Source organism: Musca autumnalis, unplaced genomic scaffold (genome assembly GCF_047663935.1).
Source record: "Musca autumnalis isolate F117 unplaced genomic scaffold, ASM4766393v1 scaffold_2, whole genome shotgun sequence".
NCBI classification, from domain to species: domain Eukaryota; kingdom Metazoa; phylum Arthropoda; class Insecta; order Diptera; family Muscidae; genus Musca; species Musca autumnalis.
Genome location: NW_027411755.1, coordinates 65329566 through 65400570, shown reverse-complemented (window position 1 = coordinate 65400570; position 71005 = coordinate 65329566). Strand labels below are relative to the sequence as shown.

General features: G+C 34.5%; 2 protein-coding genes and 1 long non-coding RNA gene across 4 annotated transcripts; 2 read left to right on the top strand and 1 right to left on the bottom strand.

Annotated features, from left to right (window-relative positions):
- The first annotated feature begins 17478 nt into the window (after nucleotides 1–17478).
- Nucleotides 17479–49562, top strand: LOC141394026 (lysosome-associated membrane glycoprotein 1-like). Its single transcript, XM_073967777.1, has 4 exons — nucleotides 17479–18065; nucleotides 44678–45037; nucleotides 45106–45327; nucleotides 48301–49562. Exons 1-4 carry the CDS (start codon nucleotides 18011–18013, stop codon nucleotides 48633–48635), a joined length of 972 nt encoding a protein of 323 aa, XP_073823878.1. The 5' UTR covers nucleotides 17479–18010; the 3' UTR covers nucleotides 48636–49562.
- Nucleotides 49563–67003: 17441 nt separating this feature from the next.
- LOC141394028 (uncharacterized) lies at nucleotides 67004–70692 on the bottom strand. 2 transcript variants are annotated; one of them, XR_012410241.1, is made up of 3 exons: nucleotides 70311–70668; nucleotides 70038–70242; nucleotides 67004–67135 (listed from the first exon to the last, which is right to left on the bottom strand). It is a non-coding gene; the product is annotated as an uncharacterized lncRNA (long non-coding RNA). The 2 variants fall into 2 exon arrangements; XR_012410240.1 differs by lacking the exon at nucleotides 67004–67135 and having other exon boundaries at nucleotides 67358–70242; nucleotides 70311–70692.
- LOC141394027 (uncharacterized) lies at nucleotides 67338–68098 on the top strand. Its single transcript, XM_073967778.1, has 2 exons — nucleotides 67338–67369; nucleotides 67602–68098. Exons 1-2 carry the CDS (start codon nucleotides 67342–67344, stop codon nucleotides 68096–68098), a joined length of 525 nt encoding a protein of 174 aa, XP_073823879.1. The 5' UTR covers nucleotides 67338–67341.
- Nucleotides 70693–71005: the final 313 nt, after the last annotated feature.

Below are 71005 nucleotides of genomic sequence, written 5' to 3'. Positions count from 1 at the left end.
AACAAACTTTTACAAAATGTTGTTCGATAACAAACTTGTTCAGTAAAAGAGAAATGAAAAGTAGTTGCAAGAACTTACAAATACTTTTTACTTGCGAAGTTATCGAACAGGCATATTTTTGCTGGTTTCTGATTGGCTGAAATATTGACGTTGGATTAACGATGTTGCCGGGATTAACACATCAGAGCTTTTTGCCGAGCTAAAGCTGAAAACACATCCAACGTTTGGGTAAAGTTTTGTGTCGTTTTGGCCGTTTTTACACTGTTGGGCATGATGCCGAAAAATTCGAATTCATTTGAAATATATGCCGGCAAACAGATCAACGCTGGAATTTGGTGTCGGCGTCGCTCTGTTGTTGTTTTATCGCAACGCCTAACACAAAACTTTACTCAAATGTTGGATATGTTTTCAGCTTAATAGTAAGGTTACACTAGAGTTCTTTGCCGGCTTAACCCACTTCATGAGGATTTATTTGACGTTTGCGCTATGGAAATGACATTTGAAACCCAAACCCACTGGGTTAATCCGGTTAAGTGTAACCGGGGTATAATAGCCTAGACGGACGGCACTCTTAATTTGCATTAACAGCCTTAATTCTAATTAATTTGAACATTATTCCCATTTTTAATGCATAAAATCAAACTGAATTTATATTGAATTTAGCAATTTCAGTATGGCAACGCTGTTGAAAATCAATTGTCAAATGTCCATGTTTATGAAAATTAAAAAGGAAAACAAATCAGCAATTTTCGAGTTTCTTTCAAACAAGTAGTGGTCTTTCGCGAATAGCATAGCAGTTAATCTTTTTTCGCGCCTTCTATCAAATCTGTTTTTAAAATTTTTATTTTCACAAACATTTCATTACACACCATACCAATTCTATCGAAAATAATGTGTTCTTAAAATGTTTCTTTACAGTTTTGCGACATTTTTTATAATACGAAAAAGACTAAAAAATATAGCGAATAAACTAAATTTAATTTTGTTTTATCGTGGTGAAGAAGTCAATGGTAGAAAGTATATACGTTTTTATATAACCGGATTTAATAAACCCACTGGGTTTCAAATGTCAATTCCTTTGCGTATAAGTCAAATAAATCCTGATTAAGAAGGTTGGATGTGTTTTCAGCTTAATAGTAAGGTTACACTAGAGTTTATTGCCGGGTTAACCCACTTCGATAGGATTTATTTGACGTTTGCGCTATGGAATTGACATTTGAAATCCAAACCCACTGAGTTAATCCGGCTAAGTGTAACCGGGGTATAACCCTGCAAAAGTCTATAATATAAACATGGTCTAAACCCTTATTTATGAGGATTTAATTGACGTTTGCGCTATGGGATTGACATTTTAAATCCCTTGGATTTTTGAAATTCGGTTATATGTAAACGTACTATAACTTCTTTTATGAGAATTCATTTGACGTATATTCAATGGGTGTATATGTCAAATAAATCCAGTAGATGTAGTTCGACGTATACGCTATGGAATTGGCTTTTGGAATTCAGCGGAGTTCGTAAATCTAGACGTACTAACACTCAAAAACTAATAGCTCATTTAGACTAGCCATAAATCCTCGACTGGATTTAATAAATCCAGTACAAATCTCATTGGATTTAGATATACATTTTGGAGGATTTAAATGGCAGTCAGCTGATTTTTGTTCATAGCACAATTACCAAGGTAGATGCATCAGCCCATCTGATCAAATTTGAAACGTCAAAAGAATTTTTTGTAAATTGAATTCGTCTCAAAAAACATACGTCAAATTACAAATTTATTGTTTAATACTGAAAATGTTAGCACATTATGCTACTAATGCTAACTAAGTACCGGTCCACACTAAAGCGATTTCAATGCAATAATTTCATGAAATGAGGCGTTCGTAGATCGAGTTACATACTAAAGTAATTTTTTGAAATTTCTGTAGTGGGAAACTCGATCTGAGAACGCTTATTTTATGAAATTATTTCATTGACATCGCTCTAGTGTGGACCGGGACTAAAGAGCAAATAAAGAATTATTTTATCGCAGTTTGCCCATCTAAAATAAATAAACCAATTATTTTATCGTTTAGACATCATAAATATTAGTCTTGGTTGATTAAAATCAACTTTGTACTTCAAAACAAATTTAATTGGTCCGCCTTGTTTACAAATTTTTAGATGCGATGCGTCTACCTTGCTTCTTGTGCCAGCTTGCAACTTTTTGTATTTTCTAGCAACATGTTGCAAAAAACAGAGTTGTATACGAGGATTTGTATAGGAGGATTTATTTTTATATGGGAAATCTGGTAGATTTTGGCTGGATTTAGCAAATAAAACCTGATAATGCGCTAAATCCGGCTAATGAAGTCATATCTAAATGGGCTATAACATCCAGTTTCTGTATATCGAAAGAAGATTGTGTGCTAATGAAACACGCCCAAACTTTAGTTTTCGAAATAATTTTACCTTTACTTTTGCTTCAAAACGAAAAACAAATTTGAAAAACTCACAAGAGTTTGGACGTATTTCTTTCGCACACATTCTTCTTTCGACATACAGAAACAGGCTGTTAAAGTTATGGGTACTTTACACGATATGTTTTTTGCATATGAGTTGTCACTTCTCCCATACAAAATGTATATGCAAAGTGACAACTCATACGTAAAAAACATATCGTGTAAAGTACCCATTAAAGTTATAATTAAAAGTTCTATTCTATGGAAGATACTTGCTCTGTTCCAGAACCTGCAAGTATCTACTACTTTTTAAATTCTAACATGTTTTTCGTTTTAAGAAAAAATTGTTGATTGTTGCATGTTCTGGAACAGAGAAATTATCTTCAATTTAGTCTAGTCTATTTCAAAAACATTAACCACAAAAGAATCTTTAGAATCTTTTTAACCGTGAGACTTAATGAGTTTAGCTGTGTTCCAGAACTAAAAAGTTTTTACAATTTTTACGACTTTTACACATTTTACTTGAAAAAGCGTTCCCGTACACAAAAAAATTGTAAAATGTTCACTTCTCTTTAAACAAAAATGGCGTTGAATGACGCTCTCTTTAAAAACTTTTTACACGAGAAATTTGGGCGAGTAAAAAAATAGTAACATGGTTGCCGGCGTCTGATTGGCTGATACGCCGACTTTGACATTTGTTCCAGTTTTTTTTGACGTATTTTCCATTTTTCCGTTCCCGAACTATTTCAGAAAACTTGTGTGTAAGAACAAATTTTTTGCAGTTCTCTCTTTTACGAGTTTTACCATTAAAAAGTACGGGAACGAAGCTTATATGTTACTAAAGCTGGGTACACATTTGGTCTGTTCCAGTACTGCAAGAATCTACTAATTTTTACTATTTTTTTCGATAACATAAAGGAAAAATTGTTATCGTAGTAAAAAGTAGTAACTTCTTGCAGGTTCTGGAACAGAGCAATTGTCTGTTTTGAATGTCGATATTTCGCAATTATCGATAACTGTCAAACCGTCCAGCAACCACAAAACATTTTGTGGTTGCATGATGAATGACAAAAATGAACGGCCACACTAGCAAGCAACAAAAAGCTGTCATTCAAAACTGACAACGTGTACCCAGCTTAAGGTGATCTCGAGGATGATGATAATATTTTTGAGTGTTCCTGTCATTGAATTATTAGCACCGTTTATTGGCCAATGAATGTCGAGTAGTTCTCCATTACCCTGCGTTTACATATGACAGGACAGTTGAGTACATGTATTGATTGCGGACAACTGCAAAAACAGTTGTAAAATTATGAATGAAAATCGTCGATATCTTTTAGTAAATCAGAGTTGTATTTCAAGCAAATTGTCTGGTGTAAACGCCTAGTTAGAGTTGGTGTATTTAGCCGCTTTGTCTACCAAGGTGTTTTCGAGGTTGATGGTAACATTTTATAATTATAGGAATTACCTCTTTGAGCTAGCTCCTCATATTCCTCAGTCCATTCTTCTCACAGTGTTCTTGCACTCACATTATTAGCATTGCCACAAAACATTTTGTGGTTTCCTGATGACTGACATAAATTAGCGGCCACACCGGCAAGCAACCGATAATTTGAGCAAAACTGACAGCCAAAACTGACCTGTGTACCCCACTTAAGGCGCTTTATCTACAACTTCTTTGGAATGAATTAGACAACCGGAAATAAAATTAATTTCAGTAAAAGTGACAAAATGATTTACCTTGTAAATAAAATCATCCGGAAGAAATTTGGTGTTTTTACTGTGATTGAGGCTCAGAGTATTTAATACCCCGGTTACACTTAACCGGATTAACCCAGCGGGTTTGGTTTTCAAATGTCAATTCCATAGCGCAAACATCAAATAAATCCTCATGAAGTGGGTTAACCCGGCAAAAAACTCTAATGAATCGTACTAAAACTGTTAAAATCGCTAATTTCATAATGTTGTTGTTTCCAGCATGGAGCGCAACCTGAAGAAATTCCAAAATTTCAGCTGCCTTAGACGATAGTTTCTTATTGAAGTAAAAAGTTTTCACTGTATTTGAATTCACATGATGGAATGCAGCTCCCGAGACGTCGTCACTGACTGAACCGTCCGTGAAAAAGACCCCAAAACTTTCATCTTTAAGCTTGTTGTTTTTTTTTTTAAGAAATTGGAAAATACGTTTTCGATTCTAAAATCTGGCTGAATCATGACTTTTCAACAAAAAATAGTTTTGACGACTACTGTGGTGCAAAGGATTACATGGCCGCTTGCACACATAAGGTTAGTCGTTTATCTCTTTTATGCTTTATTCTATATGCTTTCTATGAACTTTAAAACTAATCGAATATTTTGTTTTGTGAAAATGATGTATTACAAAAGTCGATAGAAACTTTAAAACTATAACACATAAAAAGCAGTGCTACTAAAGAAATCTAAAACAAATCCCACATTTAAATGTAAGCTACGTTTAGGCTTTAAGACAAGACTCACACACACACCCCCATGACATGACACCAGAAAACTTACAAAGATAATAACAAAATAAAAGCAAACTGGACCTGATTTATGTTGATTCTGGAATATTCTCCCCACGACAATTTTCAAAATTCATACCAAAATTCTTAAGGCATTTTTCTATAACCCCCTCTCCACACAAACATATACAAATTAACACAATGTTTGCTTATATACATACATATATCAAATAAGAGCTAATATATACATAAATAAATTTAGAAAAAGTATTAAAATTCTCCCTTTTCCCTTAAAATAAGGCAAAAAACCATTGTTCATATTATACATAAAAACAAAATTGCCCTTTTTGTCAGTGTGAAGCATAAATAATAAAAAAAAATTAAATAAGCTAGTTAAAAATTATATAAAAGAACAAAAAACTAAACATATTGTGTAAAACCCACTTTGCTAAACAAAATCCCCCTAAGGACAAACAAAAATTAAAAAAAAATCATTAAGCTTCTATGTACAACTATTTGGATTTTTAAAAGAAACATAATTTAAAATAGGTTTTATTTTGTGCAACTGAAAATTTCATAACTGTGTGACATTCCATGTGAGATCTTTTCTATTTTTGCTTTAAATATGAAGAATTCATAATGTCGAAACGCTCGAATTATCCCATTAGTCCCGGACTACACCAAAGCGATTTCAATGAAATAATTTCATGAACTTAGGCGTTTTTAGATCGAGTTCCATACTTAAGTAATTTTATGAAATTGCTGTAGTGGGGATCTCGATCTAAGACCGCATAATTTCATGAAATTATTTCATTAAAATCACTTTAGTGTGGACCGGCACTTACCAGTTGCATCTTTAGTTCAATTTTATTTAACAAAAATATTTTTACACATTTTTGTTTATTTTTAAAGTTCATTTTAAAACTTATATATAAAATATATTTTTCTTAAGAACAATAAAGCAAATGAAGCATTGCTTTAATTTAGATTTAATAAAAAACAACATAAAATTATAAAAAAAAATCATTCAGAATAAAACAAAATCAACCAACTACAAAATCATGGTATATATAAACAACAAACACTGCTTTTTGTAAAATGTAAGTTTAAATTTAAACAGAGGTAAATTATAAAATATTAAAAACGAACAGAAGGTACAGAGACATCAACAACCACATTTATTAAAATAAAATGATTCATAACATGAAAAATGAGGTAAATACAGACACACAAACATACAAAATCGTTTAAAATAAAAAAGTAAAACTAATAATAATGAAACAAACAAAAAAAAATGAAAAACAAAAAAAAAATAAATTTTACTGAATTCAATAAAAACAAATACAGAAAAAGTAATAATGTTGATATGGAATTAAGTAATTCCAAATAAAAACAAAAAACACAAACATTTATTTTGTGTTTTATTTAAAACGGCTCAATATGGTAGGTATACCCAGTAAAATCTTCTATGACAAATCATGAGTTGAATAATGGGTGCAAGTGATCTGCCATGTCATCTTTTTGTCATTTTCACTCATGAATTTTATATGAGCGTTACCCCCAATAGATGACGTTCCTTTTTGGTCCCTAAGCATATCATTTTAACCAATGCAATGACACGTCATTTTCACCAATGCTTTAACATGTCACGCCTAATGTAAATATGGACAAATTTATACTTTTGTTTAGGGACGAAAATAGGTATGGATGTACAACACGGCTTGCTTTAGGAATCTCTTAGAACAAAATGTTACGAACGGGAAGGAGAGACTTTTTCTGGAAAATACCATTTATGCTTTATTAATTTATTATACCCTACACCACTATGTGGGGAGGGTATTTTAAGTTGGTTTTGGCCAAAAAGTTTGTAACGCATCGAAATAATGGTCGTAGACCCATACTTATATATACCAAAATGAATGTCTCGACGAGCTGAGTCGTGTGTCCGTCTGTCCATCTAAACCATGTAATCACGCTACAGGTCGCAATTTTGATCGGATCGTCACGAAATTTTGGATGTTGATGGGGGTCCCGGATGGAAAGAAGCCTATTGATTTTCGTGGTGGTCGGATAATATTTAGGGGTCGGAATGGGCAAAAAACTTATGTGGATAAAAAGACAATGTTTTTTTCCAAAGCGAATATCTCAGCTTCTGTATGGGGTATACCAAAAGCAAATCCCGACAATGAAAGCAGAAAATATCACCTTTCTAATGATGTAAAGTAGGTTCTCGTAGGTGACCAAACACAATAGTCGCAAATAAAACCCAAATTTTCATTTTTGCGATTTTAATTATAATGACGAATATCACAGCTTTGTATGAAGAAAATCAAAGCCAGACTATGAAAGTAGAAGACTCCATCTTTACAATGTTGCAAACTAGGCCGCCGTAGGTGACCAAAAACGGACATATCGCAACAGTCGGTAATACATCCCATTTGTCAATTTTTTTGGAAATCACGCTACAGGTCGGAATTTTGATCAGATCGTCACGAAATTTTGAGGGTTAATGGGGGTCTCACAGAGGAAGAAGCCTATTGATTTTGGTGATGGTCGGATAATATTTAGGGGTCGTAATGGGCAAAAAATTATTTTTATAAAAAGACAAAGTTTTTCCAAAGCAAATATCTCACCTTATGTATATAAAAAGCAAAACCTGGCAAGGAAAAATATCAACTTTACAACGATGTGACGTAGGTTGTCGTAGGTGGTCAAACAATGAAGATATCGCAATAGTCGCTAATAGACCCCAACTTTTCATTTTTGCTATTTTTATAATAATGACGAATATCATACCTTTGGTTGGGGACCATCTAAAAGCAAAGCCTGACTAAGAAAGTAGAAAATCCCATGTTTAAAATTATGCAAAGTAGGTTGGCGTATTTTGTCTAATAATAGAGATATCGGAATAGTCGGTAATACATCCCTTTTTCCACTTTTTCTGCAATCACACTACAGGTTGGAATTTTGATCGGATCATCACGAAATTTTCTCACAGAGATAGAAGCATATTGATGTTGGTGATGTCGATAGTAGTCAAATATAAAATTAAATATTAATTATTTTGGTTCAGTTCGCCTTAAGTCATTTGGTATAAAAGCCAGATAGGCGAATAAAAAGATCGAATAAAAAGATTATGCAAAGATGTAGTGGTGCAGGGTAGTCCCAATTTACATTAGGCGAGTTTACTTGCGGCAATTGTCAGTTTGATGGAGAGAGAGGTGAGGCATATGGTAACCCTTTGCCTCTCAGCCCCCTCTCTCACCTACAAACTGACAATTGCCGCAAGTAAACTCGCCTAATGTAAATTGGGACGTATCACATAGTCGGCTTCGTGGCGACTGTAGCCGTTTCTCACTTGTTTTTAATTTATATTTTTTTTTCTTTCCAAAAGTCGTTTCTTCTTTATTTTCAGATTCTTGTTCCTTTTCGTTTCGTACTTTTTTCAAATTTTGAGAAGCTAGATTTGATTTCATTCTATGTCAGATATAGAACAGACAAGGGAACTTTTAAAATACCAAAGTGTGCAGTGCGATTCTATTTTTAGCTCGATAATTGGGACTTCCTTTTTATTGCAGACAAGGCATATTTATACAAGGTAGAAGTGACAATCAGCTGTATTTTTACTTTTCTTGTTAATTTGGTTTTCAAAATGTAATGGGTCTATTCAAGAAATTTGAAACTTCGAAATTTGCTACCATAAAATACTGCTTTTCATCCTAATGCTATGTTTACATTTACGAAATCCACTCGATTTCAACTGTCAATTTCATTGCTCAAACGTCAAATGAAATCGAATCGATTTCAGATGAGATTTCATTTGACGTATACGCAAAGGAATTGACAGTTGAAATCGAGTGGATTTCGTAAATGTAAACATAGTATAAGCGTGTAATAAAAATTACCTACGAGAGCTCTGAATGCTTTACATTTACATTTTGATTCAAATTTGTTCTATTTTAGAGGATTTTCAAAATGTATTTATGTTTTTCCTAAACAAATTTTTGGAACGACCCTATTATTCAATATTTTCTTTGACAATTAATTTTCAATAACAACAATGTTGCTTTTGTAAATTGTTAATTGTTGTAATTCATGCATATACACTCCGGTTCATCTGAATAGAACCAACCAATATTTGCTTACAAATACCGTTATATCTGACGATAGGAGAGAAATTGAAAATTATATTTTTGTGGAAATGTAGAGTTTATAGTAGCCGATATTTTCAATACCTAACATTATAAACAAATGCCGTGAGTGTTGATTGCCAACAAATATTGTGCAAAAAATGTGTATTAGGGTCTTGGAATTATATGAAAATCGATGATTAGAGCTCCAAAAAATATTCTTATGAAGAAATCGGTAAAAATCATTTTCAAAGTCAACATTTTATACGAAAATGTGTTCAATATTTTCAATACCACAATAAAATTACAAGGAAGTCACATTTGATGGGTTTATAAGTCCGAAACAGAGGAAATATGCTAAAGATAACTCAAATTTCTGCTATTCCAATCAAAAAACTTATATTTTATCCCAGGAAAGTGAATGCAAATCGATGGGTTCCACCCATTTTCGTAGGCTGTGGACATCTTCAGGTCTATGGAACCCTTGTTTTTCTTGAATTCCTTAAACATCAAAATAACCCAGCAAAATGTTCGATGCCAAAGATGACATTCAATCATGGGTGCAAGTGATCTAGCATGTCATCTTTTTAGCATCTTCATCGATGAATTTTATATGAGCGTGGACCCCAAAAGATGACGTTCTTTTCTGGATCCTAAGCATGTCATTTTAACCAATGCGTTGACATGTCATTTCCACCAATGCTTTGGCATGTCATTTCCACCAATGATTTGACATGTCATTTTCACCAATGCTTTGATACGTAATTTTCACCCATGCTTTGACATGTCATTTTAACCAATGCTTTGGCATGTCATTTTCACCAACCCCTTGGCATGAAATTTTCATGTATTGCTTGGAAAATGGAAATGCTGTATTGAAATATGGTTTTCATGAAAAACAAAACTCTTTATTAATTCAAATGAATTCATGAAATAACTACAATTAATTTATCAGTTTAGTTTCTCAAAAGTTTACATCCAAAATTGCAATGTAATCACCACCGCTGCAACGCAAATGATTACTTCCTCCGTTCTCCGCAACTGATATTCTTTCATCTTACAAAAGGTTTTTTCAATTATCACCAGTTCAGATTTCGACATGGACTCCAAATGCACTCCTTTAAGTATTTTTATTTCGTAAATTACTTTTATTTTATAATTTTGTTATTTTATAACAACATTTTGGTAATTTATACTCTTTTGTTTAGTGACGGAAATATGTAGGGATCTACAACCCGGCTTGCTTACTGTGATACCCAGCAAAATGTTCGATGCCAAAGATGACATTCAATCATGGGTGCAAGTGATCTAGCATGTCATCTTTTTAGCATCTTCATCGACGAATTTTATATGAGCGTGGACCCCAAAAGATGACGTTCTTTTCTGGATCCTAAGCATGTCATTTTAACCAATGCGTTGACATGTCATTTCCACCAATGCTTTGGCATGTCATTTCCACCAATGATTTGACATGTCATTTTCACCAATGCTTTGACACGTCATTTTCACCCATGCTTTGACATGTCATTTTAACCAATGCTTTGGCATGTCATTTTCACCAACCCCTTGGCATGAAATTTTCATGTCTTGTTTGGAAAATGGAAATGCTGTATTGAAATATGGTTTTCATGAAAAACAAAACTCTTTATTAATTCAAATGAATTCATGAAATAACTACAATTAATTTATCAGTTTAGTTTCTCAAAAGTTGACATCCAAAATTGCAATGTAATCACCACCGCTGCAACGCAAATGATTACTTCTTCCGTTCTCCGCAACTGATATTCTTTCATCTTACAAAAGGTTTTTTCAATTATCACCAGTTCAGATTTCGACATGGACTCCAAATACACTCCTTTAAGTATTTTTATTTCGTAAATTACTTTTATTTTATAATTTTGTTATTTTATAACAACATTTTGGTAATTTATACTCTTTTGTTTAGTGACGGAAATATGTAGGGATCTACAACCCGGCTTGCTTTAGGGATCTCTAAGAACAAAATGTAACGAACGGGGAGGAGGGACTTTTTATGGAAAATACCATTTATGCTTAATTAATTTATTTTTAATTGTTTCTTTCCAAAAGTAGTTTCTTCTTTATTTTCAGATTCTTGTTCCTTTTCGTTTCGGACTTTTTTTGTTCAAATTTCAAGAAGCGAGATTTGATTGATTTCATTCTATGTCAGATTTAGAACAGACAAGGGAACTTTTAAAATAGCAATGTGTGCACTCCGATTCTATTTTTAGCGCGATGGTTGGGACTTCATATAATACCAATTGTTTAGAAGTTTTAGTTGTTTGATATGCAGGAAATGTAAGACAACATCACGACGACAGTTCTAACAACTTTGGTCTGTTCCAGAAACTGCAAGAATCTACTTATTTTTACTACGATAACAATTTTTCCTTTATGTTATCGGAAAAAATAGTAAAAATTAGTAGATTTTTGCAGTACTGGAACATACCAAAATGAAAATAAACAGGTGTGTAAATAAAAACACAAACATCATCTCTATTGGATCGATGGAATGGGTACAAATGCTGATGAAAAGATCGGATCTTTCACGACTTCCTTTGCATTGGTTCAAATCCTAATGAAAAGATCGGATCTTCCACGACTTCCTTTGAACCAATGCAAAAGATGACATGAAATCACGTCATCGCAAAGAACCCCTTCCGTCAAATTTTGCTGGGAAGTAAACACAAAAGCAACAAGTGGGTTTGTTTATAATACCAATGTTGAGCATTTTATAAAAAACGCGAAAAATGAATGAAAGGCAAAGGTTTCTCCATATAATCGAGTTGTGGATATGATAAAAATGTTTGTTTCAATGAAAAGCTGACAAATTTCTTACATACAAATGTTCTAAAAACTTTTTTAAAAGCCATTGAATTCGATTGCTTTTAAAATTGTTTGGCATATCCCAGTCAGAATTTTTTGAAAATTTTAATCAAATTCGAGTCTTTTTTGATCCGACTGCACGATTATAAAGCTAGAATATGAGCTCATTTTCTGATCATAAATGACTCCTTTGTCGGTAGGAAAACATAACCTCAGGCGACTCGTCTAAGCAAATCACAAATGAGTCTTTCTCTGCATTATGCCAAGTTTACACTTGCGCTCCAAAATCCACTGGATTTCACGAAATCCTGAAATACACCCCGGTGTTTATACATACTTTTTTGTTGATTTCAAACATATCACAATGATCAAGGTAGATGCATATGCGCAGCTGATCGCACACATGGTTTAATAAGAAAGGTTAGCCAAAGCCTTATGTCAATTTAAATTTTTTTCATTCGAGTATGCCTAAAACTTCAAAACAATATAAACAAACTGTGTATGTGTGTGTGGTGTTTGAATAATATGCCAAACAATTTTAAAAACAATCGAATTCAATTATTTTTAAAATTGTTTTTAGACCATTTGTATGGAAGAAATTGCTGAGATTTGCATTGAAACAATCAGTTTATCATATTCACAACTCGACTATGTGGAGAAAACTTAACTCTTCATTCATTTTTCGCGTTTTTTATAAAATGCTCAAAAAATGCATTGTAAACAAACCCACCTGTTGCTTTTATTTTGAAGTTTTAGGAATTCAATAAAAACAAGGGTTCTATAGATTTTTTTCATTTAAATCTACCTCTTTACTTATACCATGATCGCACATGAATTTTCAAAACAAGTTTTTGTATATTGAATTAGTCATCAAAAATATATGACGATATAAAACTTTACAACTTTGTTTGGAAAACTATCGTAAAATTATCTATATATCGTATTTATTGTGTATAGTACTAACAAATGAAAAATAAAAAATGATTTTATCGTTGAGACACCACAATAATAAATTTTTAAAGATAAAAGTAGTTGTTGCAGTAGTTTTCCCGTTTAGTGGTAAAAATGCGTTCCCGTACTCCGAAATTTAGCAAGACTTGCACTTCTCTTTAAACAAAAAATAGCGCGAATAACACCCTCTTCTCCTGCTTTCTGCCATACAATTATGGCCTAGTAGAAACTTGCAACAAGCATGTTCATTGGCATCTAATATGATAGCTGATAGCAATTTCCGTAATTTTTCAGTTCCCGTATTTTTTTAAGAAATTTGTATTGGGAAGCAATTTTTGACAATTTGCTCTTTTTTCTAACATTGTCATTAAAAAAGTACGGGAACGCAATGAAAAATAGCATTGTAACAAAGCAATTTAATATTTTTTCACAATAGGCCTGTTCGATAACTTCGCAAGTAAAAAGTATTTGCAAGTACTTTCAACTGCTTCTCATTTCTCTTTTACTGAACAAGTTTGTTATCTAACAGCATTTTGTAAAAGTTTGTACAAATTTGTACAAACTTTTGGGTTATCGAACAGACCTATTGTTTACAAATTTTGATACTAATTTGTTTACAAATTTTGATACAATTGACCATCTACCTTGTTTATTGTGATACGTGAAAAGTGTTGCAACTTTTGGTACTTTTTTAAGCAAAAACAGGGTTGTATATCATGTGTACTGTGATTTCGATGTTGATTTCGCTGAAATCACGAAATGAGATGATTTCATTTTTGTATGCGAAATCATGATAAATTTTGCTTGATTCCGCGCGAAATAACGAAACGCCTTCGAAATCACGAAACGACGCCGAATGTAAACTAAGCATAAGCCAAAATTGTATGGCAGAAAACAGGAGAAGAAGGTGTTATCAAAAATTGTTATTATGATGTCTCAACGATAAAATCATTTCTTTTCATTTGTTAGTACTATACACAATTAATACGATATATAGATAATTTTTTGATAATTTTCCAAATAGAGTTGTAAAGTTCCATATTTTTATATTTTTGATGATTAATTCAATTTACAACAACTTGTGAAAATTCATGTTCGATCAGCTGTACATATGCATCTACCTTGATCATTGTGATATGTTTGAAATCAACAAAAACTAAGTGTAAACTGCTGGTTACACTTAGCTTTTCGAGGATATAAACTGTCAGCTGTCAATGTTTGTTTACGTATACATACAAAATAACTAATAGAGTCGTGTTTTACACTTTTACAATTTATCGTATGAGATATCGTCCACTCTTTGCTCATATTGGTATATTTTACACACAGGGATACATTTTTGTATCATGGTATCAAGCGTACATTTTGTTAAAAAAGTGTCTAATGTAAAAATAATAAATAATTTTATGATTTTCAAATAACTTTAGATTTATTAACTCCATAAAATCTCATGCAACCAATCGTAAACGTGTAAAACACGACTAACTCTGTTGCAAAAACAGTTGCAACTTTTGGTACTTTTTGAGTAGAGTTGGATTTTTTTGCACAAATACCGAATACAACACTGTATTTTTGGTGGATTTGTGCCGGATTTAAAATAAACCCAGTCATAAGAGGATTTAATTTTTCTATGGCAAATCTGGTCAGATTTGACCAGATTAAGCAATAAATCCTCATGAAGTGGGTTAACCCGGCAAAAAGCTGTAGTGTAACCGTGCTATAAACTTGACATTAAACGGTATTTGTACCTTATAGCCCTTTTCCACAGTACGTCGTTCGTTCTCTATTAGTTGTTCGACCCTCAAATACGAATAAATTACTTGATTCCCCATACAAAATTCTGAGCACGAACGACGATTTTTGTACGTTGTTCAAGTAGAAATACTCTCAGAACAACGATAAAATTGGTCTGTTCCTTTAGTCCCAATTTACATTGGGCGAGTTTACTTGCGGCAATTGTCATTTTGTATGAGAGAGAGGTGAGGCATATGGTAACCCTTTGCCTCTCAGCACCCTCTCTCACCAACAAACTGACAATTGCCGCAAGTAAACTCGCCTAATGTAAATTGGGACTTTCTTCTTAAAATGATAAAACTGGCAAAAGTAGTAAAAGTTGTAAACTTCTCCCATATGAATTGTATTGTGTCTCATGGTACAAATACACAGGTAGCCGCATCGGCAATTGTTGGTAACATAAGGTGTCAAAATTTGACGTCAATTCAATGGACTTGACACATTATGTTACCATCAGCGGGCCTGATAATGCTACCTGTATTATTGTACCATGTTGTGTCTGAAGTAAAGGAACGCTTTTCGATTAAAAAGTGGTAAAACTTGAAGATTCTTGAACGTAAAGGAACAGAGCTAATATGTCCCATCTCTAACAAATGAGAGCATTTATCGAAATAACCCTGCGTTTACAAATGACAGAACAGTTGAGTTCATGTATTGATTGTCAAAAACCCACAACTTGCCTGTGTGACGTAGGCGTCCAGATAACTGCAAAAACAGTCGTGAAATTATAAATGAAAATCATCGATTCCTTTTCGTTTTTCGTTCACATATTTTGTTTTTGTACATATTCTTTTGTTTTCAGCACATTTGAATTATCATCTAACTTCTTTTTCACAAAAATGTCAGAAATTTGTTAACACAACTGTCTGTGAAAAAATGATGGACAGCTGGGAGACAAGCGATAAATGTATGTATGTGTTAGTAAATCAGAGTTGTATTTGAAGACAAACTGTCTGGTGTAAACGCCTAGTAAATTAATTATGACAGGCAAAATAACAAATTTAAAAACGTAGGGCTTTTTTAGAAAAACTGCAAAACATTAATGAAATGTAAACGGTTCAACGATTAGTGTACATTTAAAGCATTTTTCTATTCTCTTTCATTGCAGTTACATTTTTGCCCATTGTTTCAAATTCGCGTACAAATCTAGAAATGAAAGTCAAATACCTGTCTAAAAGTCTGTATATACAAATATTGTTTTGACATGTCTCTCTCTCATTAATTTTGAAAATAGAAACATATAAAAATGTACAGAAAATACTTAACTTTTCAGATTTAATGGAAAATATGAATGAAAAGTGTTGGTCTGTTCTTGTACTGCAAGAATCTACTAATTTTTACTATTTCTTTCGATAACATAAAGGAAAAAACGTTATCGTAGTAAAAAGTAGTAGCTTCTTGCAGGTTCTGGAACAGTGCATGTGTAATTAAATGTAAAATATGTCCCAGACCACACTACAGTAATTTCACTGAAATTTTGACACGAAATTATGCGTCTCTAGATCGTTTTCCATAGCAGAGTAAGATCATAAAGATGCTGTAGTGGGGAATTCGAGCTAAGAACGCCTAATTTCATGAAATTTTTTAATGAAATTCATACCTGTCCATCAATTTTTCACAAATTTTTGAAATTTTTTGTAAAAATGTGTGAGATAATAATTGAAATGTGTTGAAAACAAAAGAACATGAACAAAAACAAAATATGTAAACGGAAAACAAAAGGAAATCGATGATTTTCATTTATAATTTTACAACTGTTTTTGCAGTTGTCGAGACGCCTACGTAACACAGGCAAGTTTTGGGTTTTTGACAATCAATACATGTACTTAACTGTCCTGTAAACTGTAAACGCAGGGTAAATGGCCGGCATTCGATCGGGGATTTAAGACTTTCTTCCATGGACAGGTGTAAATCTCGGGCACGGGAACAACATTTTCTACTATGGACAGGTGCAAATCTCGGGCACGAGAGCAAAATTTTCTATTAAATTGTATTTTTTTCAAGTTAGTGGTTTCATTGATAGAGTGGTTTCATTGATAATTTTAGGTATTTATTGATCGAGTTGCCCACTACAGCAACTTCATGACATCACTCTACTGTGGAAATCGACCTAGGAACCCTTGTTTTCATGAAATTGTTTCAATGAAACACTCTAGTGTGACCAAGGACTAAACAAGGGAATTTTCGGTACTTTAGAGGCCCATATCTCGGGAAGTATGGACTTCCCCCGAAAAGATTCATATCTTTGTAATCAGGACGAGAAGATCTATCCATGGTAAAAATATCAGATTTTTCTGACAGCTGTTCGTATAATTACTTTATGCCAAAATTTAATAGAGAATAACAAATAATTTTCTAATGAAAATTTTCACGGTCTGGCATAAGACGAAATTGCTCTAGTGCTGTATGCTACTTTAAGCTGGAAACAGATACAACGTTTGATTAAAGTTTTGTGTCGTTTTGGCCGTTTTTACACTGTTGGGCATGATGCCGAAAAATTCAAATTCATTTGAAATATATGCCGACAAACAGATAAACGCTGGACTTTGGTGTCGTTGTCGCCCTGTTGTTGTTGTTTTTTTCTCGACGCCCAACGCAAAACTTTATGGCCTGTTCCCGTACTTTATAAAGTGGTAAAAGTCGTAAAAGTTGTAAAAGTCGTAAACGATTTTCATATAAATTTTGTGTACGGGAACGCAAAATGTGTAAAAGTGGTAAAAATTGTAAAAACTTTTTAGTTCTGGAACAGAGCTTTAATCAAACGTTGTATCTGTTTCCAGCTTTATTTCCCAACTTTAAACTTTGTTCAGATATGGCAACACACGGTAAAACAGTATTGTATTCTATACCATATTCGCGCCATCTATTGTTAATTTGACAACATTAAGCGAGTTGTATTGGCAGTAAAACTATAATGGCAACCCTTGAATAAATTTTGTTTGTCATATCAATTTTTTGTGTAGAGACGACATTTTACAAATTAATTTTTATTGTTGATTGTTATTTAAACGAAATAGCTGCAACAAAAACAGTGCTCTAGTGCGTCGCGTCGTCGTTTATTTGTTTGTGCCCGATATAAAAAAAGAAATAAAATAATTGAAGTAGAAAATATATGAAAAACTTAGCACTCTACAAACAAGAGAGGAAAATATAATATAATATATTATAATTCGATTACAACGCAAAAACACGGGAAAATAAAAGAACGAACTTAAAGCCCTCTCGGTTGGCTGGTTGGCTGTTGTTGAATTGAAATTTTGCAGTTCGGATTTTAAGAACAAAGGAAAGGAGGAAGTTATTCTTGGATTTTATCAAATTGCAGTGCATAAGTGCATAGTAGCTACAAAAAACAGCTATAACAACAAAAATGTTTTATAAAACCACCATTTTGTTGCTGCTTTCATCGGCCTGCTTGCTAACAGGTAATTTTATAATACAATAATTTGTGTTTTTTATTTGTAGAATATGAAGGGATTTCAAGAGAAACAACCGTCGAATTCTGATTATTGCACTTGACGTTGTTTAGTTGTTCTTTGTTCATCAATTTACTGCTTTTTTAATTATCATTATCGTATTTTTCTTCGACGTCATTCTCGTCGTCTCTAACGTTGTTTTGCTTTTGTCATTTCTATTCGTTGATGAAATGCAAAAGGTGTGTATGAGGACGACACTAAAATTATGGACATGTATGTAACCTTAACGAAATTAGCAATGAATCAGCTGATCGCTTTTAATTCGTGCAGAAAAATGGGGGGAAATAACATTTTGGCGTAATTTTCATCAGCTTTGATTAAGGTGACGTTTAAGCTAATACCCTGGCTTTGTGTGCTTGCCTGTCATCTTCGGTGTATTTTTGTAGCCATGATGAAATTTGCTTAATGCAAAATTTAAAACGGGGAATAACACTTAGGATTTCTGAAGTCACCGACTTATCTCGAACAATTGTATCGGCATGCAATTGCTTATTGTTGGTGAATTTGTATGTTCAACAAATAGTTCAGTTAGTTAGTCTATTGTCGTGAATATTAATATGTAACTACCCAGCAAACCAATCGTACCGACATCGTAACGAAGTCTGTACAAAATTCGGACAATACGTCCGATATCTGATACGAAATCATAACGATATCTTAACGAAAGTTGTATGAAGTGGTTGACATAATTTCGGAACGAAATGTCGAAGCGACATCGGAACGATTTCGGTTCAAAAGTTTTGAAGGGTGTCCCTGAACAACGATTAGTCGAAGGTCACACTAGAATGGTTTCATTGAAACTTTTCGGTATTTATAGATCGAGTTCCCCACTACAGCAACTTTATGATATCACTCTACTGTGAAACTTGACCTAGGAACCCTTTTTTCATGAAATTGTTTCAATGAAACTCTCTAGTGTGACCTTCGACTTAGCATCCCCTCTTATGAAACACAATATTTCAATCTATTCGGGAATTAAATGATGTTCTTCCATTTTATCCTGTGTTCTTCTCAACATCTCACTAAACAAATTGATTCGAGTTGTTTTCCTTAATAGAACCTATCAGCGTCGGTTAAATAGTCCCCTCTAAATGATGATCAATTATGCTATGCAGATAGTCGCACCAAACATAACACCTCAATTCGTCTATTTGTTCTTCTGTATTAAACAAGTACAATGTGAAGAAAAGCTACCAAAAAAATGCAAAAACAATTATAAGCACACGATCTATTGAGAAGTGCAAACTACAAAACACGACAACAACAAAAACGAAATTTCCAGTTATTTATTTATATATAGTTTTGTTTGTTTTTGTCATAATAATTGTATATGTACTTGTTTTTTTTAGTGCTAAATTATTAGCTCTGTTCCTTTGCGTGCAAGAATCTTCAAGTTTTACAATTTTTTACTTGAAAAGCGTTCCTTTACTTCAGACACCATACAATTCATATGGAAGCAGATTACAACTTTTGCTACTTTTGCCGGTTTTACCACTTTCAAAAGTAAAGGAACAGACCAATTATTTGTTTGTTGTTAGCGAAAAGTGAATTTTTCAACGGGGTCAAAAAGTATAAATTATAAGAAAGATTGAAAAGTTTATTTTAGGTATCAGGACCATTTCGGATACATAATAATGTGTTTAAAGTCGTAGAATATATGATTGAGGAGGTGGACACTTTGTGCGTTGAAGTTTCCGTAGGAGTAGTACTTACATATAGAAATTTTCAGTCCACTAATGGAAACTTATTATACACTGGTCGAATTTTTTATCATAGGTAATGTTTGGAACCCCAATCACTACGATATACATAGATTTTTTCAGAAGGAATGTCATACTTCACGAGATGTTTGCCTTTTCGGAACTGTCTTATTTTAACAACATTACGTTTCTAGGAATTTTTATTTATTTATTATTATTTTTTTTTTATTTATTTCATTTCTTATACGCCGAGTCTTACGAGGGCTGTTCGGAAACTTCTTAGCCTATAAATGAAAGAGAATAGTTAGTTTTTCAAAAATATTTTTATTTTTCAATATAATCTCCTGAAACTTCAATACACTTAGTCCAACGCTTTTCTAGCAATTCTAGCAATTGTGTTGAAGTCCTCTATCTAACTCTGCTGATAGCAAATATCTCTGTTTTGAAGACGCAACGTTCCCAAGTACGTGTCACCAGAAAAGGCCAGGAACTACGGTTATGCACAACCAATTATGACTTGAGGTCTTTGCCCCCAACTTTTGCCAATAAAGTTCTTGCAAGAGTAGAGTGCAATAAGGCATTTCATTGTCTGTTCCTCGATTTTCCTTTTCCCAGGATTATACAGAGGTATTCAGTCAATAGAAGAATTACTAGCGGTATTCACTCATGGTGGTAAAGTGGCATTGTAGATCTTGTAATATAATAATAATAATTGTTCCACAAACATCCCATACGGGACAAGGGAGACCTCTCTCATATCAATGAGTGCACCCCGATTCATATTAGCTCAGTGACGTAGGACCTACAGTTTATCGCCGAGTCCGAACTGCGTGTCCTAAGACACCACTTGTAGAGAAGTTTTACATGGCTGAAATACTCAGGAAATGTCGCCAACATTACTGAGGGGTATTTTGCCAACGTTGAAAATTTTGATGTTTGACTGGCCGGGGAATCGAACCCACGACCTTCAGCGTGCAAGGCGGGTGTGCATACCATTGCGCCACGTTGGCACCCTTGATGATCTTGTAGATCTTGTACATATTGTTAATATTGTAGAAAGGAAGGGGCAAAGATAGGAAAGAGGTAGAAGGAATGTAGATATAACAGAGAGATTGCTACTTCTTCCCAAACACTCTGTTTTATCTACATTCCTTCTACCTCTTTCCTATCTTTCTCCCTTCCTTGAACTTCTATAGTATGTAATGGTCCGCCCCATAAACACTTAGGGGTCCTGCTGTAGGTTAACAGGGCTCCAGAGTCAATAAAGGAAAAATAAGTGAGATACCATCTCATGCGCACCAAGCAGCATGCGTTTGAATTTTGACTGGCAGACTAGGACACAGGCAGAGAAGATAAGATGCTCGATTTTTGCAGTCTACATCCTCACATAGCCTGCAATACTTAAGGTTGTTGCCGTCCCACTTGCTTGTCATAGATCTGATTCTGATACAGCGATGCTATTTTCGTAGTTAGATAAGGGACGCAGTTCTACGCCCTGAGACTATCGGCGAGCTTGACTGATACCTTACAAGCAGGTACGTCTTGCCAAATTCTTACGGGTTTCTCTGCGTGTGTGTTTAAGAAGAAGCAAAGCGGGCGAGTTAGGTCAATGTACTTGTGGAAGTGAAGACTCAGGGTGTAAAGGCACCCACACCTACATTCACCAGTCGAAGTGATCACTACCTGAATAACCTTTGTTTGGTTAACGGTTTTCTTCATTCAAGTCATTTTTAATATACTGTTTTAAATGGAGGCAATTCTGACATTAAGCCCTCGCATCCCATCAAGTTTGATACGAGAGTTACACGTGGTAAAATATTTCAACTCGAACCGCTAGGTGCCCTAAACGACAATTCACCAGGTCTTTCAGATATTTGCTTACTATCCTTACTATTCGTGACTAATTTGTTTACAAAGAGAAATACATACATTATTTGTTGTATTCCCCAAATAAATAATTGTGGATATAGGGGAGTGGCGATAAATATTATTTACAGGAAGTAAATAAAAACTTTCCATAACATCTTTCTGAATTTTTGCAAAGTTTTACTGATTTTGATATTGAAAAGCCTTTCGTGCCGAATGCAAATTTATAATATACAAAATATTGTAACTGTGATTATATATTCCACTACGAAGCGAACAAGTACTGTTGTCCCTGTATATTAGGCTTATCAGTCATCTTCAATGTGTACCATTTGCTTGTATGTGCATGTTTATTGTTCTGCTGCTGGATCACTTAATGTGGAAAAATCAGAAACAGAACAAAATAATTACTCATAAATACATAAAACTATGGAAAGTTTCTTGTGGAGCAAAAAACGACATTGCTCAGAAGTCGGAACACAGATTCGAGTTACATAAATAAATGCATGATAATGTTGGTTGGTATTTCGTGGTGGAACAATGAATTTGTTTACATTTATTTGTTTTTAGATTACTGGTCAATATACATCCAATAGAAAAACATGGTACTGACTAATTCAATTGCAATAGAAGCCGCTTGCATTCTTAGATTCATGGAAAACTCTCATAAATTTTCAAAACAAATTAGCAATGCTTGTGGCTTGACCACCATCCCTCATATTTGCTTGTTTTTGTTTTGTTTTCTTCGGTCCATTCAAACAATGACAAACACATTGTAGATTAATAACTATGCCGTCATAAACAATACCCACCAAATTAGGACCTTATCATTTTTAGAACTTGTTACAAAAAAGTAGGCGTTTTCAGATATTCTTCCTCATTATATTAAAATTTACAAGTTCAGGGTTTATTGTATTTATATTACTTATCTTTTTATTCTTGGTTTTAAATGTCAAACGAAAATGCTCATAACCGCTAGCTAACCTTTGTAAATAGCAAAGTTATGACATTGCCCTTTGTTTTACATACCAATACTACTCCCCTATAGTATGAATCATTTCTTAACTACCTGTAATTGTATTCTTGAGGTTTGAATGTTTTGCTGTCTGCCATAGTGTGGCTTATGAATATGCCGCCGTCATTGTGCGGTTTATGAATTTGCTTTTGTATTGTCGGCAGTCAAGTCATTTACATCTGTATTTTCAATTTACACTTCTATGTACGTAACAAAGTATTCATGTGGATGATATTTCATTCATGCCTGACTTGTTTTCATTGATAGAAGGAATAGGGAACATATGATTCTAATGTTTGGATTTAGTTTCTTTAACAAATAAAGCTAACTACAGTAGAACTTCGATAATTCGTAATTAAAGTCACCAGACATTTTATACGAATGCGAAGAAAATGGCTTCAAGGGAGTGACAGCTTATACGAATTATCGAGATGTTCGATTTATCGAGGTACGAATTATCGCGATTCTACTGTAGTTTGTCTAAATAAATTAATTGGGTTTCAATCACCTCATTCATAATTAATCGTAGGTTTTGGCGAAAACTATTTTTTTCACTTTGTAAAGTCTCACAACAACGTAGAAAATTGTTAAACCATCAATGTGTACCTTCGTCCTAAGTAGGGAAGAATGTCACTTTGTTAAGGCCAGTCAATTTTTTCTCAAGTAACTCGTGTAGAGGGTAGCAGTGACAATATGGATAAACCCATTTGGAAAAGAAATATTGTACGTTTCCCTGAAGATAATTAAAAATTTTAGAATCTCGTGTAGGTTCTCTCCTGGTGCGTTCCCTTCGATGATTCACAGCTACCGCACTTTTTACCATTGAACGATATGATAGGTAATTGCAGTCGTGGCACTGTTTTATAAGGAGGCGATACAGTCAATACATTGTCCCAATTTGAACTTCTATATCTGAAAAACGCTAAAACCTACAAAAATATCATATAGCTCAATCTTGTAGAGAATTTTCATAGCTACAACATTTTCATTTCGATAGGACTTGCGGTTTCCATGCAAAATCGTGTAAACCTAAAAAAAACTCTAAAAATGTTAACTTGAATCGCGATTTATTTAAAAGGCGCTCCGGCGATTTTTTTTTTTTATTTTTCTCAATTATGAACATTGTGGTTTCAGAATCCGCAAAAACTTCACAGGTGTAAGCACCTTCCATTTAAAGTTGCTTCAAGAGTACCGTGTATACATATACAATAAAGCCATGGGTCCTTTGACACTGACTTTAAGTCTTCTTATTTCTGATGGCTAGAATCTCTGCTAGAAAGTCGTTGCAGCCATCGTTAAGCTTATAGACGTGTTTGGTGAGTGGATTAGACGCCGGCTCCAGTGCCATCCTCCACCATGCATCCATCTGTAAATATTGCCGGATCGTCCAGAGGGTAGTTTTCCGAATGCATTCTCAGAACGAATGTATTGAAATATTTAAAACAGGTTAATCAGACCTGAAAGACGTGGAATATAGAATAGAATCTGTCGTGTTATTACAGTGTATTAGTTGTGACCTGAGTTTCAACTTTAGGCAAAGAAGTTTTTGCAGAAGTTGAAAGCGATAAGACCTTTCCTTGTCCGTTCCTCGATATTCCTCGTTGTGTGATCATCCAGGCTTGTACCGATATATTTAGCTTCAAGCAGAAGTTCTACTACAACTCTATCCTGGTTAATAGTACGAGTTTCGTCTTCTGCGGATTCAATCCAAGACCATTGCCAGCCTTGCTGACATAAAGCTGGTGATTGAATTGGTTGGATGGCATGATAACTATCAGAAGAAATTATTACCAAAATTAGATTCACACACACAAGGCGTTGGTTGATTAAATAAATAAATAAATAAAAAAAATTAATAAGTAAATAAATAAATAGATTTTTCATTTGGATCTGGCAACTCTGTCATGATGTGTCAGTAAAATATTTTTGCTCCCGGAAAATTATAAAATTAATAAATAAATTGTGCATAGCAGTTTAAATTAAATGTTGTAATATCGAATTGGATGTGTAAGCATCAAACGTTATTGAAGGAGTTCTTATTGGATTGCTATTTGTTTGTTTATTGCAAATAATAGCAAAAGTACACACATTTGCAGAAGGAAGAAGAAGAAACTAATGATTTGCCGCGTAATGCTGTTGATACAAGAGTCTTTTGTAAACTAATGTATGCTGTCCAAGTAATTATTTGAGTGGTTGTTTACTCTCTGCCTATACATTCACACACATTAAATTGGTTTGCACCAGGGATGGAAAATTTAAATTTTCAAAAAGTACTAAAATGGTACTTTTTCTTTAAAAAGGTACTTTTGTTATTTGAAAAAAAATAATTTTTTTATTCAATAAAAAATACAACAAAGTCTTATAACCATGAAATCTGAAGACTGTTTCAACAACGTATATATTTTATACCATACTGGAATGTTAAAAATAATTTAATTGTTCGTGAATTTCAGCCCAAAGAATCGTTCCTATAATCTTCATTTGTTCTAGAAACTTGTTTGTTGAAATCTAAAGTATATTTTTGTAGTTGACTCTATCCTTAATTTTTGGGCGGTTCCGTATATTTGGACCAGAGTCGGAGAAAAAAGTATAAAAATTGGATATTTTCAAAAGATTTTTGCTATTTTTACCATTAAGAACCGTTCATAGACATTTCAATACATTTCGGAAACTTGTTTATTGATGCCTTTGCTATACTATTGTGGTTGATTGTTTTCTTGAATTTTGAACGGTTTAGTATCTATGGAGCAGAAGCCGAGAAAAGAGGATAAAAATAGCAATTGTTTTGATATTTTGACCATTAAGATCCGTTTCTACAGAGTTCGTATATTCTAGAAAGATGTTTATTGAGATCTGATGTACATTTTTGTAAATGGTTGTTTGTTTCAAATTTGATAGGTTTGATAGCTGTATAACAAAACATGAGAAACATTTTTAAAAGAAATTTGACCATGGTGATTTTGACCTTGCATATGAAGTTTGATGGCTTATATGTGTTCACAATTTTTGTTCCTTAAGACAAGAGCTACAACTTTGCCTCTAAGATTAATTCAACGTTTTGGAAGATATAGTCCTGACAAAATGACCCTTTCTACATCAAATCCTCAAACCTTTGGATGCTTATCTATAATCGCGAAAGTTGATGAGATAGGGAAAAACGGCGAGACACGTGTCTTCTTATTTTTGGTGTTCTATCACCCTGTGGAGCCAGAATATGGTTAATAAAACATGACTCAAAAAATTACACACAGTGTTATTAAAGGTATTTAAATTCACGTTTTACTATAACATAGAGCTGACAAACTATCGATAGTGCCACTATCGTGTTGATCGCCTCCGTAAAGCTCTGTTTCTATTGAACTCTATATTAATCACTTTTTAAATAATTCGCGCGGGTAGTCAAAAATGTTTTGGTGGCCGATGAAAACTTTGTTTTACGTAATATGAAGGAACATACATCCACATATATAAATATTTTGCAATTTGCATGAATAAACTTTTTAATATTGGAAGCAAAGTGTGAATTTTACATTTTTATTTTACATAAAATTTTTCTAGAAATGGTACTGAATTGGCCGAGGGGGTACTTCGGTACTTTTTATGGTAAAATGGTACTGAAAAAAGTACTATTGTACTGAATTTTCCATCCCTGGTTTGCACGCAGAAGTGTATGCTAATTTGGTGTTGCTGATATTGGAGTTGGTGATATTGGTGTATCTTTGCGCATTGGTTTATGCGGTGGTTGTTGTTGTTGCTGGATTGAATCTTTCATTGCTGTGCTGTCGCTGTCTGCTAAAGAGTATCTTGTAGCTGGTGTTTTGTATTTGTTTACGTATTGCAATGCCAAACATGCCATCAACAACGAAAACATATGTCTGTCCTACGTGTAATAGCGCTGTTAAGGGTAATCAAAATAGCGTTGGGTGCTGTGTCTGTGGATTATATTCACATATCAAATGTGTTAACGTCACTGCAGAGCAGCACACCTTCCTTTATAAGAATAGGAATAATAAGATGTTCCTTTTCAAATGTCCAACGTGTGTTAAGAAGCGGGTTGGTGAAAAATCCAATAATACTGCTGTGGCCACTCATGATGTCAATGGCGATGTGAGTTGTGCGGGATCTTGTGATCAGGTCATTCAGTCGATGCAGAAAGAGTTTGACAGCTATAAAGCTTGTTTAGAGCAGCAATTTCAAAGCTTTATGACAAAGATTAAGGATGTGGTTAAAACGATGCGCGCGGATTTTGATGTGCGTATGGATCAGATGGAATCAGCTATCAAAGATTGTGGTGTAGCAGTTAGAAGGTGTGAAAGGGAAATTCAGGAAGTAGAAATTGAAAATGACATCCTTAGAAGACGCTTGAACAGGTCAAATATAATAATCAGTGGTCTGCCTCGTGGTATTAAGAATTTGAGAGACCCGATTGTCAGAATTGCTTCCCTATGTGGCATTGAGATGCATCCTAATGATGTGAACCACTGCTGTTACATCTCAGAAGGCAAGTCTGTGCTTGTGAAATTTAATTCCGTCCATGTCAGAGATTGCGTAATGGCTAATTACCAGAGGCGGCGTGAGCCATTGATGCTGGGTGACGTCACCGGAGTGGCAGTTAGGAGTCGCATTTTCCTGAATGACCATCATAACCGAGCGGCATCCAAGTTAATGTATGTATGTCGTAAACTATGGAGATGCCAAAAGATAAGGAAGTTCAAATTGATAAGTGCTGATTGCCCTAAAGTATTGATTATGCTGCCTGATGGTACAGAGAATGAGTGCGATATAAATATATGCAATGATATGCTTGAGACTGTGGTAAATACTAATCATGATTCGCAGGAGGCTAATGTTAATGCTGGCGTATAAATTAATTTTGAGCCACTTTGAGTAGTAATATACTTATATGTATTTATAATTTTTAAATCTGGTTTATATTCAATTAATGTGTTTTCAGCTAACTTAGGCGAAATTGTTAGTCATAATTCAAGAGGAGTTGATTGAGTAATATATTTGTTTATTATTTTTATATGTTTCCAGGGTATATTTTTTGCCAATTCTTATTGTTATCAATGAACTTAACTAATCTTGGTGATACTTTTAGTAATAATAGTTTTTTGTCGAATCAGCTATGTAATTTTAAAAATAACTTTAATGTAGGTCATATAAATGTTAGAAGTTTTAATTTAGGTAAAAATACCTTCAAAATCCACGAACTAAGAAATATTTTAGAGGGGAATAACCTTGATGTTTTTGGTGTGACTGAATCATGGCTTAAACCTGCAATTTCAAATGAAGCCATAGATATACCTAATTATGTTTGTTACAGGAGCGATCGTCCTGACAATAGAGGAGGAGGTGTTGCATTGTATATTTCGCAGGACATGAAGCATAAATTAGTGTGTAGAGGAAGGTCTTATGGTAGTGTTGAATATGTTTTTTGTGAAGTTATCGTGAACAACAATGTTTTCTTGGTTGGTGTTGTTTATTTGCCGCATGGTGACATTTTGGCCATGGAACGTGAAATTTCGGATTTAATTGTAAGGTACTCAAATGTTGTTATTATGGGAGACTTTAATAATAACATGTTTGACGTGCCCAAAAGCTTAATTGTTCGAGAAGTTTGTGGTAGATTGTGTTTGTCTGTTGTTCACAATGCAATGCCAACGCATGTTGATATTGCGCACTCCTCGACTTCATTGTTGGATTATTTTTTTGTGTCGTGTATGGATTTGTTAGCATGTTCAAATCAGTTTTTGTGTCCAGGCATTTCTGACCATTCATTTATATTCATGTCCCTTAATGTCCCTAGCCGTCGTATTCAGCTGTTTTATGAATATGCTGATTATAATTCAGTTGACCTTGTGGCTCTTGCTGAAGCTTTAACACTCTTTAATTTTGGTGATGTTTATGCTATAGCGGATGTTGATGCCCAGGTGAATGTACTGAATTGTGGTCTTCGACATTTGCATAGTGTTGTGCCAATTAAAAGAAAATATTGTAATTTTAACAGAGATGATTGGTTTAAATCTCCTGATATTTGTTATCATATCTCTCTAAGGGACATAGCGTACAGGGCATATCTTCGTGAGAGGAATGTTGAAAATTGGAAAATATTTTGCCGATGTCGGAACAGAGCGAAGAAAATTATTAGAAGATTAAAATTGATTGCCCACAAGGAAATGTTTGTTGGTAAAACAACCAAAGAAATGTGGTCAATATTAAATAGAAATGGTTTGTGTACACAGGATAACGAGGTTGAGAATATAAATGTTGAGGAATTGAATTTGGCTTTTGTTTCCAATCAATCTGTGACTGCATTTGATGTCTCGTGTGTTCCTGTTGGAGTTTGTGATGGTTTTTCTTTTCGTGCTATTGATTATGCTGAGCTTGTATGTGCTTTTGATAAAATAAAATCTAATGCAGTAGGTTACGATGGTTTTCGGCTTAAATTTCTCAAACTTGTATTTCCTCTTGTTGGTCAATTTTTGTTACATGTTGTCAATACAATGTTGACAGTGTCTGTTTTTCCTGAGGTCTGGAAAATAGCGAAGATAGTTCCGATACATAAAAGTGGTGATGCCAGTGAATATAGGCCTATCTCAATAATGCCAATACTTTCTAAGATGGTTGAACATGTAATGAAAGATCAAATGCTTGCCTATATTAATAGCATGTCGTTGCTTCATGAAAGTCAGTATGGTTTCAGAAGCAATCGTAGCACAACTTCCCTTCTTGTTGGGTTGACCGATAATATACGGATGACGGTCGGTGCTGGGGGATGTTGTGTTCTATTATCTCTCGACCTTGAGAAGGCGTTTGACCGAATTGATCATGCAAAGTTAATAAATAAATTACATCGTTTTTTCAAGTTTTCTACCTCAGCTTGTAAACTTGTTTTTTCTTATTTGTTCGGAAGGAAGCAGTATGTATGTTGTAAAAGTTGTGTTTCTGGTACTCTACCAGTGAGTAGTGGTGTGCCTCAGGGGTCTGTTCTAGGTCCCCTGTTGTTTGTGATGTATGTTAATGATTTGCTGAGTTGTGTTAGTAGTAGGAGTTGTATGTCGTTTGCGTTTGCTGATGATGTGCAGCTTTTGTTCAAGGGAGAGTATGTGTTTATGGATGTTTTGCAGTCGTCGATTGATTTTAATGTTAGTATTTTGGTTAATTGGTTGTCTCGCAATGGACTCTCAATTAATACACAAAAAACTAAAGTGATGTTCTTCGGGAACGTGCAGGATGATTCAATAAATGTTTCCATTTATAGTACGTCTATAAATGTTGTAAGCTCCATAAAGTGTCTTGGTTTGTTTCTTGATAGTGCTTTAGTGTTCGACGTGCATGTTAATTCTTTAGTGTCCAAGGTAAACTTCATTTTAAGGAAGTTATATTGTTTGGATTTAGTTCTGCCTAAGAACATAAGAATTCAATTGGCTCATGCACTCATAATGCCTCATTTTGTGTATTGTATTGAGGTTTTAGGGGGTAGTCGTGGTTTTGTCTTACGAAAGTTAAAACTTCTGTTCAATAAAGTTATGCGCTATGTTTATCATGTTAGATGTCGTGATCATATTTCTCTGTATGTTAAAGAGTTCCTTGGTTGCACATTTGATAATTTTGTGAGTATTAGATCAATGTTATTCTTCTATAAGGTACATAAAATGCAGACACCTTCTACTGTATTAGACCTTTTTACATTCTCCAGATCGGAGAGGAACAAACAAATACATGTGCCGTGTTTGACTCCATTCTTGGAGAAGTCTTTTCTTGTAAGAGTATCTCGTGTATTTAACACTTTGCCACCAGAGCTTAAGGTATTTAATTCCTCTTTAAATTGTTACAAACGAAAGTTATATGAGCATTTTAATAGCAGTGTAATATAAAATTCATGGTTTGTTATGTTAATTTGTTATCGAACTATAATTGCATAGCTGGTTTAGAACTTTTGCTTTAACATTGTATTCATTTGTTAGATTTATTGTTTTAAGAATCAGATCATTGTTAAATTTAAGTTTTTGAGAGTAGTAAATGTATAGTGGTTTTTGGAACCGATTATGGCCCTATGGGCTAGGTTTTTACATGAGCATAAATAAATAAATAAAAAAAATTAATAAGTAAATAAATAAATATGGACTGGAGTCGGATTTCCTTTGCAAAAGTTCAGCACTTTCGCACTTTAATTCAGTTTTTGTCCACTTGTCGGATCGTGTGCCACACCATTTCACATATAAGTCTTTGTCTCCATTTTCGGTCTTAGCTGCTATTTGGCATATATGCTTCCTAGTAGGCTAAAACGTTATCCACTATAAATTGTAGACATAGGTCCACGTATTGGTACAGCCTACATATAACGGTACTACTCGATTTCAGGTATTTTGAAGTTTTTATATAAATTTTCGGTATTAATTGTCTGTTATTTGGCATATAGGGTTTCTAGTAGGCCAAAATGTTATACACTAAAATTCTATACATAGGCACGCTTATACACCAAAAACTGGACCTAGGCCCATGTTTTGGTAATGCCCTCATATAACGATACCACCTGTAATTTGAGGTTTTAGGTTTAAAATTATTTCCATTAAAAATTGTGGCTTTGTTTTTTTAGCCCATATTTAATGGTAGTTTAATTTTTATACCAAAAACTTCATGGAGTTAAAAAAGATTCGACCTATCCCGAACGCCTTTTTATACCCTCCACCATAGGATGGGGGTATATTAAGTTTGTCACTACGTTTGTAACTACTCGAAATAATCATTGTAGACCCCACAAAGTATATATATTCTTGATCAGCGTGCAATTCTACATCGATATAGACATGTCCGTCCGTCTGTGGAAATCACTCTAGCGTCCGGACGGATTGACGTAGGTTGATGAAATTTTGGGAAAATATGTTATATTTACGTAGGACCTTTGGTATTGAAAGGGGGCAATGTAGGTCCACGCTTTCGTATAGCCCCCATAAAAATTGACGCGTCGTCGTTCTAAGGAATTTTTAAGAATTTTGGCCCATTTTACCACCGAATTGGTTGTAATTTGGTACTTTGTGTCTCCAGAGGCCGACAAATATTCCTACCAAAGTTGGGTTATATAGGTCCACGTTTTGGTATAGCCCCCATATAAGGCCCATATAAAGTACGCGTCATTTTAATATATTTTGAATGTATTAGACCCATTTGACCAAAGAATCGGTTGTAATTTGGTATTTTGTGTTTCCAGAGGCTAAGAAACATTTCTACCATAAAATGTTTATATAGGTCCACGTGTTGATATAGCCCCCATAATACAATATCTCCCGATTTTCGATATTTTGAACGTTTTAGCCTCATTATCACACCGATATGGCTGAAATTTGGTATTTAGTCTTCTTTAGGCGTATAAAACTTTCCCCCAGAAATTTTTAGGTATAGGTCCACGCCATCATATAGCCCCCATAGAACGGTACTTTCCGAATTTCGGTATTTTGAAGGTTGTGGCCACATTAATCCACCGAAATGGCTGAAATTTGTGGTGGAGGGTATAAAAAGTTCGGCCCGACCGAACTTAACGCTTTTCTTACTTGTTACTTTTTAGCTAGGATATGGCCCCCGACATGTCAAATATTTAGGTCCACTCTTATAAAAACTTATGGTACTAAAGTTTTTAGTAGTACATATTTGTGGTCTTTGCTACAATGCTATGATTCTATCCTCCACACTTCTCTCGATAATGCCCTGAATGTTGTATTTTTGCAATATTAGCAAAATTAGGTTTTTTTGTGTTGAATGTGTTGATTGGATCTGTAAGTGCAACAAACTGGCCCACTGTTGTTTATGATACCTCACAGACGCATACAAATTTACGTTGGAATCTTCCAAAATTTAATTTGTCTCTTATGAAAATGCTGTTAGTTTTTAGGATTTAGGATCTCTTCACCTTTGCAGTTATTGTTGTTACATAGTCATAGGTTGAAAAATATGGCATAAAAAATATTTACTGCTCCAGTTTATAATTTTCTTTTTTTACTTGTACACAGAATTTTAATTCAGACACCTTTCCTTATGAACGGAACCACAGAATTCAACAACCTATAATCAAATCGTCATACATACACCTACAAATTTCCCTCGCTAGTCTCGCAGCCACTTAGTTCGAATGCAATTATCTTAATTGAACCATAGCACACTTATTCTCTTCCATTTTCTTATCATTCCGTCATATAATATTTTTCCTTTATGTTAACTTGAATCGCGATTTATTTAAAAGGCGCTCCGGCGATTTTTTTTTTTTTATTTTTCTCAATTATGAACATTGTGGTTTCAGAATCCGCAAAAACTTCACAGGTGTAAGCACCTTCCATTTAAAGTTGCTTCAAGAGTACCGTGTATACATATACAATAAAGCCATGGGTCCTTTGACACTGACTTTAAGTCTTCTTATTTCTGATGGCTAGAATCTCTGCTAGAAAGTCGTTGCAGCCATCGTTAAGCTTATAGACGTGTTTGGTGAGTGGATTAGACGCCGGCTCCAGTGCCATCCTCCACCATGCATCCATCTGTAAATATTGCCGGATCGTCCAGAGGGTAGTTTTCCGAATGCATTCTCAGAACGAATGTATTGAAATATTTAAAACAGGTTAATCAGACCTGAAAGACGTGGAATATAGAATAGAATCTGTCGTGTTATTACAGTGTATTAGTTGTGACCTGAGTTTCAACTTTAGGCAAAGAAGTTTTTGCAGAAGTAGAAAGCGATAAGACCTTTCCTTGTCCGTTCCTCGATATTCCTCGTTGTGTGATCATCCAGGCTTGTACCGATATATTTAGCTTCAAGCAGAAGTTCTACTACAACTCTATCCTGGTTAATAGTACGAGTTTCGTCTTCTGCGGATTCAATCCAAGACCATTGCCAGCCTTGCTGACATAAAGCTGGTGATTGAATTGGTTGGATGGCATGATAACTATCAGAAGAAATTATTACCAAAATTAGATTCACACACACAAGGCGTTGGTTGATTAAATAAATAAATAAATAAAAAAAATTAATAAGTAAATAAATAAATATGGACTGGAGTCGGATTTCCTTTGCAAAAGTTCAGCACTTTCGCACTTTAATTCAGTTTTTGTCCACTTGTCGGATCGTGTGCCACACCATTTCACATATAAGTCTTTGTCTCCATTTTCGGTCTTAGCTGCTATTTGGCATATATGCTTCCTAGTAGGCTAAAACGTTATCCACTATAAATTGTAGACATAGGTCCACGTATTGGTACAGCCTACATATAACGGTACTACTCGATTTCAGGTATTTTGAAGTTTTTATATAAATTTTCGGTATTAATTGTCTGTTATTTGGCATATAGGGTTTCTAGTAGGCCAAAATGTTATACACTAAAATTCTATACATAGGCACGCTTATACACCAAAAACTGGACCTAGGCCCATGTTTTGGTAATGCCCTCATATAACGATACCACCTGTAATTTGAGGTTTTAGGTTTAAAATTATTTCCATTAAAAATTGTGGCTTTGTTTTTTTAGCCCATATTTAATGGTAGTTTAATTTTTATACCAAAAACTTCATGGAGTTAAAAAAGATTCGACCTATCCCGAACATAACGCCTTTTTATACCCTCCACCATAGGATGGGAGTATATTAAGTTTGTCACTACGTTTGTAACTACTCGAAATAATCATTGTAGACCCCACAAAGTATATATATTCTTGATCAGCGTGCAATTCTACATCGATATAGCCATGTCCGTCCGTCTGTGGAAATCACTCTAGCGTCCGGACGGATTGACGTAGGTTGATGAAATTTTGGGAAAATATGTTATATTTACGTAGGACCTTTGGTATTGAAAGGGGGCAATGTAGGTCCACGCTTTCGTATAGCCCCCATAAAAATTGACGCGTCGTCGTTCTAAGGAATTTTTAAGAATTTTGGCCCATTTTACCACCGAATTGGTTGTAATTTGGTACTTTGTGTCTCCAGAGGCCAACAAATATTCCTACCAAAGTTGGGTTATATAGGTCCACGTTTTGGTATAGCCCCCATATAAGGCCCATATAAAGTACGCGTCATTTTAATATATTTTGAATGTATTAGACCCATTTGACCAAAGAATCGGTTGTAATTTGGTATTTTGTGTTTCCAGAGGCTAAGAAACATTTCTACCATAAAATGTTTATATAGGTCCACGTGTTGATATAGCCCCCATAATACAATATCTCCCGATTTTCGATATTTTGAACGTTTTAGCCTCATTATCACACCGATATGGCTGAAATTTGGTATTTAGTCTTCTTTAGGCGTATAAAACTTTCCCCCAGAAATTTTTAGGTATAGGTCCACGCCATCATATAGCCCCCATAGAACGGTACTTTCCGAATTTCGGTATTTTGAAGGTTGTGGCCACATTAATCCACCGAAATGGCTGAAATTTGTGGTGGAGGGTATAAAAAGTTCGGCCCGACCGAACTTAACGCTTTTCTTACTTGTTACTTTTTAGCTAGGATATGGCCCCCGACATGTCAAATATTTAGGTCCACTCTTATAAAAACTTATGGTACTAAAGTTTTTAGTAGTACATATTTGTGGTCTTTGCTACAATGCTATGATTCTATCCTCCACACTTCTCTCGATAATGCCCTGAATGTTGTATTTTTGCAATATTAGCAAAATTAGGTTTTTTTGTGTTGAATGTGTTGATTGGATCTGTAAGTGCAACAAACTTGCCCACTGTTGTTTATGATACCTCACAGACGCATACAAATTTACGTTGGAATCTTCCAAAATTTAATTTGTCTCTTATGAAAATGCTGTTAGTTTTTAGGATTTAGGATCTCTTCACCTTTGCAGTTATTGTTGTTACATAGTCATAGGTTGAAAAATATGGCATAAAAAATATTTACTGCTCCAGTTTATAATTTTCTTTTTTTACTTGTACACAGAATTTTAATTCAGACACCTTTCCTTATGAACGGAACCACAGAATTCAACAAACTATAATCAAATCGTCATACATACACCTACAAATTTCCCTCGCTAGTCTCGCAGCCACTTAGTTCGAATGCAATTATCTTAATTGAACCATAGCACACTTATTCTCTTCCATTTTCTTATCATTCCGTCATATAATATTTTTCCTTTATTTATTTATCCCGATACAAGTGTTGACTTAAAAGCTATGTAAATGTGGATAAAGCGGACAAATACACAGGAATGTTTGTAGATATGAATGTTTATGTTTGTTTGTGTTCACTTTTAAATACACTTACCCACTATTGTTCTCCTTTACCCATAGTTCTAGTTGTTTGATATCACGATGGGAAATAAATTAGATGAGATTTTCTTACGTGAATATAAAATTACAGTGATGAGGGGGCAAAAGAAATGTCTGATCTATCTGTGTCATACAGTTTTCTCTGATCTAATGCCTCCGAGAAAAATGAGTATAGAAAAGTCGATGATGATTTGGATGATTAATAATATTTGCCCCTCTCTTTCTCCAAGGTAAAATATGATTATTCTTTTCAATGATGACGTCTATATTATTTTTTAATTTATTTATCGCTCAGACAATTCAATCATCTCGTTTAAGTAATCCTATGATCTTAATACTGTGCATGAGATTTGCAAATGGTTTTGATAAGATGAAATTGCATGAAATTCTTTGCTGTAGGTGTGAGTGTATTATTTGTGTAAATATAACTTTATATGCATATTCGACATCGATGTTGTTATTATTTTTGTAGAGTTTATAATTAACTCTCATCCGGAAGTTTTTTTATCAACTCCGCACACAAAGTCACATTTAATCCATTATATGGAACATATGACTAAGCACAGAAAGAAATTGATGATTTGAAGAAATTTTTTGTTGTCTATTTTCCATTTTCCCTACATATTTGTCTAGAATGTTATAATGGCGTTCTTTGTTCTTGTAGACTAGATAATATTTATATGTAAATTCAATCGTAAAGTACAGACTTTTAAATGATAAGATTAGACAGATTATCTTCAAAAATGAAAGTGTTTTGTGTTTACCTACTTTTCCAAAATAATAAATGTAGACCATTAAAAAAGACAAGGTTTTTATCAACTAGTTGAAAAGGGAGTATGTTAGGCCGTGGGAACATTGAGGTGCCAACTGCACGTAGTCCAAACAAAAAAATCTTTTGAAACATATACATAGCTATATATGAATACATATGCTGTTAAATGGGACCATCATATTTAACCCATCGTTGGACACATATCGCACCTGTTCAACAAATTTTGAAATTTTCACTTTTTATTAAAAAAAAAAAAACTATACATAATGATTAACTCCATCAACTGTAAAAATTTCCCATCATTTTGTCTACTCTTTTGCCAAAAAAGTCCATTATTCCACTCTTCATATCTTCAGAGTTACTAGTAATGTATCAACAGTTTTTTGTCTCTAATGAAAGAAAATAAGAAATTTTGAATTACTACCCTTTTGCTGAAAAGGTGCGATGTATTAGCTTTGTTCCTTTACTTTTTTAATAGTAAAAGTAGCAAAAGAGAGAATTTCTCTCTTCTATCAGAAAACTGTGAAAATTGCTCTCACGTAACAAGTTTTGCACAAAAGTAAAGAAACGGAAAAATAGTAAATCTGGTAGCAATGTCAAAAAACATACTGCTTAAAAAAAAATAAACAAAATAAATTTTACTGTTTTTTTATTTCACTGGTTTAAATTTTTATTATTTTATATTATTTCTTTTTATTTTGCTTTTGCCTTAATTGTCAAATAAATGTAAGATCAGCAGTTTGACAGATTTTCCACTTTTTACACAACGAAATTTGTCGAGCAGTAAGTAGTAAAAGAGAAAGCCATTTTCTCTATCACTCTCTTAAAAATTGCTTCCAGTTTTACTACTTTTTGGGGTTAAGGAACGCTTTCCGAGTTATAAATGGTAAAACTTGAAGAAACTTTAACGTAAAGGAACAAAGCTATTGTTTGTCGCATTCGTAGCAAATGGGTCTGGCCAGACCCACATAATTGTTTATATTTTTGGGTGGGTCCCATGTAATCGATCCATACTCTAAAGTACAACGTAAAAACGATATATATAATTGTTTTGTTACTAAAGGGTCGGCGAATTCCTTGCTATATCGCTTAATAAATCCCAACGTTTTATAAGCTTTGTTAGTAATTAAAGAGATATGCTCTCTAAAATCCAATCGGTGATCTAGATGTATTTCCAAATCGTTAAAAGACTCTACGTATTGAACTTTACGATCATGTAGGTAATAAGTTGTGTTTATCTTTTTTAGCCTATAGTATGACATATGTTTGCATTTCAGTAAGTTTAATTCTATTAAATTAGTTTGACACCGTTCATAAAATCTGTTTAAGTCAGATTGTAGGAAAATGTGGCTTGTAGAATTATTAAACGAATAATAAATTTTGACATCATCTGCATACATTAAAATATTTGAATGATTTATAACACTTGGTAAATCGTTTATGAATAACGTGAATAAGACAGGCCCTAGATGGCTTCCCTGCGGAACTCCGGATTGTACAGAAATTTTGTGGGAAATAGCATTTAGCAACAAATTTAACCATTTGAACTCTCCCTGATAGGTAAGATTTTATCCACTTCACAAACATATTGGAAAATCCCATGAGATGTATCTTTTGGAGTAATAAATTGTGGTTAACTTTATCGAATGCCTTACTAAAGTCAGTATATATGCAATCTGTCTGATAGCGACATCTGAAAGCTTCGTTTACAGTGGTAGTAAGTTCCAAAAGGTTTGTGACAGTAGATCGATTCTTTCGGAAACCGTGCTGATAATTTGACAAAATAGATGAAACCTGAAAAGATAGTGAATCTGTTACTATTTTTTTTTCAAACAATTTTGGAATCGCATTCGACTTGGCTATGCCTCTGTAATTAGATACTTCTGATCTATTTCCTGATTTGAATAATGGAACAATAAAAGATTCCTTCCACATTGGAGGGAAGTGTCCTGTTGACATAGATTTATTAAATAGTATGTATAATGGAAAAGCAAGATTATCTGCACAGTATTTTAGAATACATGCAGGGACTCCATCCGGTCCAGGGGTAGTATTATTTTTCAAACTTTTTATGTTTTTTAGTATTGTTGTGACGTTTAATAAAGGAAGGCTTATTGAAGAAGACTCAGGTATTGTATATGGGTATTGGAAATCATAAATATGCGACTTATCAGAATAAGTTGATTTAAAAAATGATGCAAATGACAAAAAACTTGCAGGAAAACTATCAATTTAAATAATATGATTGAGTCACTAAAAACGGACATTTATTTTGTTTTGGGGTATTGTTTAGAAAGAATGGTTTCTATTGTATAACTTTAAAGCTTATTGTAGTGCAATAACCGTGAAATAAACCTTATGATGTGTATGCCTTCATAAGGTCATAAGGTTTATCTTAGCAATCCTACAGTGAACCCTACTTTTGAACCAAAACACCCCACACAGAAAGAGAAGAAATGCTGTATAAGACGTTTTATTTGTCCAATTATGGGTGTAATTTTCAGAAATAAAAGATTAACCCTATTACCAAGGGATTATTTAGCTTGCGGTACGTTCATGGATTCTACACACATCTTCAATTTTTGCCTTACACTTTTATGTGTAATTTTGTATATATGGTGGGGGTGGTATGCGACAAATGTCATGTTGACAAATAATGTTGGAATAAATCTAATGTAATGCAAAAAATTCCGAAAATTTTCAAAAAAAATCTGGGTAGGTCTGGCCGGACTCATGTGTTCCGAATGTGATATGTATGTGAAAAAATTCTTATAACTCCTTTTCTGTTAATCCGTTCGACGTTCATTGGAAAGGCAAGAAAATTTAATTAACCTACCAGAAATCTCAGATCCCTAGCATAATCGTAGCCCACTTTAAAATGCAAAATAAAATGAAAAAGGCCTGGCCAGACTCGGGTGTCCAACTGAGTGTTAAACGTGGGCCCATGTAGCAGGTTTTGGGTCGAATATTTTCTGGAATGGGTTTGGGAAACCTATATGTCAATTTACAACCAATTCGCTTGGAAAATGTGACTAAAGTCCTCAATTCCTTACATCGGATGGTACCGCTATATGGGGGCTATAATAATGCGTGGACCTATATTTGACAATTTTTGATAAAAACATTTTCTACTCTCAGGCAGAAAAAAATACAAATCAATTTATTAAACTCATTCAAAACCATCTGGTCCATCAGAAAAAATTACAAAGTTCATTATAATTGCTTAACCATATAAAGGATAAACTCAAATAATTCGGCTCGAAATGCTGGACAAAATTTTCAAAATATCTTAAATCGGGCGGTACACCCTATATAGTGAACCTGTATTGATATCTTTTTAATCTTAGCCTTAAGGTTACAGTTTAATAAGACCGAAAAGTGTGCCTCATCGAAAAAATTATTTTGCGCCTCAAGTATGTTTGGCCGAAATCTGTTTGAGACAATTTGAAGTCGATTTGATCCTGTCCTTCCGTCTATCAGTCTGCTCGTCTGATCCAAACTCTGCACATCGTAATTTTTATTCCAGACATACGAGGTCTGATATAAAAATAACCATTATAACCTGATCGAAAACAACAGTATTTTTTTATTCATCAATAATTATCTTGTCCCCTTCAAAGTAATGCCCCTCAGATATATGTAATACACTTATAAAAGCATCATTTCAATACTCGAAACACTTCAGAAAAGCGCTTTTTGATATAGCCAACAGCTCCTGCTTCGATTTTTTTTTCATCTTCTCAATCGTAGCAAAACACTTTTCCTTTCATCGCACAGTGGATCCACTTGTATGGAGAAAGTGGCCAAAAATATTTAGCGTGTAAAAATCAAGCCAATGCGCCGGTTACAGCTTTGTGCTGCTGCGAAGAGTGTTTTAAGAAACCACGAGCGCGATATTCTGCCCCCTTTCCCCTCTGGAGGGGGTATACGGTAAGAATTGTTTTATGCTGTTAATACAAAATGACATGAACAAAGGTCCAGATAATCTTATGATGCAAAAATAGGCTTGGGGAAACAAAACAATCTCCAAACAACGTAAAATCCAACCAATTTAGCGGATTAAAAAAATCAAAATTTTTGTCTGCAAATTGGTAAAATTTTTAATATATATCTTATAGCGTTCTTCCTGGAAGGCACATACTGCCAACGTAAGACAAATTTGGAAGAATATTTCTTCATCTTGCCATTGATGCCAATTATGTTAATGTACATGGTCAGATAACAGAGTTATACGCTAATATATCCATAGAAACCCTATTCTAGGGCAGCTTTAGTCAGCGACCCACCATTTATAGTCTGGCACTAGATGGCAGCTGATTTTAATACTGAATAATCTTAAACCCATGACCTACTTTGGAAAATTATTCTCGAGGTGGGCACTGGTGGGCATCATGACTAAAACCTTAGGTCAAATTTAAGTGTATGACCGAATTGGCATTACAAAATACACTAAAAAATATGCAGCTAACTAGAATTCCACAACACGCTAAAACACTATTTTTTCAAGAAAACTAAGCTATTACCTCCTCCTTCAAAATCCACTATAATATTTTGCCATACGTATTAGTTTCGCGTTATTTTGAATATATTTACTTGCACTTTAAATATAGGTTGTACTCACAACAAAAAATTTTAGTCAAATGTTCCGACTTTTGAAGATATTCTTAAGAAGATCGCGTTTGAATGAAACAAAAATTAATATATTTTATTGTCATAGCTGTCAGAGTTGCCACATGTTGTACCAAAATTTTGACATTCATTTTTTTATTTTTGGCCAATGGGTGGATCCACTGTGCATCGGTGTCTTCAGTTTTGGGAAGAGGATAAGGTCAGCGGAGGCCAAGTCCGGTTTTATATATGTAAATATATAGTCGATATAATCTATTTCGTGGACAAATCCATTTTTCCTGGATAAAGGTTTGAAAAACTCTAAAATCCTACCATGACCAACTAATCAGATAAGGTGTGACGTAAAATTTAAATCAGGTTCCAAGATGATGGACTATTTTCGAAAATCGTCCATTTTCGCTATAAGGTCTGGTCGAGGATTGTTTTGAAATTTTGAGGAAAGTGTGATTATGATTCCGATATAATTTTTTACGTGCGGAAGTCCCTGCTTCCTGACATAATGACCAAAATACAGTTTCAACATTGGCCCATAGCTGTTCCCTCTGGTACCTCCCCCGTATAATTCAATATAGTGGAATAAGTTGCCCCACTGTTTACACGGTGCGTCTGAACTAACTTTTAATGAAAGGAGCTTACATGGGAAGTTTTAGCGGATTCTGAAACTGCAATTTTCATAGATGAGAAAAATAAAAAAATCGACAGAGGAATTTTTAAATAAATCGCGGTCAATGGTCACATTTTAGGGTTTTTTTAGGTTTCAGGATTTTTCATGGAAACTGCACGTTCTATGAAAATGAGATTGGAGAAACTGTTGTAGCTGTGAAAATTCTTTACAAGATTTAACGTTATGACTAACTGACTTCTATAGGATTTTACCATTTTTTGAGATATAAAACAATTCCATGCACGGTGCGCCTTAACTATCTTTAAATGAAAAGTGCTTACACCTGAATTTTTTTTGAGGATTCTGAAATCACATTCCTCATAGATGAGAAAAATCAAAAAATCGCCCGTGGAATTTTTAAATAAATCACATTTTTTATTTATTTTAAATTAACAGCCAATTTGGTTGGAAAATCTGGTTAAAACCTTTAAAACACATTTTATTGCGAGGTGCCATCGTATGAATGCAATATTCGTATCAATACGTGGACGTGTGTATATTGACAATTATTGATAGGTATTTTTACTTCACTTGGGGAAAACAATTATAAATTACAAAATTACAGCTAATTCGGTTGAAAATTTGGTTGATGCTTTAAATGAGGCGGTACCATTAAAAGGGCCTATACCAATACCTAGTCCTCCTAGCCGCTTGGAGAACAATGGTCCATTATAAGAAAGAAGTTCTACGACTAGATGTAAACCGTCAGATAAGTCTGCAACCGTTTTCATTTTGGAACATTTAGATCTGTGCAGAAGTTTTCAATTTTGTTGGTGAAGTGACACATTGGGGTATGTACAGATTCGTCAATTGTAATATTGGAAGACTGTGATTCCACACTTGTTAACCCATCGACAATTTCGTTCCTGACAATATCACAATACCCCAGTGATTTTGTTCAGTAGCCTACATAGCAGATATATATAAATGTTAACAATCTTGTATTTCATAAATATGTATTTGAGTGCTAACAGTGCCGCTTTGCTGTTGGCAAACACCGCTACCGCCCTCTCAGCTAGAATTTCCGTTGGAAGAAGATGCTACAGACCTATATATGTGTGCTTGATATCGAACTCCTCGCTAATTAGTCCTTTCCCAGAGCCCTCTTTCATATTGGATCCATTTGTAAGATGGCCAAACTTTTTGGGAGTCGTCTTCTATGGATTCAGTTACTCCCAGTTGGCTTCAAGCTCTTATCCGCTTTGAAGTTGACTATGGGGCAAGTGATCCATATGTTAGGAGGTCTTATATATCTACTGTATAGGCAGATGTCTTAACGCCCCAAGTTTTACCTATCGTGTTCTTAAAGGATTATAATGCGATTAAGCTATTCTCTGTGCGCTCCTCAGAGTTACACTTCCGTCGCAATAGGTGGTCAAGGATTAAGGGATATTTTTTGCTCCTATATAACATCTAAAAGCGGTATCGGGAAGCTTTCGATTTCCTCCTTCTTGTGAAAAACACTAGCTCAGTTTTTGTCGTATATGGCTCTATGCTTCTGCGACGGTTGTTGTTTTCAATCCCACCTGAAAATGTTAGGAAGCTTTTTAGTAAAATCTGTATTATTATCTTTGAAATGGCATATATTGCCACTCTCGATAAATCCCTTCCCATGAAGTATTCATTATACATTCATTTGTCAACATTGTCCGGAGGTTAATGTCAAATCCAAACGAAAGCAAACAACATAATATTAAAATTATACAATTGCGGTTCCTATCGTATTGCAATTGAAATGTGTTTGCCAATATTTTAGTTTGATATTTGATTTCAAACTGTTGTACATGATATAGTTTTTTTTTACGTTTCCCTTTTGCACTTGGCAACTGATTTTTGTTTTGTGATTGTTACTGAATTCGCTTAAAACCCGATTAAATTTTGTTATGCATCATCAAAAGAATTATAATCACAACAAAGCAAAAAACTGTATATGAAAGTACGTATGTGTGTGCGTGCGATAAACACTTTTACCCCCTTTGTGTCAACAAGGCCTCGGGGGACGACAACTACAGCTGAGTCATTCACTATATGCACTTGTAGAGAGTATGAAAAGTGATAAATTTTTTAAACCCAAACTATGAGTATTGGGGTATTTTAAAAATACTTTTCTTGTGGAGTTATCTAAATATGAGTTACGTTTTTTTTAGATTTTGTAGAATTTCTATTAATACATTTAATCCATGAGACATTGTTTCCAGTATTATTTTGATTCAATATTTTTTATTCTTATCATTTTTAATGACAAATTATTTTAATTTGTATAAGTTATCGCGACTTTTTGTTTAACCAGTTTTGACTGCGAAATTATCAAGTTTAATACACATTGGCTATTGAAATGGCCTTTGTGGCTTTAGTATATGTGGTACCCCACCAAGTTCATGCTCAAGAACCATCTAAGGGCAGAATAGTTGTTTTTAATATTGAAACAATAGGTTCAAAGTATGGTGTCTATTTCAAGACACCACGCAAATTGTGGCACAATCATATTCATGATTTAAATTACCAAGTTAGGTTGTCTTGAAGGAGCTGCGGACGCATTTACTTCATGTGATGATTCATTAAAAGAAATTACAAGTTTTGGCAAAATTATATGCCCTTAATTATTTTTTAGGAAATTTTTTCTAATTTTTTTTTTTTTTTTATTTTTTATTTTATAGCGGCTCAAATGAGCGTGAATTTGAGCAAAGCTGAAGTACCTTCATCAACAATTTTACCTGAGAAACATAAGACCACAAGCACCAGCTCAACATCGACCACCACCACCACTACAACAACAACAACTACCACAACTACACCAGCTCCTACTACAACAACAACGACCACCACAACAGCTGCTCCAACGACCACAACAAGTGCACCTGAAACCACAACAACCACAGCAGCTCCCGACACCACCACAACCACTGCTAAACCAGTACCCCCAAAACCCTATCCACAACCTGAAGTGGTAACATGGAACTCTACATGTATTATGGTTAAAATGGCAATACAATTGAATTTCACTTATGAAACCAAAGGTAAGTGGCACGAATATGATATAAATAATTTTCAATTTGATATAATTCACACCTAATTCTTGTTCTAGATAATAAAATGGTCTATGGCTTGTATAACATTCCCAAGGATGCCGTTGTTGATCATGTAGACTGTGATAAGAATACCACCCAAGCCATGCAGATTAATTGGGGACCTGCTGATGCTCAACATACAATGGTGATGAATTTCGAACGTGGTAATGGTACCACCAACATGACAATGATGATGTTTACATTGCCCTTGTTGAATACCACTTTCCCAGATGCTAAAGGTGAGTTAGTTTGATGGATCTGCTATGGTCTAAGCCACATAAAAATCGGTGACTGCTTTACTCGGTCCACTGTGTTCATTACGAGGGCTGCTCCATAACTTTCTGGCCTAATAATGAAAACGCGAATATTTACCATCACAAATAGTTTTATTGTTTTTTTAAGTAGTCTGCAGTATGATTTATACACTTCTTCGTGTGCTTAAACCAGTTTTTCTTGATGTGCGTTAATCAAATGAAGTTATTGGTTTCTAGGTGAGGGTAATGCGGTGTATGACCCATCAATTCATCAACCGTCAGTTTATCCAAAGAAACAGGCGACCAAATGCTTCGAAGTGCTTCCTCTTTGATCAACTTTCTTTGGATTTGGTACATCTTCGAAGACACCCACAGCCGATTGATGTTTTTTCGATCTCATACGCATAGATAGAATATTCATAAATAGAATATTCGTTTTCTGTGACGATTTTATGCACGTCGTTTGAAGCACCGGGATCGTATTTTTTCGCAACTTCTTTGCATCAATTGACAAGATCCTTTTTTTTAGCAATTGTCAGATTGTGCTGGATCTAACGAGAAAAACCCATTTTTGCGGACAGGTGTTCATGCAATGTGAAATGTTTGTTGGTGGATGAAATGGTCAAGGATGCCTCTATTTCACGGTATATAACATGCCGATCTTGCATTATCCGTTCACGCATGGCTTAATTTTTTTTTTTGACAAAACGGCCATTTTTGGACGACCCTCCCGTTTTTAGTGAGTGTCGGCCATGATTGAATACATTCAACCATTTTTCATAGTGCTACGCTATGGTAATTTATCGACATACAAGATTTTATTTGATAGATGCACTCTTGGTGTGATTATCCACGTCGAAAGTTGTGAAAAATGATCGGACGAAAATGTTCACGAGTAAATTTAAATTGTCAAATCACTGTAAACAACACAACACATGATCATATGTCAAACTGTCCTGAGTACGTTTAGGCCAAAAACTGTCAAACTTTCCAAAAAATCTCAAATTGCGCATGGCAATACGCCGAATTGCCTAGGCCAGAATGTCATCGAGCAGCCCTCGTATGTAAAGAGAAAATTTCAGGGTTATTGTTTGTTGAAATTGAGGGTAAAGCGGAAGAAATTTCCGGAATATTGATATCTTGTTGATCGCGGTCGGTTCTATATACCGGATTAACTCGGATTAATCTATCAACTATTATTTATTACGTGTATTTTTTCCATGGGAGCGGCAATATATTCCGAAATTCCTGCTCCGAGCTCCGGGATAGAGAACAACTCCGGACCATGGGTATGTTCCGTTTGCCAGATCTGCATAGACCATATGCCAACACTGGTGCGATGTAAAGGATGAAGGAAATGGGTGGACTTCCGAGCCTCCTCCTTCCGAGCCTTGCTACACCAGAATTCGTCACCGGATTCATCGTCGGTGTCAGAATACGAGACACCCCACAGTCTCCCCGTCAACAACAAACGTAGCATCTAACACCACATGCTCTTGTTCAGCGGAGATTGTCACGGCTCGCCAGGCATAAGAATTGTGGCACGCGGTCTGATAAATGATTTGTCTTGGCAACCCGTAATTTCTCTTGGATCGGACCATCTTCCTATCATCGTCTCCATTAAAATACCACTCGTGTTCATAACTTCTCACTGCTGTACTTTTCTGAACCACGGAAAAGCTGATGGGCCAGAATTTACCAAACACCGCTTCACAGAGCTGACGATTCCCTCTGATCCTCAGGTGGCTGAGAGAATTCCTCGGGTCATCGCACAGCTGCAACGCTAGCTTTTTACCTGCTGGTTTATAAAACCCGAAATTAGACCAACTTCGCCAGCAGAGGCGACGGGACTAGTAAATGAGCGCATGAACCCTTGTGTAACTGTGTAAAAAATTCTTGATATTTTTGAACAAAGTAAATCTAAATCCTCAAGAGGGTATTAATTAGTTTTAATGGCAGTTATAGTACTTATAATGACAAATCCAACGCACTCTGGATCGTAAAACCCAGAAAAATTGGTCATCTGTAAGTACAACTACTGTAGCGACAAAATCCTGGGTGTTCTGTCCTGTTTATGAATCCTAAAGCCATGAAATGCTCAGAAAAGCTCTAAAGTTTCAATATGCGGTGATCTTGACCAAGTTTTAACTTGTCCTGTTTGAAAAATCTCGAATTTCTTTTATGAAAATATCCGCCGCTAAATGCATTTGCCACACTGTTCACTACTTTGATGGCTGAAATGAGGTTCCCATTGAACATATTGGTCGATTCTGTCCTGATTCCGACCATAAACTACTCCCAAAATATTGGCTGTAACGTTCTATAGCATGTTCAAGTGGTCCACGCAAGCTACAGCTATTTGCGACAACATCAGAGGTAGTAAGAAGGTCCTCAAATCGCAGGCCGGCAGTGCTTACAAATGCTGACAAAGAAACCTTGTTGACCTCTTATAAATCAATAGGCCGGTCTGCGGTAAACTATGCGGCGCCAGTGCGGTATGCAAATGTTAACGCTACGCAGTTGAAGAATATTTAAATCTGCCACAATGCCGTCCTGAGGACTACAACAAGGTAACTCCTCAGGACATTAGTGGACCATCTTTATGAGGAGACGAAGGTTTTACCGGTGCATCAACAGTACAGGTTGTTGTAGATGCCGTCAGCATCCCTGTCACAATCTAGAGGACAGGATTCCTTTAGCCAGGCACGTCAGCTGAGATCTTCATGATCTGGAGAGGGAGGTACAAGTTCGGCACGTAGTTTGAAACAGAAATACGTTTTCGTCTTTCATCTTAGAATGGTTGTGTTAAGTTACATTAATATTTCGATCGATATTATTAATACTCATGTCCATTATAGGTTTTAACTGAAGTGTTCCATATCCTAATAACCAACAATTTTATTTCTCTTCAATTGTAATTAAAACTTATTTTGTAATTCCCTTCTTTTTTCGTTACAGAAAACCAAACCATTCAATTGATTCATCGTTCCAATGAATTCAGTGCTCCATTGAAAATGTCCTATCACTGCACCCGTCCACAATATTTCAATTTAACCGAGACCATCGATTCGCAAGTAAGCGGTGTTGCCAAGGTGCACGATGTTCAAGTAGAAGCTTTCCGTTCGGCCGGTGCTACTGGTTTCTCAACCGCCCGTGATTGTGATAGTTCCGAAACATCCGATGTTGCTCCAATTGCTGTGGGCATTGCATTGGGCGCTTTGATTTTGATTGTTTTGATCTCATATTTGTGTGCTCGTCGTCGTTCTACTTCTCGTGGTTATATGAGCTTCTAAGCAGCGGATGAATGCAGGAGGATGAAGGAGTTTGGAGTAGATTAAAAACTTGAAGTGAATTTATTTCAATTTAAGGGATTTCACAAACTGTCTACTTTTAATAATCTTTTACTATTTTTTTTTTGGATAAAAGGTTATCATGTGGAGAATAAAACGAAGCCGAATTGAGGTTGAGGTTAAAAAAAATATGGTCGCAGTTTCTAATTTTTGGCTTTGTTTTATTTTCTTTTGTAATTTTCAAAAATTTTTATTGTTTCAGTTTTTGTTTAATTTTTATTGGATTCCAAACAAAATTTAATTTTACAATCTTTATTTTTCCTTCTCTTCTCCTTTCCTTCTCCTAAAAAATCTGTTAATATTTCTTTATAACTCATTTATTTCCTCCTTATTATAGTTTATTATTTTATCCTCTTAGTATTGTTTGTTTATCATTTATATATATTTTTTATTTTATCCAATCTACACACTCATATTAATCATGATTTTTTTTTTAATTTTTCTAGTATTACATTTTATTTTTTATGATTGAAAAAAAAAAACAATGTGTAAATTTATTTTTTCTTTCATCTCCTTAGTTGTTTTATTTTTGCTTCACATCTTAAAAAAAACTTGAAAAACTAATTTCTGTCTTCTTGGATCTTCTTCGTGTTATGCCAAATCGTTAATATCGGCTACCGAAAAATAGTTTAAATTTTTATTAATATTTTTTATTATATTGCCTATAACAAATACAATACATATAAAAAGAGATACCATACATACATATACATAAATATATAATTTTTAAATTATTATTCATAAACTGTGTAAAGCAAAGATATCAATTTTTAAATTGGCCTTAATTTAAAACGAATCATGTATCTTTAATGAAAATAAATCGTAATTATAAATAAATAAAGCCTTTAAAACGGGGAAACAACAAATAAATTGTTATGTTTTTAAAACGGGGTAACAACATATAAAATGTTATACATAATTAACATGTACAATAAAAGAAAAGTTGTAAAAAAGACTGCTTTGTTGAGAACTAGCTGACCCGGGTCCGCGTTGCTGGCCCGTTGTTTGTGTCTGGTAAACTATCTCTGGCCCTCAGTCGAGCTTTTTCAGTATGCAAATCCTACCTGAAAAATGCATGTATTGATACTTCCAGATGTTATTTATTATTATTATTTTATTCATTTCAAAGCCAAGACAAATGTCCATATTTCTGATGACTGACAAAAATGAACGGTCACACTGGCAAGCAACCGATTATTTGAGCAAAACTGTTCGTGTGTACTCCACTTAACAAGTATCAACAATATTAGGTATATATACCTCCAAAGAGGGCTATCATATGGTCCAAGGGGGTACCAGATCGTATTACATGTAAACAATGTCCTATCCCAGCAAAAAAAGTCATTACCAAACAATGACTTTATTCAGTAAATTTTTGCAGTAGTAACTACTTACTGATTGACCGTAAAAGTCATTATTTTTACATGGGGATGTCATAGGAAGGAAGAACTTCCTTAAATGTGTTGTTTAAGTACATATCCACACCTCCAAATAATAGTCTGCTAAGTCTAAAAAGTGAGTTTTGCAGGAGAAGCTCTCAAAGTTTGGAAATTTTTTTGAACTTCAGTACTATGCTAAGTCAATATTTGTTTATAACTTCTGTTCGGATTGACCGATCATTACCAAAATTAGACAGAATTTAAGTTAAAGGACGTTCGACACCTCCAAATAATAGTTTGCTAATTCTGAAAAGCGAGTTTTGCAGGGCAAGCTCTAAAAGTTTGGAAATTTCTTTGACCTTCAGTACTATGCTAAGTAAATATTTGTTTATAACTTCTGTTCGGATTGTCCGATCATTACCAAAATTTGACAGAATTTAAGTTAAAGGACGTTAAATATAAAAATGTAAAGAACTTGAAAACATGCTAAGTCGACTTAGCATACTATTGTTTGGAGGCGTCGATATTTAACCACTTACCAGTAGTCAAAAAAAAAAAGCTAAAAAAAGTATGTTCATTTTTAGAACAATTGTGGTGAAATTATATTCAAATTCAAAACTCTAATTATTTTTTGTTTTTATTTCTTGTTTTTCTTTTATTCCGCTCCCTGCTGGTGTCGAACACATGAACTTCTGATTTCTAGCCAAACACACTACACACTAGGCCACTCGTACAAATAGTAAGGGTTGTTTAAAGACATCCATGTACATCAACATTTTTTCGTAATTTTGTCAACAAAAAACTCCCATGCCGACGGTGAGCTTTGAAAACACAAACCTAGGATTTGTAGTCGGGCACACTAGCTCTGTGCCACCGTACTTTTTCCTTAGTAAGTAAGGAAGTAAGTAGTTATGTGTAAACCATTATATATGCACTACCTGATAATGCGGAGTGTAATGAGAACTCATTACTCGGTAATCCGTCAAGTAATGACATCTGCTTACCAAATTTTTGCTGGGATAGGTCCCAAATCGGGAATATCTGAAAATTAAGATGTCTTATGAGTTTTTTAGTTCACCAGGATGGACTGTCATCAATTACAATAAATATTGCCTATAGAATAACTCGAACAGGAGGGTTGCCAGATCGACTAAAACCTAGACCAGAGAAGACCTTCTTTGCAAAGAAGTATAGTGAGGGCGCCCACTGAGTTGTTTTTGCATTTGCTTCTCTCTCACTTACAGTATACGTGAATAAAAACACACGATAAATATCATGTGGTTGTTGTTTTCTTCACCCATACATAAACACATACTAAAACATTGATGGAAATTCTTGGGCGACGCTGACCTAGACACACAACCAGGGCTTACAAGTGGTTTATTTAAATCTAAATCCCCGCACGACACAGAACACCTTTTCTACTGCCCCGCCAAACCTACCCATCTAACTCCAGTGGATCTGTGGCTACATCCCATCGAAGCAGCCATTTTTCTGGAACTGTAGATAGACCCGGAGCCATATTGAACAGAGGAACGAACATACAAACAAAATAAAAAAAACACACCTGCTGGAGACATTTTGTGTACTCTGAAGTAATATTATGGCATTATTTTCTAAGTGACGAGGAAATAAATACCCTCAGCATTTATGCTAACGAGAGTATATACACTTTCATACGGGCAAAATGTGCCTCATCGAAATAATGGTTTTAGATCCCAAATATGTTTGGACGAAATCCGTTTCAGACAATTTAAAATTGATTTAGCCATATCCGTCCGTCTGTCTGGCTGGAGCGCTCGAACGGATCAACCGATTCGATCTAAAATTTCGCTTTCGTAATATTTTGTCCAAACTTAGTTTAAGTTCCGGTACCTGCCCCACAAAAGTTCGAAAATGTTCGGAAAATTTTTGTGCACGATAACTCTTGAAGGGAGTAACCGATGTGATCCATACTTTGCACATCGTGAAATTTCTACCAGCCATAGATGAGGTTCCAATATAGACTGGAGAGCGCGATAACTTTCGAACTGATCAACCGATTTAGTCCAAAATTTGGTTTAGGCATATTTTGTCCAAGCTTCAATTTCAGTTCGAAGATGGGCAATACCGGTTCACAGATTCCTTCACTAAAATGGTATGCACGATGTATCTTGAACGGGTCAACCAATTTGGTTCAAACTTTGGATCTCCTAACATTTTGTCCAAATTTAGTTTAACTTCTAAAATGGCCCATATCGGTCCACCCCTAAGGATACCTCCCCCACAAAAGTTCAACAGTTGTGTCTAAGTGCAGTTTAGTGTCTATTCCAAAATCCTTTGAAAATGTTTACCGATGCTGCTCGATGTGGTCCTGTTTACAGCGATATTATGTTTTCCGTGCACAAGTCCATGCTTCCTGGGATGCGGGTGCAAAACTTATACGATGTCCCACTGATATGACTAGTGGGCGCGATATCTATCGAAAAGATATGACTCCCACTTCCATAATGGACTATGCCGGTCCATTCCTTTAAGTACCTCCTCCGCAACACTTTTGAACTTTAATCCTAATCCACATTTTTTCGGCAAGTTCAAATGTCCAAAAAGGGGTTCAATTCACATGGGCTGAGGGTATATCTCTGTCGGCAAAGCCGACTTAAACTTTTTACTTGTTTTTATTTTCATTTGTTATTGTATGTGGATGGTTGGGGCAGGGGCGGTTAGGGCCAAAGGATACAAAGCAATTATTCTACAACCAACTATAAATTAGTTAAAAAGTCATCTACAGATCAACCAGTTGAAAACGTAGAATGTTCAATAGTGTGTTTTCGATGCAAATAATTCTCATATACACTTTCGTAATTATTACGATATAAATGCAACAATACAAGCTAATAGTACGGTTACACTACAGTTTTTGCCGGGTTAACCCACTTCGAGATGATTTATTTGACGTTTGCGCTATGGAATTGACATTTGAAATCCAAATCCACTGGGTTAATCCGGTTAAGTGTAGCCGGGGTATAATTTTGATAGACTCGACATACCAAAAGAGGAACAACAGGAAAAGATAACTGAGAAACAACTGGTGTCAAAATAAAAAGACAAAGAGAAAAGTATACTTTTTATAGTCAGTTTAAAAATGTTGTTTTTGTCTGAAAGAGAGTGAAAAACAACATTTTTAATCTGACTATAAAAAGTCAAAAAAGAGTTAGATATAAATTAGTAAAAAATAGTTGGTTTATAACTAATTACTCGTAAAAGTAATGCAGAGATGGACAATTGTCCTCTGCCTACCTCATCCCCATGTTAAAATAGTTAGTTGGCGTAATGGAAAATAATCGAAAATTAACTACATAGTTGTGGTTATTTTTAAACAAGTTACAAACTACTTTTAAACTAATTTATTTCCCCGCAGGGATGTTTTCCTATATACCAATTTGCAGCAAAATTGGTTGAACAATGAACCTAATACGTAGAAACTGTCGCAACAAATTCGTGGGGGCTATAGGAAACCGCGGGTATACGAGTATGTGACCCATATTTAAAATTTTAGTAACCTACGTTCTTTAGATTAAAAGATAAGAGTAAAGTTCCATTAAAGGGCTCATATATAGGACTGTGAGCCGTGTAATTATGCTGCAGTTGTTGAGTCTTTCCAATATTTTTTTGATCTTACCACGAAGTCCATTGCAATTGAATGGCAAACAGAATACATTGCCAGGGGTTGGAACCGCTGCGTGTGTGGTTGGGCCGGCGCACAGTGTCCAATCTTATGAAAAACTGGCCTAAACTCTAAAAATGAATGGATTTTGCCCCAACCTTGGCTTCTTATGTGTTTTGATTCGCTGGCTTCATTTTTATTTTATTTAACCATAAGGCGGTTATTAAAGGGGTTTTTGTTAGTCCCTTCTCCTATAAAAAGTGATCGTATCAGATTAAAATATTGTTACGGAATTAGATTTAACTAATGTCCGTGTAGACGTTGTTTTATTCCCCGATACGATTTGTACCAAATAAAACAGGGTTCGTTTTAGATTACGTTTCTACAATGCTTTATTTACTTTATTACACTTATTCAGAACCGACTTTAATTATTAAGCACACAGCAAATCTCTAGTTAGCACGCAGCTACTCTTATTTAACCGATCTGTTCAGTTCAACGCTTAAAACACAACTCAACTCGTCATTGCCAGTTCCCCTGTATTTATATCCCATAGTCTCCCTGTTCGAGAAATATCTAGAGCATATGGCAACACCTCGAATCTGTGCAGCGAACACACAGACGCACATTCGCACTAAGCGAACAACCATACTCACATACATACATGGGGGGAATACAATTGGACGACAAGCACAGTAATAACGTAATTACAACAACAAACAGATGCAAGAAATAAAGAGGTGACAAACTAAACAATAATTACATGACTATGGCAAAGCAAAACAAAAACACATTAATGAAAGGTAAAGAACTAGAATGATGAAGAGATTTCTACATGGTAGTTGTTGTTGTTGCTTAAATAAAGTAACTGCGTAATAAAAGTTTACGTTACAATTCAAATTTTTAAATTAACGGAAATTAAACTAAATTAACTTAAACCTATCAGTTACATTCGTAACATTGCCTCCCGCTTAAGCCTGTTCGTCCCGAATAGGCACAGTTCCCTCTCTGTGGTATGTGCATTGGTAACACTGCCTCCCGCTTAAGCCTGCTCCTCTTGACTAGACGCAGTTCTCGTTCCGTAGTGGTGGCAACTGATTTAGATGTACCCTCTACTGCGTCAGCTTTGGGCTTTTGCTCTTCTGGACGACGTTGCTTTCTCTCCAGGAATCTTGACGTTATACCATCTTTCTTTGTGGTCACCTTCCTAAGTGCCACCTGGTCTTCATCGGACTTGTCCTTCCTTGTTGTACGGCCGCTTTTCGATGGACGTTTCCTCGACGTACATCTTCGCTTTTTCCTCCTCGTTGCGAGATTTTTCCACTTTCCTACGGGCCATTTGTCGGATGCTTCCACCTTCAGTGTACGGACATCGACAGCGATCTCGCCGGATTCTGCCTTTGGGCGATGTTTGCTTTTGTCGTTGTATCCCACACTTATCGGTATTTCCACATTGGACCAAGTCATCACACGGTGCTTTATGTCCAGGTTGATATCGAAGGCAATCATGAAGTCTACACCAAGTATGACTTCGTCCACAATATCGGCCACTATAAAATCGAAATTTACAGATTTTCTACCCATACTTAGCCTTTGGTAGGCCTTTCCATGCACCGTTGTAGTCTCGCCTGTGGCCGTCCGCAATTTGACTCCATTTAACGGCAATACCTTCCCTTTTACCAAATCCGGTCTAATAATGGACTTTGCTGCACCGGTGTCCAATGTCAAGTTACGCAAAACACCATTGATGAAGCCTTTAACCGTTAGGTTGTGATTCTCCTGCTGGACTATGGCTATAGAGATTGTGGGGCCATCGTTTTCGTCCTCTGCCAGCGGCGCCTCGTGATTGACGGAATTCACTTTATTTGATTCACCTAATGTCTCTCTTTCCAGATTCTTGGCCACCGGTTGTTCGTCGCTTTTTGAAGGCGGTGAGGGGGATCTGGGTCTTGCTTGCCGCAATCTGCATTCTCGGGCCATGTGTCCAGTTTTCCGACAGTTATAACAAGTCTTTTTCGTTCTAAGAGCCCCTCGTTTCACATGCATTAGTGCATCTTTCAGCAGGTCGACAACGGTCTGGTAATTGTTGTCCTCAACTTCCAGCCTCCTCACGTTGTAAGCTTTAGGTTTCACCAGCATCCTCGCGGTTTCTTGGGCCAGGGCAAATGACACGGTTTCTGCAAATGTTCCTATCGGTGCCGCATACGTCGCAAATTTTATCTCTGGATCGCGAATACCACTTGCAAATGTCTCAATCTTTATGCGGTCCACCAATGGATGTGTCTCTCCTGGATATGCCAACTGAGCCAACCGCTCTATATCAGCTGCAAAGTCTTGTAAAGTCTCATTTGGCTTCTGGACTCTTCCCCTCAGTTCCATTCGGTAGATCTCTTGCTTGTGTTCACTACCGTACTTACGTTCAAGAGCAGCCATTATATCTCCATAGTTGTTCCTAGAAGCGGCGGGAATACTCTGTAATACGTCAGCAGCATCACCCTTTGCCGATAACTCGACTTCCTCCTTACTGTCGAACTCATATGCATCGATGTTCATTCCACGGCGCTCGAACTCTTCCAACAAGCGTTTTTGTAGTTCGGCCTTGTTGCCAGTAGAACACAACTCCAACTTACTTAGCTCCTTCTTCAAGTCTTCCACTCGTAGATCCTTAAACTTCATTGTAGGATGATCGTAATCCCACTTCTGACACCAATTGTTACGGAATTAGATTTAACTAATGTCCGTGTAGACGTTGTTTTATTCCCCGATACGATTTGTACCAAATAAAACAGGGTTCGTTTTAGATTACGTTTCTACAATGCTTTATTTACTTTATTACACTTATTCAGAACCGACTTTAATTATTAAGCACACAGCAAATCTCTAGTTACACGCAGCTACTCTTATTTAACCGATCTGTTCAGTTCAACGCTTAAAACACAACTCAACTCGTCATTGCCAGTTCCCCTGTATTTATATCCCATAGTCTCCCTGTTCGAGAAATATCTAGAGCATAAGGCAACACCTCGAATCTGTGCAGCGAACACACAGACGCACATTCGCACTAAGCGAACAACCATACTCACATACATACATGGGGGGAATACAATTGGACGACAAGCACAGTAATAACGTAATTACAACAACAAACAGATGCAAGAAATAAAGAGGTGACAAACTAAACAATAATTACATGACTATGACAAAGCAAAACAAAAACACATTAATGAAAGGTAAAGAACTAGAATGATGAAGAGATTTCTACATGGTAGTTGTTGTTGTTGCTTAAATAAAGTAACTGCGTAATAAAAGTTTACGTTACAATTCAAATTTTTAAATTAACGGAAATTAAACTAAATTAACTTATAGCTCATTTAGACTAGCCATAAATCCTCGACTGAATTTAATAAATCCAGTACAAATCTCATTGCATTTAGATATACATTTTGGAGGATTTAAATGGCAGTCAGCTGATTTTTGTTCATAGCATAATTACCAAGGTAGATGCATCAGCCCATCTGAACGAATGTGAAAAGTCAAAAGAATTTTTTGTAAATTGAATTCGTCTCAAAAAACATACATACATCAAATTACAAATGTATTGTTTAATACTGAAAATGTTAGCACATTATGCTACTAATGCTAACTAAAGAGCAAATAAAAAATTATTTTATCGCAGTTTGCCCATCTAAAATAAATAAACGAATTATTTTATCGTTTAGACATCATAAATATTAGTCTTGGTTGATTAAAATCAACTTTGTACATCAAAACAAATTTAATTTTTCCGCCTTGTTTACAAATGTTTACATTTTAAATTATTTTTAGTGTAGCAATACACCGATGCATCTACCTTGTTTCTTGTGCCAGCTTGCAACTTTTTGTATTTTCTAGCAACATGTTGCAAAAAACAGAGTTGTATACGAGGATTTATGCCAGATTTAAAACAAATCCACTCAATAGGAGGATTTATTTTTGTATGGGAAATCCGGTAGATTTTGGCTGGATTTAGCAAATAAAACCTGATAATGCGCTAAATCCGGCTAATGGTGTCATATCTAAATGGCATATTAAACCTATCAGTTACATTCGTAACAATATTCTACAAATTTGTGCGCCATCAATTTTTATTATAGGTCCTAGAATACACCAAAACTCTATGGGGGTTATCATGAATGAAATTTCCCCGTGAGTTTTGTTTTTCCGTCATTGCAACCTAAGGGAGAAAGTGAAAAAATTCACGGGGAGTTGCCGATCATGATAACCCACTATATCTTCCCTAAACTCAAGAAATATGCCAAATTAAAACACACATTTTAGGGTTAAGGTCGTACTTCATGTGAATTTTGGCAAATTTGTAATACAAAATATTATTCTAGAAGAATGGCTTCTAGAAGACAAAAATGCTTTCCCTAAATTTCACTATAAGTCACTAAAAAAATGAAATATCTATTTGCATTACTTACCAAGGAAATGTCGGTTACAAATTTGCAAAAAAAAACTTAAAAAAACTACAGTTTTAGAAACATTTGAGTTAAGATTATAGCTCATTTAGACTAGCCATAAATCCTCGACTGGATATTATATTAGATATACATTTTGGAGGATTTAATTGGCAGTCAGCTGATTTTTGTTCATAGCACAATTACCAAGGTAGATGCATCAGCCCATCAAAAGAATTTTTTTTGTAAATTTAATTCGTCTAAAAAACATACGTCAAATTACAAATTTATTGTTTAATACTTAAAATGTTAGCACATTATGCTACCAATGCTAACAAAAGAGCAAATAAAGAATTATTTAATCGCAGTTTGCCCATCTAAAATAAACTAATTATTTTATCCTTAATATTATATGCCATTTAGATATGGCACCATTTGCCGGATTTAGCGCATTATCAGGTTTTATTTGCTAAATCCAGTCAAAATCTACCAGATTTCCCATACAAAAATAAATCCTCCTATTGAGTGGATTTGTTTTAAATCTGGCATAAATCCTCGTATACAACTCTGTTTTTTGCAACATGTTGCTAGAAAATACAAAAAGTTGCAAGCTGGCACAAGAAACAAGGTAGATGCATCTGTGAATTGCTACACTAAAAATAATTTAAAATGTAAAAAATATGTAAACAAGCCGGAAATATTAAATTTGTTTTGATGTACAAAGTTGATTTTAATCAACCAAGCCTAATATTTATGATGTCCAAACGATAAAATAATTCGTTTATTTATTTTAGATGGACAAACTGCGATAAAATAGTTCTTTATTTACTCTTTAGTTAGCATTAGTAGCATAATGTGCTAAAATTTTCAGTATTAAACAATAAATTTGTAATTTGACGTATATTTTTTGACACGAATTCAATTTGCAAAAAATTCTTTTGACGTTTCACATTCGTTCAGATGGGCTGATGCATCTACCTTGGTAATTGTTCTATGAACAAAAATCAGCTGACTGCCATTTAAATCCTCCAAAATGTATATCTAAATGCAATGAGATTTGTACAGGATTTATTAAATCCAGTCGAGGATTTATGGCTAGTCTAAATGAGCTATTAGTCTTGGGTGATTAAAATCAACTTTGTACATCAAAACAAATTTAATTTTTCCGCCTTGTTACAAATTTTTACATTTTAAATTATTTTTAGTGTAGCAATTCACCGATGAATCTACCTTGTTTCTTGTGCCAGCTTGCAACTTTTTGTTTTTTCTAGCAACATGTTGCAAAAAACAGAGTTGTATGCGAGGATTTATGCCAGATTTAAAACAAATCCATTCAATACGAGGATTTATTTTTGTATGGGAAATCTGGTAGATTTTGGCTGGATTTAGCAAATAAAACCTGATAATGGGCTAAATCCGGCTAATGGTGTCATATCTAAATGGCATATTACTTGGAATCCTTGCACTTTAGGTATATGCAATTTTAAGCTCTGTTCCAGAACTAAAAAGTTTTTACAATTTTTACCACTTTTACACATTTTGCGTTCCCGTACACAGAATTTATATGAAAATAGTTTACGACTTTTACAACTTTTACGACTTTTACCACTTTATAAAGTACGGGAACAGGCCATTACTAACTAAAATGCGAAGAATATTTTTCTTACAAAAATTAACCCTCGTGAGAGTCATAAAATTTCTTATAAAATGTGATTGTATCAGATCAAAATATTCTAGAATTTTGTTCGCCATTAAATTTTACTGTAGGTCCTAGAATTTATCAAAACTCTAAATTTTACCTAAATTTACCTAAATATTCTGCCATTCTGAATCAACGAAAATATGTACAGTGACTGTCACTGAGAATGATGCATAATCTGTGAGTAATAGCCGAGGACAACAACAACAAAATCCATATCGATGATTAATTCTTGGAAAAGACGACCACGGGAAGAAAATGCCTGCAGAATGAACCGCGAACCATGTTGAGAAAAGGAAGGTTGATGAATCACCAACAATGTACGTGTACGATGCAGTTTTACTCCAGGGGGAGGCAAAATACATCCACCTCCACCGTTAGTTAGTCACCTTTACTCCAGGGGAAGGTTCCGCAGAAAGTCTTCAACGCCATCTTTATGGAATTACTACAGTCTTATTGGCACAATAGCAGTTTCAACATCCGGTTGTTCCTGATGCAGTCCATCCTAAGCAGAAGCAACAATCCTGATGCAGGTTACAATAGAAGTTCAACAATCCGTAATTTCTGATGCTTCATCGGGACGCTTTCAGCATCAGAGGGGGAGACTGAAGCAATCCATATTTCAATAAATACACTTTAATGCCCTCTACATTTCAATAGTACCAATTTTCATAGTTTTGTACATTTGTCATTGTGAGTTTGTAAATATTCCAATTTCCCATTGTGATTGATTTAAAGTAAACTGACAGAATGCAACTATGTAAATAATTTTTTCTACTACTCTTGTAAAACAACTCATTAATTACTACTTTCGATATACCATTTTATGCAACTGTAAACTATTACTAACATGGTTTAATAATAAAGGTTAGCCAAAGCTTCCTGTCAATTTAAATTTTTTTCTTTCGACTGTTCCTAAAACGTCAAAAAAATATACACAATCTTTGTATGTGTGTGTGTGTGATGTTTGAATAATATGCCAATAATTTTAAAAACAATCGAATTCAATGATTTTCAAAATTGTTTTCAGAACATTTGTATGGAAGAAATCCTTCAGCTTATTATTGAAACAAACATTTTATCATATCCACAACTCGATTATGTGGAGAAACCTTGGCCCTTCATTCATTTTTCGCTTTTTTTATAAAATGATCAAAATTGGAATTTTGTAAACAAACCCACTTGTTGCCTTTTTGTTTACTAATTTTGAAGTTTTATGATTCAGGAAAAACAAGGGTTCTATAGATTTTTTCATTTAAATCTACCTCTTTACTTATACCATGATTACTAAAATATTTACGCCCTACTATTTCTTCTCACGATTTGTACTTAAGGTAGAACAAAATTCAATAAAATCGCTCATCCTGTACATATGTAAATAATTTATATTTATTTAGTTTGTAAGTAGATAATAAGACAAAAAAATAATAAAAATGTTTAGAGACTCCTTTTTTAAGATTCTTTTTTCAGGAGAATAAGAATAATATTCTTGAATAATAGTCTATAAGAGAAAAATAAATTAATTAAATTAATTTAACTTTCTTAGTATTAAGGATATGTTGCATACGTGCTGCAACATATGTATTTATGTACATGTATTATACAGATACATTTAGAAAAATAATTGTATGCTAAATAGACCTAAGAATTAATGTTAGACGTAAGTCATATGAAAATGTTTAAGGATTTGAATCTAAATAAAATTGAATTGAATTGAATAAAATCGCTCAGTTTGTGATCTACAGTCTAACGCGTTGCATAACCATCAGATAAGATCACAAAGGGTGATCTCCATTCTAACACGTTATGTAACTATCAGATAAGGTTATAATGAGACAACTTGTCCATCCGGCAGTCTACATCAAATCCTTGCTTTTGTTTTCCTGTAAAATCAGAGACCAGATTATTATGATATTTGTTTTTGAATATCATGAAAAGGACTTTCGTGGGATCTTAATTTCACAATAAAACAATTAGAAAAGATTTTTTAGTTTACATTACTTCGGAACACGCATTAGGGGGATAATTATCGCAGAAAAATATTTTTAAAATTCAACCAAATATCAAAAGCTAAGCAACTTATAAGTCGAAGGTCACACTAGAGTGGTTTCATTGAAACTTTTAGGGATTCTTAAATCGAGTTCCCCACTATAGCAAATTCATATAATTACTCTAGTATGGAAATCGACCTAGGAACCCTGGATTTCATGAAATTGCTTCAATGAAACCATCTAGTGTGACCAAGGACTAACCAAAGGAATTGAAATATTTGTGGACAACGATTCGGAAAATAGTAGCGGTAATCTAATCCAATTGGCTATAGGAGATGCAATTAATTGTTATAAATAAATATTTTTACCAACAAAGATATTCGACTAAAAATAAAATAGTTTTTTTCAGAGAAATAAAATACCATAAATCATTTGCATAATGCACAGTTTATACAGTTGGCCATTCAGCCCAAACTAGTTAGCCCTGACTATTTAGTTTGCTGTCAAATACATTATTGTGACATAAAATACAAATTGTCAAATGTTGTTAACAGAACTCTGAATGGCCAACTGTATAAACTGTGGCATAATGTGAGAATTGCTTATTTATTAAATAATTTTATAGGGATGGTTTTTTATATTTTAGTTAAGTTTTTCGTAAAAAAGACTGATTTTGATATTCTTTACATACTAATAATTATATCATTGATATAACATATGTACCATTATATGTTAACAACCACATTCGCTTGAATTTTTAGTGCAAAATTTAGAAAAAAGAACTAAAGAACCATTTTGGTACCAATTAACAAATTCTTCACACAAACACGTGGAAACGTTTGTTTCCATTTGCGTTGTTTTGCATTGCGTTGAAGTTTGTCGGAACATATTATTAACGCAAACCGAGGTATTAGTGTATCTGGCGTAAAATCGATATTTTACTCGTGGAAGAAGCCAACACACACCTGAGTGTAAATAAATAAACTGTCGTTATCAACCCGATTCGTAAGAAGTCTTATAGCTCATTTAGACTAGCCCTAAATCCTCGACTGGATTTAATAAATCCAGTACAAATCTCATTGCATTTAGATATACATTGTGGAGGATTTAAATGACAGTCAGCTGATTTTTGTTCATAGCACAATTGCCAAGGTAGATGCATCAGCTCAGCTGATCGAATTTGAAACGTCAAAAGAATTCTTTTTGTAAATTGAATTCATCTCAAAAAACGTACGTCAAATAACAAATTTTATTTTATTTATTCATTTCCATTGTAATTGAAGCCAGATTATAACACATAAGCCAATTTAAATATAAGCCCTGTTCCTTTACGTGCAAGAATCTTCAAGTTTTACCACATTTTACTCGAAAAGCTTTCCTTTACTTCAGACACCATACAATTCATATGGGAGCAGTTTACAACTTTTACCACTTTTGCCGGTTTTACCATTTTCAAAAGTAAAGGAACAGACCAATAATTACAAAGATACCACACTATATCATAGCTACTCAAATTAAACAAACAAATTTATTGTTTAATACTGAAAATGTTAGCACATTATTCTACTAATGCTAACTAATGAGCAAATAAAGAATTATTTGATCGCAGTTTGCCCATCTAGAATAAATAAACGAATTATTTTATCGTTTAGACATCGTAAATATTAGTCTTGGTTGATTAAAATGAAATTTGTACATCAAAACAAATTTAATTTTTCCGCCTTGTTACAAATTTTTACATTTTAAATTACACTGTGAACCGAAATTTTGGGGGGTGGAAAAATCCTATTGGAGATGAAAGCCCTTGGTGAGTATATACAGAACCCCGAAGGACAGATTCGCCGTGAGTCGAACTTTCGCGATATGGCGTGATGAATATTTGGCTGGAGACCCTGAAAGCCATCTGGAATCGGCGTTATATCTTTGTTCGCTGTTGTTTAAGCTTATATTTAAGATGACATGTCTTCAGTCAAATCAAATGAGGATTTTTTTCGTAGAACATTTCGACCTTCTAACTCGCTTCCTTTAATGTCCTTTTCGTCCTTTATTTCAAGAACCGCAATAAAAGTGGCACAAGATGACATTTTTCAGCTTCGGAATATTCTACAAAAATGTCGCTCGGAAGATTTTAGGTACGGTTCCCAAAGACATAAAATCGATGAAATCATGTTTAAGCGGTCGTTTTTCACTTTTACCCGAATCTTGCTCAGACAGCCCTATATCTATTTATTTCAATACATTATTGTTAACCTATTGATGATCTAGAATTCTCGGAGTCATTAAAACAGTTGTATCTTGTTTTGCTAAGCACGTTAATTTCATTATTTTTTGGAATAAATATCCGGATATCCGAATTATGGAACCGGTTATTCTGATATTAAAACCGAATTTTTATCCGGTTTTTATGAACCGAATAACCGTATATGTATATCATTAGAAAGCTATTAAAATTGTCCAACAGATATGACTAATATGCATTAGACGTTTTAAGCGGTTATGGTGCTGGAACAAAAAAAAACGTATTTTTTAACCGTTTCTTAACGTTCGTGAGGATACATTTCTGTGCGTAAAAAAATTATGATCATGACCTGGGGGTGGAAAATTCTTTTTGGTGGTGAAAGCCCTTGGTGTGGACATACAGAACCCTGAAGGGCAGATCCGCCGTGAGTCGAACCTTTGTGTTATGGCGGGTTGAATTCTGGGATGGTGACCCATTATTGCAAGCGTAAAAAGTTACGTAACTGAATTTCAAGTGGGTTTAGGGTGCTACTGGGACAGTATGTGCTAAGTCAAATCGTTTTAAGACGATTTCTGTAGAACATTTACTGTCTTACTCTTATCCTGCTCTTTTTGTTGAAGAAGGTATAAAAATATACTTTAAAGAAAAGGAAAGATACAATTTCAGGGTTAAAATATTAAAACAAAAAAATCCTCAGCCGATTTGGCTAGGGCATATCACGAAAATAATCTTACGCCGACATAGCACATACTGTCCCAGTAGCACCCTAAACCCACTTGAAATTCAGTTACGTAACTTTTTAGGCTTGCAATAATGGGTCACCATCCCAGAATTCAACCCGCCATAACACAAAGGTTCGACTCACGGCGGATCTGCCCTTCAGGGTTCTGTATGTCCACACCAAGGGCTTTCACCTCCAAAAAGAATTTTCCACCCCCCAGGTCATGATCATAATTTTTTTCACGCACAGAAATGTATCATCACAAACGTTAAGAAACGGTTCAAAAATACGGTTTTTTTGTTCCAGCACCATAACCGCTTAAAACGTCTAATGCATATTAGTCATATCTGTTGGACAATTTTAATAGCTTTCTAATGATATACATATACGGTAATTCGGTTCATAAAAACCGGTAAAAAAATCGGTTTTAATATCAGAATAACCGGTTCCATAATTCGGATATCCGGATATTTATTCCAAAAAATAATGAAATTAACGTGCTTAGCAAAACAAGATACAACTGTTTTAATGACTCCGAGAATTCTAGATCATCAATAGGTTAACAATAATGTATTGAAATAAATAGATATAGGGCTGTCTGAGCAAGATTCGGGTAAAAGTGAAAAACGACCGCTTAAACATGATTTTATGTCTTTGGGAACCGTACCTAAAATCTTCCGAGCGACATTTTTGTAGAATATTCCGAAGCTGAAAAATGTCATCTTGTGCCACTTTTATTGCGGTTCTTGAAATAAAGGACGAAAAGGACATTAAAGGAAGCGAGTTAGAAGGTCGAAATGTTCTACGAAAAAAATCCTCATTTGATTTGACTGAAGACATGTCATCTTAAATATAAGCTTAAACAACAGCGAACAAAGATATAACGCCGATTCCAGATGGCTTTCAGGATCTCCAGCCAAATATTCATCACGCCATATCGCGAAAGTTCGACTCACGGCGAATCTGTCCTTCGGGGTTCTGTATATACTCACCAAGGGCTTTCATCTCCAATAGGAATTTTCCACCCCCCAGACTTTGAGCTCCATTTTGTTGCACAGTGTTATTTTTAGTGTAGCAATTCACCGATGCATCTACCTTGTTTCTTGTGCCAGCTTGCAACTTTTTGTATTTTCTAGCAACATGTTGCAAAAACAGAGTTGTATACGAGGATTTATGCCAGATTTAAAACAAATCCACTCAATACGAGGATTTATTTTTGTATGGGAAATCTGGTAGATTTTGGCTGGATTTAGCAAATAAAACCTGATAATGTGCTAAATCGGGTTAATGAAGTCAAATCAAAATGGGCTATTATTGTTTGGGTTTGAATGACAACAAAGGCTGTTGAAATTTTTGTTTTTATAGAAGCAAACATGGTCAAAGCATTGTAAACTATTGCTCTGTTCCAGAACCTGCAAGAAGCTACAATTTTTTACTACGATAACATTTTTTTCTTTATGTTATCGTAAAAAATAGTAGATTCTTGCAGTACTGGAACAGACCATACATTTCTGAAAACTATTTTCAAAGAAAAGTGCAAAAAACTTTGTTCTATGCCGTGATTTTTACTTCTATCAGGGCAACGCCGTTAAAGACTTGTATAATATAGGGCAAGCCTGACTAATATAGGATATCTTCTATATTTAACTATACACATTTCATTCATTTTTTCCATAAATTCTGAATAATTTTTGGTCTGTTCCAGTACTGCAAGAATCTACTAATTTTTACTATTTTTTTCGATAACATAAAGGAAAAAATGTTATCGTAGCAAAAAGTAGTAGCTTCTTGCAGGTCCTGGAACAGAGCATTTGTATTTTTTTTATATGTTTCTATTTTCAAAATTAAAGAGAGAGAGACATGTCAAAAAAATGTTTGTGTATACCATGGCATAATAAGAGAGGTAAAGTCAGGCAAACATATGATTACAATTTTTTTTAAAAATTTGTCTTTGACAACACTCAACTTTCAAATGAAATGAAAACATGCAATTGTCAATTGTGGCAAATAGTATTTATGTATACATACTTTTATGACAGTTACCTTTAAAATTAATTTGAATTTACAAATTGTGATTTCAAACGAAATATTTTCAATTTTTCAAAATGAGATCCTGCTTTCTGTGTGAAAAAAAGGACTGTGGAAGAAATAGTTCCTTCTTCCACATCCCAACAGATGAGGTAATGCGCTTGAAGTGGTCAGAAGCATGTGGGATTAATTTCAGTGGTAAAGAGACCACTTTTTGCCATCTGATATTTTAAAGATTTCCAGAGGATGTTATTTATTACCAACTGCCGTACCATTTGTTGTTACATCCGGATATGACGAGCTTGAGTAAGATTACAAATATTTCAAGAAAAGAAATAATTAAACGAGAATTTTTTGGTATTAGTGAATGTCTTATGGCCGTAGATGAAGAACGTGAAATCTTGGAAAGTACTGAAAATGTTATGGGCTCATATGATGAACTTGAATTCTTGGAAAATACGGAATGTTTTATGGGTATGAATTGAGAACGTGAATTCTTGGAAAATAATGATACCGTTGACTCAATTGAAAATGGGTAAATATTTATTTAAAACATGATTATTTAAGTCGTTGACATTGTCTTCATCGAAACAAACTAAGTCACTATGGCGTATACTAAAATTGTTTTCATACCCTCCACCATAGTATGGATGGTATATTAAGTTTGTTTTTCCGTTTGTAACGCATTGAAATATTCATTTGCGACCCTGATTGTGTACCATTACACTTGTTTATTATAATACATAATTCGTCATTTATTATTCCAGCTCGAAATACAGAAATTCTTCAAGAAACTAAAAATGTTAAAAATGACCCCACTGAATTTATGGTTTTAGGATCCAATGATCAGATCAACCAGAATATAATGAATTCCTCTAATTTCAAAGAGCCTGAAAACGAAGGCGTGGCTTTATCTTCAAATAATCAGGTCAATCCGACTGCAATTGATCCCTTGAATTTCGAAGAGGCTGAAAATGAAGATGTTGCTTTATGTTTCAATGATCAGATGAATACTAGTGAAATTGATCCCTTGCTTTGTGAAAGTTCTGAAAACGAGCTGGTGCCTTCAGAATCCAATGTTCAGATCAATCCCAGTGCAGTTGATCCATTTATTTTCGAAGGTATTGAAAACGAAATGTTGGGCATTGAAGATGTACAAAGAGAACCAGTTGAAGATGTCGGGCAACTCCAGGGAGAAGCTCTCGAAAAAATGGCTGGGTACGTTATTTGGAAACTGAATTCGAATGAATACGAAGATCACTAGAAAACCGGCTCATGGGTTGATCAAATTTCTTTGGGCTTCCTTAAAAAACCTAATCAAGAGTTCTTAAAATACAAAAATAGATCATAATAACAATTTACAGCGTAGACTTTTGCAACTTAGCAATCAAGTAAATTTACCAGAGAAGGTAAAAAAATTCTTTTTTAAATGCCGAATGCATTTTAGAATTAGACATTTAAATAACAATTTAGGAATAGTGAAAGCAAAATGCAAATTGAAAGGATATTCAAAATTGGCAAAAATGAAACTATAATCGTTATTAAATTTATCTTCAAACTACTAAAACTTTTCAAATGTACGGTTTAGGATTTTAAGTTGTCATCTAACGCATAAACCACAGTTTATACAGTTGGCCATTCAGCCCAAACTAGTTAGCCCTGACTATTTAGTTTGCTGTCAAATACATAAAATACAAAGGAAATCAAATCACAATAATGAACAATCTATTATGTTTGTTGTCAAATGTTGTTAACAGAACTCTGAATGGCCAACTGTATAAACTGTGGCATAAACTATACAAATATCCGATATGAAATACTGCTGAAAATTAAATAAAAATATATTGTTCTAAAATGTTTTATGTATATAAAAAACAAAAATTTTTCTGTTGGTATTCATTTTAAAATAATCTAAGAAGAGGTACGTTCGTTTGATAATGGTGTCACGCGGTATTAATTTTAAATACATGTATTTTGTCGAATTTTCATCTACCACGCAATATTCAGACTTCCATTTACACCATACATGTTCGGACATATGGCCTACAGACGTTCTATAACCCCACCATTGAATTAAACTAGTTCTACGAAGATATTTTTATTGAAGTCTCATATAACAGCATATCCATGACAATACCTTGTGTCAAATGTGATTTAAATTTTCAACGTATCGCTCATTCACTCAGTGAGTTTCTTATTTGAAGGTTCTCGAAAATCATCATAAAGAATCGTCAAACAATGCTTAATCTTCTATATATTTAGCACTCATGTCTATTTAGTTGTATGACATTGATGGCCTGAGTTTGTAAAAGCGAAGTTGTTGTGTACATTAAAACTATAACAAAATACTCTTTCTAGCTCGTTTTCACGTTACCGACATAAACTGGTAAAATTAAACGCTTATAATTACGGTAATTAAGCAAATTCAATACTCTCCAGCTGGAGCTTTTCATCCTAATTACAAAAATAACAAGTGAGCAAAGGCTATAGTCGGGACGGGGCTGACCATGTGATACCCTACACCACTACCCCTGTGCATAAGCTTTTCACTGGTAAACATTTATTTTAGGGAACATAATCCGAAAAATCGGAAAATTGGATGCATTATCGGCTATTGCCATTTCTCTGCTATTTTACCACCTACGACAACCTACTTTACATCGTGGTAAAGGTGATATTTTCTACTTTCCTTGCCAGATTTTGCTTTTGATATACCTCCTAAAGAAACAGAGATATTGGCTTTGAAATAAAACGTTGTCTTTTTATCCACCTAAGTTTTTGGCCCTTTCCGACCCCTAAATATTATTCGACCATCACCAAAATCAATAGTCTTCTTCCCCTCCGGGACCCCCATCAATATCCAAAATTTCGTGACGATCCGATCAAAATTGCGACCTGTAGCGTGATTACAAGGTTTAGATGGACAGACGGACGGACACACATAGCCATATCGACTCAGCTCGTCGAGACATTCATTTTGGTATATTATTTCGATGCGTTACAAACTTTTTGGCCAAAACCAACTTATAATATCCTCCCCACATAGTGGTGTAGGGTATAAAAAGTTCGTCGAATGAAATAATCCCATGCTTCCCGGGATATGGGCCTTTCAAGTTCAGAAAATTCTATTGTTTATAACTTCGCAATTTTTCAATGGATCATGATAATATGATTACTATCGTAAACTTTAAGGAATATCATACACAGTATAATGTATATCTATATTGTCGGGCTTCGGTCCGGGATGTAAGACTTTCTCCTATGGACAGGTGCAAATCTGGGACATGAGAACAAACTTTTCTATTCCAAGTAAACAACGGAATTTTCGGAACTTCAGAGGCACATATCTCGGGACGTATGGATGGAGTTTTTTGTTGTTTCATTGTCGCAGTTATCAACCCAATAGAGCTACAAACGAAATTATTAAAAATTCAGACTTAAATGCACTAGATTGACTTCAATTACAAACATCTTACCCCCTAAATAGGTAGAATACCAGAATACCATACATTGCTCATTGTTTATCGCCAAACTTATTCGGTGCAAACATATCTACTGGGTTTTTAATTGCTGAAACCACCAAATACATATTTTAGATGCTTTAAAGGCGCTTAATTGCACACCATCACTTTTTTTACATGCATATATCACATGTCATACTAATGTTTGTATTATTGTTTGTTGCAAAAAAAAACTTTACTTTTAACGTTATATGACTTGAGCTCCAACAATTTTTATTATTACACACCATTGAAGTAATTGGAGCCAATTTCATACATGATTACATTACAAATTATTTCTGCCAGTATTTTGTTTATTTACAATTGAATGTTGTTTTTGTCATTTCTTGTCATATCTGAAAACGATGACGCATATACGCATGGCTGTATTTGTATTTTTTTTTTTTTTGATTGATGAGTTACAGATTTACAGAGGTGTATTGTCATTATTCTAATGACTTTACCTATATTATTATGCCATGTGTGTATACAGACTTTCAGTTATTTGTTTCTGATTTTTTACGCTATTTTGAACTAATGGACAAGAAATCTGTGTGGAATTAAGAAGAAAACAGAACCATCTTCCTTCTGCATCTATATAAAATGTTTAGTTCATTAATTTTCATTCATCTTTTTCATTTTTTCTAAAAATTTTTGTGTTTTCAACAAAT

Excerpts from the sequence above, each read along its gene's own strand:
- LOC141394026 (XM_073967777.1), top strand. The coding sequence starts at position 18,011 with ATGTTTTATAAAACCACCATTTTGTTGCTGCTTTCATCGGCCTGCTTG. Across the intron at positions 18,066-44,677 it reads ATCGGCCTGCTTGCTAACAG|CGGCTCAAATGAGCGTGAAT; the intron begins GTAATTTTATAA and ends TTTATTTTATAG. Across the intron at positions 45,328-48,300 it reads CACTTTCCCAGATGCTAAAG|AAAACCAAACCATTCAATTG; the intron begins GTGAGTTAGTTT and ends TTTTCGTTACAG.
- LOC141394027 (XM_073967778.1), top strand. The coding sequence starts at position 67,342 with ATGATACCGTTGACTCAATTGAAAATGG. Across the intron at positions 67,370-67,601 it reads GTTGACTCAATTGAAAATGG|CTCGAAATACAGAAATTCTT; the intron begins GTAAATATTTAT and ends TTATTATTCCAG.